Here is a 70,397-nt window from a genome sequence, read left to right as displayed (position 1 = left end):
AGACCCCTTCAGAAATTAATGTTTATTCTTAGGGGCTGCTTACATGGAGGAAGGAAGATCGAAGCACCAGGAAAATCCTACAAGGAGGATCATCCTCGCACCATATTTTTTCTGTATTCTGTTTACATGCAAAAAGTTGTACCTATCCCTAGCACTAGGGTCTTCCTAGATGAGAGGCAGGAAGATCCTAGTACTAGGGACAAACCAGACAAAAATGGCAGCTAGTCGTTTAGTGGGTTAACTTTAATATTTAATTTCTTCTCTACTGTTAACCACGTGGACCAAAATTTCTGCATGTGAACCCAACAAAAAGTTGTTCCACCTTCTAGGATCTTCCTGTTGGTAGGATCTTCCTCCCTCCATGTAAACAGCCCGTTAGAAGCCCTCAGGAAAAAGCCCTGAGACTGGCTTCTTTTACATCTTCATCATCTAAGATCTGTAAAAGAAACAGCTTTGTCAAACTATAACAGAGAAGATCGGCATTGTCAAGTAGCAATTGTAGAACAATCCTCTCAGTAATAATGATAATTATGATACAACTTTTTTATCAAAATAAAAACCAATCAGCTGTTCATTGAAAACAGGCTGGTGGTACTGACTGTTGTAAATTCATGGATACTTTTGAAGTTAACATTAAATTTTATTCTTGTGTGAAGGAAATGAGTCTGGCTGAAATCTGTGAAAATGCCAAGATGGCGCGGGAATATGCTCTTCTTGGTAATTATGACACATCGCTGGTGTATTACCAAGGAGTCATCCAGCAGATACAGAAGCACATCCAACAACTTAAAGATGATGCCATCATGAAACAAGAATGGCATCAGGTGGGTTGCCTGTTTATTGTGTTAGAAAAGTCACCTACATTAAAAATAGTGGAGGCCCGCTCCTGAGTTATGTCATCTGAAATTTCATCAGATGTAATACATATAAACAAACGAACAGGATAGCCGAAGCTTCTTTGTTGAAAAATATGGCTTGTAGAACTACTACTACTACTACTACTACTTGGAAGGTTTTGTTGGCTGTTTTGTAACCATAAACATTACTAATTTTTTGGCCTCATTCAAAGGTGCGTCAGTCGATTGTCAAGGAATATGACCAAGTCAAAGAGATAAATCAAACTCTTGCCAACTTCAAGAAAGACACTGTTCATTTTGGTGGTCCACGGCGTTCAAATGAGGATGAGCCAACTAGAGACCCTGATGTTTGGCCTCCACCCACACCAGTGGAAAGAGATCACAGGTAAATGAAAGGCAAGAGGGTTGTTCTCATTTTGCATCTTTTTCTATAAAGCATTTAATATTTAGGAGTAAAAACAATCCCTCCCTTAGGAAAGATGTGATAATCATTATGCCAATAGTATGGAACAAAGAAAAAAGTCTTGAATCTCAAGTCACGTCCTACACTGATCATGCCATGAGATGATGTTCTAAGTTCTTAAGTCCTGAAATAACCAGACATTTTTGTAACATAGGGAGTGGAATGTTGAAATTTTGTACTAACAAGCACAAATTTTACCTCCTCAACTCACACTTGAACTAATTACTAGCCAGTTACTTATCTTCTGACAACAACATATTCAGCAAATTCATTTTAACTGAACAACCAGTCACACTAAGGAAATAATTAACCTATCACAAAATGTTTCATGTTTTTTTACCATCCTTTCCAGGCCTTCCAAACCTGCTCCACGTCCAGTTGTCAGGAAAAATGATGATTACAATCCTTCAGTTAATCGCCCATCTGCAGGACCAAGCAGACGCCCTGACCGTGAACGAGCTGCAGATAAGGGAGGACGCAAACCAGCTAGTGCAGCAAGCAATAAACCTTCACGTGAACCCAGGCAGGCTGACAGAGGGGATAGAGGACGTGGCCAGCAAAAAGGAGACAAAGACAAGGGTGCTGCTAAGAAAGAGCACAAGGCAAGAAAGATCCTTTGTAATTTAGTAAATATAAAAATAATACAGCTGACACATTTGGGACCAGCTATAGGTGTCTGTCTTAGAGATCTGTCCATCAAATACTTATAGAGAGTCAGCTAAAAGGAGCAAAGAAGGGTAGGAACCAACTCCAGGTGTCAGTTACTGTATTAGCAACGTGTTCATTTGATTCACTATTTAAAAACAAGAAGGAAACTGAGTTGAGTTAACTTTCACAAATAGAATAGTGAGTGTATTAAATTGTATATAGCATTATTTCACTAAATGCTCATAACACTTTACAAATCATTCTACAAAGTCTATTTACAATTTATTAATGCTACAAAATCTATCAATACAAAATCTGTTTACAATGAATACTCTAGAAATAAATAATCTTAAAGGCATTGATGTTGGCAGACATCATTGCTGTCCCTGTTACCTGGGACAGGAAAAAAAAATTGGCCAACAGCTGACCAGCCCTAGTACAATCTGAGAAACAACAAAATGTTTATATTGCGGGTGCATTTTGGCTCCAGGTCCCTTCTCATTCCTAAAGTGGCGAATAGAGGTAGGTACCCATTAAGACAGAGTTGGGCAAAAACAATAGTTTTTACCTGCTAAAACCGTTAGTGTACGTTTTCCTGGAGAAGGTCATATACTATTAGTAGCCTTTCCTGAGGTTTTTTTGTTGTATCTCAAGTTTAATACATGTCATGTAATATTGATACCAGCAGGGTGAAAGTAAAGAGGAAGGTGAGGGCGATGGTGAAAAGAGATTTGATGGCAGTGGTTATGATAAAGATCTGGTTGAGGCCTTAGAAAGAGATATTTTGCAGAAGAATCCTAATGTTCATTGGTATGGACTTGTAATAATAAAAATTAATTAATACAGTATGACTAAATTCTGAGAACAAAATAAATGCCTTGCATGTGTCTCAATTGAAAACTGTGAGGTGATTACATCCACAAATGGCTTGACATCGTTAAATTGAATATCAGTAATCAATATGTGATATGAGCAGTCTTTTCTAGTAAATTAAAAACAAACAAGCCATATGATCTGCACTCTTTCCTCGGGGGTCATTTCATGGGGAAACTGTTGGTGGTGTGCCAAAATGTTCGCTGTTTTCTTAATTGTTTGTTTGTTTGTTTCATATTGCAGGAGTGACATTGCTGGTTTAGGAGAGGCAAAAAAGCTGTTAGAAGAAGCAGTGGTGTTACCCCTTCTTATGCCAGACTACTTCACGGGTATCCGCCGGCCATGGAAGGTACATTTTGTAGCAGGTTTTTTTTTGTCAACTATAAAGGATATATAAAGTTGCAATAAATTCAAAAAATGTAAAATTTTAAAAAAGAAAAAGCATGTGGTGGCTATGAGAGTTTAGATACAGAAAACGTTTTGGCATCTCCTTTTTCAACCCAAAACTACATCTAACTAACTGATGTACCTTATGGGTACTTACTGGTAATTTTGCAGGTCTTTAAATTTCGCATTTTTGTCTGTTGTTAAAAAATCCTGAAATTAGACCCAAAATAAAAATCCTTGCAAAATTTAAACACATGGAATTTAATTCCCATGAAGAAAATTCAAATTACAGGAAAAAGTGGTTAACATGTTATAACAACACATATTGTTAACTTATTCTTACTGTTAAGTTCTATTTCGTATTTTCTGTTGTGAAATAATGTAAATTTGTAAAGATTTCACTTATGGAGTAGAGAGTAAAGCTATCATCTGCTTGTTCCAGTTTATTTAGAAATTTTTAAAGTTCAGACTTTTTGAAAGGTAAAATGAAGTTGAGAGCTCATAGATCATCAGGGTGCAAAGAAAATCATTTTTACAGCCTGCCTTTCGGGCAAGCTGAAGCTAGAGTTTACTAGCCCAGACATCATTTCAAATAGCCCGAAACCTTTTTGACGAGCAGAATTGATTTCACAGTTCTTCTGTTATTCAAATTACTCAAAAAGCATCACTTGCCCGTCAGGCAAGTTAAAAACAGAATTCACTTGCCCGATAGCAAAATCCACTAGCCCCAGGCTATCGGACACTACTTTCTTTGCACGCTGATCATGGAATTTTATGCCCAATTTTTATATCTGCCTATTGAAATCGTGAAAATAAAACCCCTTGAAATTAAGTACCTGCAAAATTAAGCAACGTTAAGGTACATAACATCACCATACGCATGTAGATTGCCCTTGACATTGCCTGTGCAAAAATCTTTCTTATTTTCTACTCTCTCTAGGGAGTATGTATGGTGGGTCCTCCAGGAACTGGAAAGACAATGTTAGCTAAAGCTGTGGCTACAGAATGCGGTACAACATTCTTCAACGTCACATCATCAACGCTTACATCTAAATATCGTGGAGAGTCTGAAAAGCTTGTCAGACTGTTGTTTGAAATGGCAAGTATTGTATTTATATACTAATCATTACCGGTATGTTCTTTTTCTTGTATCCAAACTTCTCCTGGAATTCATTAAAACTTCTTGAAATTTGAAGTAGTATATTACAGGAAAACTCTTTGATTTCTTTTGGCCTCTACATAGGTGGAAAAATCCTGGTAAACCGTATATTTGTTGTTTATTGATACACTGTATACTGCTTGATAAATGTGGCATGGGATGCAGGAGAGTACAGTAAAAAACCTGTGACTAACAACCTGTATTTTCTCAAGTTAGTCTAAACAGGTTCTTACATAAAAAATGGTATTTGGCACAAATTTAGGCTATTTAGGCTCTTATTTTCTGGAGATAGACATACATTTGAAGCTAAGAGTATTTAGTGGTATTCAGCTCATTTCTTAGGTAAAACCTCATTGTACACGGTTACAATTGCAGTTGGAGTGATAAGGCACCTTTGTCTCCAAAATCAAATGGTTTTTGGAAAATAAGAACCTCTTTCAAATTTTAGGCTAAACAGGTACTTGTATAGATGGGGCCTAAGTGGCATATTTTAACCTAACAGGTTCTTAAAAACTAAGTTCTTAGTCGCAGGTGTTTACTGTAGCCACTGCATTCCATGCCGATAGGAGTAAATAGGTTGTCTTGCGGGGATATGGTTAAGAATGGGATATTTTGCTCACCTGCTAGCAGTTAAGGGCAGTAAAGCCATTGAGTTTTTTTGTTAGGATATTAATTCACATAATTAGCATTCATTAGATCTTGCTTTTCGTGTAATATGAAGATTTATGCAGGCTGTTTCTTCCTTGCTCTTGCAAAACAACTTCAGTCCTTCTGTTCCTTTTTCTGCCAGCTATCTGTAAAAGACTCATTTTTTACGATCATGACTGTGTAATTTTTTTACAGGCTCGATTTTATGCTCCGAGTACAATTTTCATAGACGAGATCGACTCTATCTGCAGCAAGAGAGGTTCTGACAGTGAACATGAAGCTAGCAGAAGGGTCAAATCTGAGCTACTTATACAGATGGATGGTGAGTGCAACCATAACTGGTTAGGTATTCCAAACCATCACCTCTTAAAAGGAGCTGTCTCAGCAAAATGGTTTTCACAAATGTTCGTTAATAGTTAAAAAGATAAAAATATGGTTTGGACGTTTTGCCGCCAAATAATTAAATGTATTAAATGCATTGGTCGATTTTCCTGTCAGCAACCAGTTTATGCTGCTCTATTAAGTTGCAGAAAAGTACTTTTCAGCAATCTTTCTTCAGCTGGGAATAGGCTGCGTGTTCGTTAAACAAACATTAACGTTAAACATTTTGAAAACAATGACGCTGCAGGTGGTGTTGGGAGTTTCCTGACCGCGCACAATCATTTTCAGTTTTGTTTACAGATTGTGGTCCTGAATAATCGAACTAGTAATAGCATTTCTGTAGGCCAGTTTACAGTTCAAAATAAAAGGAATGCTATTAAACGTTTTCCACGTGAAGTTTAAAAAAAAGCTAACATAAACATATTACGAAGACTTCAGAAGGGGCTTCTTAGGCACTGGTCAAAAAGTATAGGTGGGGGTGGGCCGGAGCAGAGAGGGGGTGGGGTCATGAGGTTTTGAGCCTTGTGCAAGGGGTTGGGTCGTGCAATTTTCAGCTACCCTTAGGGGATGGGTCACCCTATTTTTAACTAACTACTAACAAGACAGTAGACTGCACTTGTTATATGAAACACAGCCAGCTGCAATTATTGCTAAAATACTCACAAACCTGTTGTGGGAGAAAATACAAAGGTTGACAGGCCGCACATCTATACGGGCGTGGAACCCTCTGTTAACCTTTTTTTTCGGCTCTAACGAGCATGTCCTTTAACGATTTTCCTTTTTTGTAAGGAAATGATTAATGGTTCTTTAAAAATTTGTTGAAGTTATCGTTGGTTTTGTATAAGATTCCATTTTTTTCATTCAAGCTTCCTTTATAGTAGACACTGAGGGCTGGTATTGTGTCACGAATGGCAATATTTCTTTTTCCTCCTTGTTGTGTTGTTTTAGGAGTTTAGACTCCCTTTTGTGAATTTTATTTCTGATAGTAGGTTTTCTATCAAAGATAGGGGGCACACAACGAGAATATAGTTCAAAACCACTTAAACCTAGCATTGTTAAACGTATTTTAGTATTTAAACAGTAGATATAGGCATATTTTTATCCCCTAAAAATTTTTCATCTGTTCGGATCTCCTAGCTTAAAGTCTAATAGGTATCAAAACTTACCTTTTCGAAAATTTCAGCCAGAAAAAAGGCTCCCGAAAATTCTAGGTGACCTTTTTAGGGTAAGAATCCCTTAAAAATGGGCAATTATACCATTTTTTTAGATGTTCGAAAATCCTAGGAGGGGCAGACAAGCAAGAAATTTTACAACAAATGTTCCGAAAATTCTAGATCTCAAATTGCCCCTGAAAGATTGTGGGTAGCCTCTGTCCGTCAAGCGTTTTTTTTTTTTTAAATTTGAACTATTTTCCTCAAAGGTTGTTTCTGAGGAGTTTTTTCTTAGGATTCTTAAGGTTTCTCCTTTGACAAATTCTTTTTTAACATTTGGAGGGTTACGCGAGGTGAAATGTGTGCAGGTGCAAGAAGCTTTCCGTTTGTTTTAAATGTGTCTTTGCGTCAAGGATAGATTTTTCCTTGAATCTTGTGCCTTTGTATACAAACGTGTCTAAAAACGCAGTCTCAGTGTCAAATGTTACGGCCGTGAATTCAATAGTTGGGTGATGTAAGCTTGCTTGTTCAATGAAGGCTTCGATGTCTGGTCTACTCATGTCGCATAGGGAAAAGATATCGTGTATCTGGCATTTCCAAACTGTTGTTCCAAAGACAGTTTTGCTTAGAGTTGTTGTTTCAATATACGTCATGAAAATATTGACAAAGGAATCAAAACTGCTGTCTTTGTGCCCATTGCAGTTCCATGGTTAATTAGGTAGTGCTTTCCACTGAAGTGGAAGAAATTTTCTTTGAGGATTAATCTAAGCATTTCCGGCAAGTAATGTTTAGGAATTGGTTGTCTTTGTTGAAATTTTCATATGCTTTGTGACAGATAATTTCAACATACCCTCGTTTTGCTGCATATTTGTGTCAAGACTCATAACGTCCATTGAAACAAGAAATTTTCTTTTTTTCACATTCGTCTTTTCAGTGAAAGGTATGATTTCTGTGATTTTTATATTGGTTCTAGCAGTGTATCAACAAATTTTGTCAAGCACAGAACAAGGTTTTATGGATTGTTATGAGAAAACCGAACATCCATGTTTTAACTAGGGGGTGGGTCATGCAATTTCCAACCTTGCTTTGGGGGTTGGTCAGTCATTTTTGTGCCGAAGGGAGGGGGTGGGTCATGTGTTTTTTATCAACCACATTTCCAAATGCTCCGGCCCACCCCCCCCCCCCCCATACTTTTTGACCAGTCCCTTAGCCATTGCACTTTATTGACATTACTGTTTAAAGTAACCTTCAGTTCAAATGAGGGTTGCCCTTAGACGACAAGCTCTCACTGTTAGTTTACGTTGTTTAAGGTTGGGTTGTTGGACATGTGTATACTGTGCATTTCAAGAGGTGAAATAAACATCAGAAAACTACATAGCCTGATAACAAGCTCTCCAATTGTGGCGGGCGAAGGGAGCTGCGAAAGGACGCGCGCGCGTGCGTCGCTATCGCGTGTGGCTCTCGCGTGACTTCTTGCGACTCCCCTGAATGGAGTTTGCTCGCATGGTACCCAACATTGAACAATATTAACTGCATGTTTTCGGTGTGTTTGTGTTGTTTAGGTGTCGGTGGTACAGTGGAGGGTGGACCACAACTTGTTATGGTTCTAGCTGCCACAAACTTTCCTTGGGATCTGGATGAAGCCCTGCGCAGAAGACTGGAAAAGAGAGTTTACATACCTCTTCCGGAAAGTACGATAGAGCTCAGCTCCTTTGCCTGCATTAAATTTCTTCTTTTTTTTTTCCTACTCCTTTTTAAACCTTGTGCAAGTCCTTATTCTCCGTAAGATCGCCGTGATCAAACGCTCGCTTTAACAAGTGTTCGTCTCGTTTCCACTCCCCCACTCCTTAGGTAGATACTCTTCCTTAAAGGACAACTTCATCTGAAACCAAGATGGCCGCCTTTAATGTAAGCGATTGATCTCTTACGGCAAAATTGGAGACAATAAACAGTCCAGGTCCTTTTTGGCATAAACATGAAAGCGGGAACCAACTTCAAGTTCGGTAGAAGACAACTCGGTTGAGTGTGTATTTTTCCCCTCTCTTTTTCTGCCATCCTCGTTACTTTCTCCGTGTAGACGGAATCCTCCCTTTCTGTCTTGGCCTCCCCCTCTTTTTCTTTCCAGGAAGTTAGAAAGCTAAGATTTATTTATGCAAAAAAATACTAAACTCCTCATGAGATAATTCTCAGAATATTTTTTCAGAAAATTACCTCAAGGTTACAGATAACATTCTTTTCTTTGAAGACATGCTCCAATCTTTGCCATGCAACTATTCCCAGGAATACATGTTCATCTTTTCACTGGCATACCCTCCTCACGAACATTACATTTTATTGCATTGCATACACTTTTCACTCGCGAAATAACTACAAACAGTTTTTTCTGTTTCTTTTTTCGTAGCTGTAGGTCGTCTGGAGTTACTAAAGATCAACTTGCGTGGTGTGAACATGGCTGAGGATGTGGTTCTCGAGGAGATCGCGAAAAAGATGGAAGGCTACAGTGGTGCTGATATCACCAATGTTTGCAGGTTCGTGTTGAAGAAACAATTTGAGCAATAATCCGTGAATTTCCATGTCGCGCAAGAGTTTTGGTGTCTCTCTTATTGCGCCATTTTCCATGTTGATTTGCAAAATGCGCAAATTTAAGGGGACTTTGAGCTCAACGCCGCATTTTTGGTGATGTAGTCAAACCTGTATTAAGCAGTTACCCTTGGGCAGTGGCTTACTGACCGCTTAATACAGGTTGACCATTTAATCCAGGTTTGACAAACCTAAGAAGATGATGATGGTGAAAGAGCGAAATTTCTATCCCCACGAAAAATTATAAACAGCTTAATTACTGTATTCTTTATCCTTTCCGGTGTAGGGACGCCTCTATGATGGCAATGAGGCGTCGAATCAGGGGCTTGACGCCAGAACAGATCAAGAACTTGCCAAAAGAGGAACTTGATTTGCCTGTTAACATGGAAGACTTCGATCTCGCACTGAAGAAAGTTTCCAAGTCTGTTTCTGATGCGGACATTAAAAAATACGAAGACTGGATGAAAGAGTTTGGTGCCACATAATTGTTATAAATCTGGTGCGGTTTAGTTCTGTCGCTTTGTGTGGAATAGTCAAAGGTCGGATTTCCCCTAAGAATCCTTGACAGGTTATTTACGTGTTGATGTTTCAACAAGTTACGAATCGTGACTGTGAAATAATTCTTTGTTAAGCCGCATTAAAAATGGAAGAAATAACAATTTTTTTCTCGACTTGTTCTTAATCTTTGCCTTTTTTACCGGCGCCTGACTTAGCTCAGTTGTGATCGCAGGTCTGCAGGGCGGAAGGTCGCGGATTCACACCCCAGCCGGACCAACACTCAGGGTCTTTAAATAACCGAGGAGAAGGTGCTGCCTTTGTAATGGCAACTGCAAATGGTTAGACTTTCTATTCTTTTCGGATAAGGACGAAAAACCTTCTTGTTACGTCAAAGAACCCTCACCACTGTTCGCCACCACCGGTGGCGTGGCAAACCTTTCCTGGGCTGGGTGGTCGCTTAGCCACGCGTCTTGTGAAGCAGAGATAACTAAAGAGTCAATAAAGACGAAAACGGAAAGCGTAAATTGTTTCTGTAACGGTGTTGTCTAAAGTATTAAGCTTAGATTAATTGTCATGTCCACAGATTTGGAATACAGAGAAAAAGAGAAAGTAGGCGACAGGCCAACGAAGCTCAACGAGAAAAAAGAGCGAGAGATAAAAGACAAAGGAGAGATTTTTTTTTGTTGGAAGAACAACATGAAAATTTTGTAGCAGCGGTGGGAGAATAAGAAATGCTAGCGGCCACCAAGCTGAAAATGAGCGGCAGTGAAAAAAAAATGAACAAGAACACGCACGACATTTCCTCCATAAAACGTGTAACCAGGAAGTTTCTGGAAGTTTTAAGGCGATGTTACACGGGACGACTCGCAACAACGATTTTTAGCGCAACACAGCGTTGCAATGCTGGAACAAGGTTGTAACCATTCGAAACAATGTTGCGACGCTGTGTTGCGCCAAAAATCGTCGTTGCGAATCGTCTTGTGTAACATCGCCTTTACGTTGTAGTCGTGCAAAACAACGGCAAAGAAATGTACAGAATGTACAAAAGAAGTGTGCTGCACGTGCAAAGTTGCTTTTGGCTTATTAGACCTTTTGGTGGTTTACACGTTACGTCATCGCCGCCATGCTAGTGGACGGTAAACAAAATATCGCTCATCAGCTCGTTTTGTTTGTCCACCAGCATTTGTACTTTTCACCATTGTTCTTTGTGTCTCCCGAGACTGCATGAAAACCACCTATTGTTGTTTTTCACTGTCTCGTTTCCTTCGTCTCTTAGCATTGCACCATTATATATTTTGTTTGAGCAAACTATAACTGAATATTATCGAGAGCTTTAGCCCTGGTTAAACCTATATATTATAGCGATAACCTCATGATCGTCCTTCTGGTGTCGTAATGGCTCCTGTAAACAGTTTAAGTATGGACAGGAAAATGCAGTAGAGCCATAACCGGCATCTAAAAGCATCGAAAGTGCGTTTTATGGGACTTTGTAACGCTTTCCTGTCTGTTCTTCTCTTAGTTTTCGCTCCGCATCTTTTGTCTTGGTTGTCAGTGTGAATACAGTCTAAACCGGGAGGGCACAAGTACAAGCGACAAAAACGTGACACTCGCACGCCGTGAAACCCCTCTTTCCCCGCCAGGTTTGGATCATTGGAGCTAACAGGGGCTTAGCTAGCACGGTCATTACCAACAATTTGATCTCTTATGCTTGTTAGCTCTCCCCTAAAGGCATAATTTATAACAAGAGGTAGGGTGATCAAACCAAAAATTGGTAGGCCCGGGTCTACAGGTTTACAGGCTGGCTACGCCCGTGGCTAATATATATGGTAATGTAACAGGGAATTTTATTGGGGAATTAAAAGCTCTATGGTTGAGCGAGAGGTGTCCTGCTACTAACCGGGATCTTTAAATCAAGTGGATCCTTACTTTGTTCAGGAACTTGTCGTTTTATTGCTGATCTTCACTCATTCAGTTACAGTCAGAACGAAAGAAAGGCTTATTGTCATATACGAGCTTACAGCCAATAGTATTTAGTGGAATCACTTTTCTTTGTGTAAGATCAACAAACAGAGGAAATGCTAAGTATGCTGATCTTCGCACCTTTACAACCTAAAAACTCATTTTATACAGTTGAACCCCGATTAAGCGGCCACCCACGAGGCCCCGTCAAGATAAGAGGTTGGCCGCTCATAAATTAGCATAATCAACACGTTATCAATTAAGCAATCAATCAATAAATTGTTATAAATAGATTGAAATCGCAAGTCGAAAATAAGAATTTAAATCGGCTTTTGTATCAGAGGAGCTCAAACTGCAAGCAGAAACGGATGAAATACTGTTTAAAAAAAACGATTCAAATTCTGACTTCCGACATCCGAATAAGCCCCAAAATGCAATTTCTGCGCGTACGGCACGATGTATTTAGCTAGAAGATACCAGCTGGAGGTCTGAAGTGTGTGAGGAAACGGAAGTCTGAAAACAAACCTCGGAAGTCGGAAGTCGTAGAGGTTGCCCTATTAATTTGGTCACGGTACTTACCAACAGTTATTTAAACCATCTTTCTTTCATTGTCATCATATATGCTTATTCAGAGGAATTTTTAATGTAAATACATCTCCTCATACATCAGGCAAAGGACGTCTGACCTTTTAAAGGGTGCATGCAGAGAACCTTGGCTCTTGTAGCGCTGGAATCTGTATCTGTGATTTTCCACGTACAAGGGACAACTTGCTCGTAACTTGTCATCGTTATGGGAACTTTATATCAGGTATGTAGTGTTCTAAGAAAAAAGCTCTTCGACTTAATTAAATCAACCTGGGACATATCTGATGTTTTAAAAACAAGTGTATCAACAAAAAATTGATTACTTACTGTACCTTGAGAACAAATATCTACACCTTTTGCATCACTGCTGTTTCAAGAGGGGACTACAATGTCTAGGGAATATCAGCCGTTATACTCGGTTAGGTTCCTGAAAACGTTTCCATTTTGCATATTTGTAAGTGACGTGATCAGTTCTTAGCTTCTATCTTCCTGCTCACTAGAAATGTCTTTAAAAATCACATCCTTGGCTTCCCTGTACGTGCAGTATTTTCGAAAGGCTGCAAGAACTACCGCACATTGTTACGATTATAAATCAGGTCAGATCGCCTTTAAGTCAACCAGGCGTGAAACAAAATATCGTTAATGCCACCGCTCCGAAGCAAATTCTGTTAAATTTTTGTTCATCGTGACTTCCACCCCTTCGAATCATGTGGACGTGAAGCTTTAAATCCAGGGTTATTACCGCTTCCAACCCCACTGATAATGCTTCCGGCTCCAGTCGTTTACAAACGCTCAACGGCTGGAAGCGATGAGACTTGGCTTGCATTGGCATGTCAAAAAGGCTCCCAATGATACTACTTTAACTTCAGCTTTTTAAAACTAAAATTACTTAAGTCTCCCATTTATTAATAACCATTAATTTCGAACCTTCTTAAGAACGTTGATAATATAACCGAGTTAAATCGATTTCCTCAATACTAGTTTCAGAAACTAGTGAGCATCACGGCTAATGAATGTTTATGTTTACATCAAGATCATATTTGAATTCCACTATTAAAAGCGCTCGAGCGTCTCAAAACATTTATATACTTCGTTTTCGTCCAGACGTGCCGATCTCTCAGTGATCTCGGGTCTCTAAGTTCAGTGGTAATGGTATACTATGAGTATCGTGTTTATCCCTGTTTTCTGATAGTTACAATGTCGAACAATGTGTCACAGATTGCTGTCGTAGCCTCCCAGAATTGTATTGCAGTCGCAATATCTTAAAGTGACACCGTCCCCGAAGGGCATTGCGATTAAAATTGGAACAATGCATTGTTAGCCCGCATAGTCCACAGCCTAGTTCAGTTTTCGGGTCCCAACTTTTTTTATTTTGCTTTTTTTTTGTATTCGACGATCCGCCAAGGAATAAACTATAGTGCAAAAACTTTACTTGCAAATTTAACACTACAGTCAACGCTACTTCACGGTCACAAATCCACAAACATCGCCATTAATGAGAAATGTAAATTGGTTTGCTTATTGTCATGAATTACATCAGCCCTCGGTGACTGGAATAATCGACCACATATTAAGAGAAAGATATACATAATAGTAATGGATTGAAAGGATCCTATAATCTACAGCATTTTCCATTCGCTTGTATCTTGACTCTCATAAACGAAAGAATCTTGTAGGCAGTTGCTTACAATAGCGGAACTATTAATCAGAGTCCCAGTGAGAAAATTCAAACTGGAGCAGTCGCAAAAAATAGTTACAGTAAAATATCAAAAAAACTGCCAATCCACAAAATTTAACACCCGCATAGTCAGTTCCAAGCTCCGAGATAGTCGGGTCCGAAAGCGCGAACACATAAATAAAACGAGAGGAGACTGGGGAGAGGACTGGAGGCGGAGCTCTCTGCCTCTCTCTCTCCCTTCCTCCCACAACCCCCCCCCCCCCCCCGCACCGCCCCGCGCCGCCCCCTTTCCCACATCAAGCGCTCATATTTTCGATGGCTGGAAGCGATGAGACTTGGCTTGCATTGCCGATGTCAAAACTCCCAATTAATGATACTCCTTTACCTTGAGCTTTTTAAAACTAAAATTACTAAAGTCTCCCATTTATTAATAACCATTAATTTCGAACCTTCTTAAAACCGTTGATAATATAACCGAGCCAAATCGATTTCCTCAATAATAGTTTGGGTTTACAGAAGAACAGAAACTAGTAAGCATCACGGCTAATGAATAATGTTTATTTTTACATCGAGAGCAGATAAAAATATCCCTTTGAATATTTTTTATGTTTTTCAGGCTCCGAGATAGTCGGGTCCGAAAGCGCGAGAAAAATAAAGAGGGGTAAAACGCTTTGCGAGTGAGTTGCTCGAACACCCCTACAATAGCATCAGACCCGGGGCCGGAACCCCCCAACACTTACCGGCTATCCCGCTGTTTACTATCTTAATGCGCAATTTAAAGCACTTCCTTAAGGGCTAACTGCAAACTAGCCTTGTGGTTGCTGATGGCTCTAGAAAGTTAAGGCTTTCTTCACAATATATCGGATGACGTTTGCGCCTCCACGAAAATCATACCGAATAGTTCTTCCGTACACACACAAGAAGGGTTTTAGAGGAGCAATTTCTGTGACGGAGTGACGCTGCTCCGCGCCGATCTCTAAAGTGGAGCCTTATATATCGGATAGGTTCTGTGCCACACTTTGGTGCATACTTACACCAAGAGAGACACCTATTCGGCCCTTCACGGAAGTAAATAAGTAGGAGCAAGGACTGGATCCCGCTGAAACGGAAGTAAATATTCAGGAGTGAGGACTGGGATTTAGTGTACCATACCCGCTCGGCCAATTGCGCCGGCATGATGCTCAATGTCGCTGGACGACTTGCGCCCGCCGGTTCCGGATCGTTGCTGTTCACATTACTACTGTAAAATTCCGAAAATAAGCCCCGGGGCTTATATTTTTCAAAGGCCCTTTTTGAGGGGCTTATTTATGGAGGGGCTTATCTACGGAAGGAAATTTGCGTTTCAAAATCGATTGGGCTAGCCTTATAGTTGGAAGTAAATTTACCATTTTGCTTTGTTTTCTTTGTATTTGAAGGCAATTTTCCAAGTACAAGTCCCGGGGGACTTATATTTGGAGGGGCGATTTAACGGAGGGTTTTTTGTGTTACCGGATTGGGGGGCCTATATACATGGAGGGGCTTATTTTCGGAATTTTACGGTATCTTATTATAGGAAATTAACGCTTTATGAAATTAAGGTATTGGAAATCAACGCGACTTAAATTAACGCGAATTTCGTGGAAAACGACTCTCATAACAATATAAAACGAAGGAAATCAAGGCCACGCATACAAAGAACAAAGTTAAACGTATAATTTGAAAGGGAGACTTTGTTCACTGTTCAGTACTAAACGTACGAAGGGTGTCAAGCATAGAAATCTGGTCACTTCGAGGAATTCTTCACAGTTTCTTTGCTACTTGCGGCGGATTCCCACCCTGGTAAAATACCCTCCTTTCTTAGGTGTCAAGAATGTCAAAGGTGTATGCAAAATTATGGAAATTTAAGGTCGCGGAAATTAACGCTCCACTTAATTAACGGCGCTGAAATTGACTTTTTAAGAAATTAACGTGACTTAACCACGCGAATTTTAAACTTCGCCTTAGTTTCATGAAGCGTCGATTTGCTATAATAAGGAGGAAAGTTTTTCGTGGCGCAACAAAAAGCTATCCAGTATGTATAGTATGATTGAACACAGCCTTAGAGTGTGACTATTGTCTTGACTTGTCAGCTAGCACTACTTGAAAAGATGGGAAATACGGTATTTGCTGCCTGATTTACACGGGTTAATACGGCTTTTACCGTCTTTGCCCTGATTCCCTCCTAGTTTGTACCGATTTTGTTGCATCATATTTGCCTCGACCAAATCTGATGTTAAAACTGATTTTTCGTGCTTTTCTTTGATGGAAATCGAAGTGCTTCTTCTAGATTCCAATTCAAACCCTCTGTAACATCATCTTTAGTTTTTATTCAGGGGCGAAATTTTTATATAGATTTTGTCATCATATTCTGCAGGCTTCAAACCCTCAACTACTCTCACTGGAAATCAAAGTACTTTGTGGTCGAAAAATCAAGGTTGGCAAATGGCGCGATAGGAGTAAGTATACGGCTTTGTTTATGTTCTTGGTCTGTCTAGAGGATTTGTTTTTTTACGTGTCTAGCTCTTTCCAGGCCCCTCATTTGACCACGACGTTTCAAATAAAAAAGAGAGAAAAAGCTCTCTTACCTTACCCTTAGTAAGAGCCCAAGTTTAAATTATTAAAATTCTAACATGACTCCAAGGCTTTCTATTACTTGATCTTCACTGAACTTACATCCACCTTGCTTTCAGTTGACACACCCGATCCATATGTCAAGCTGCGGATCAGAACTACACCTAATGGTTTCAGAAGAACAAAGGCGAAGAAAAACGATGTTAACCCAACGTGGAATGAAGTGTTTCAGTATATACTTCATCCTACTGTAAAACATACTCTAGGTAAGTTGGTTTCCTTTCTGATCTAAGCATATATCATACACGAGTGCTGAATTTCTGTATATTCTACTTAGGCCCCGTGAACACTTAGGCGTTTTCGTTTGAAAACGCATACATTTCGATGCGTTTAGGACGTTCGTCCATACTACGCTGAGCGTTTTCATTGAAAACGCGTTGATTTGAAAATGCTGTTGAAAGTGGATAAAAAAAATTGTAAAATTGCTTGTTTACCCACGAAGCACCTAGGAGTTCATATGAACTCGTTCAAACGTGTCCGTGCGTTCCAGATCGAATTGGAATTTGGAAGTGTTGGTTTTTTGAGGAGAGGGGAAAACCGGATTACCCGGAGAAAAACCTCTCGGAGCAAGGGAGAGAACCATCAACAAACTCAACCCACATATGGCGTCGACGCCGGGAGTCGAACCCGGGCCACATTGGTGGGAGGGGAGCGCTCTCACCACTGCGCCGTCCCTTGCTCCCCAAATGGATCAAGGGAACTTGCTCCCCAAGTGGATCAAAACGGAAACGCATATATATCGTTTTATATTGGTGCGAAGGGTCAAAAACGCACCAACTTGAAAACTATATCTGAAAATATCGCAGGTCAGGTGTTTGTGGCATGTGCATAGAGTTCAACTTACGTAGGACGGCGCTAGTGAAAACGCTGGGCTCTTGAAATGTCTTAAAATATAACAGAGCTATGGTTTTTAAAAATGTTTAAGCTCGGTTTTGAATGTCAGTGAGACCCTCAAGTAGGTAAGTGGCGGCTTTTTCAAATCCTTAGATAAGAGGGGAGCTGTCCTTTCCCTAAAAACATATTTTTCTCGGCAATTTAATTCATTCTTAAACCAATCGCTATTATCAAGAAGTTTTGTCCTTGACATGAGATTACGTCTGTATAGTACGGAGAGACCAAATTATCCATTTTTTTAAGGAATCCATTAGCGTGAAGTGTAATAAATTAACGTCGATGACATTATAGCGTTTTTGTCTTGAATAAAATGCGTGGGAAGCAAAACAGGGAGGACGGGAAGTGTAAAATTGTTTTTCGTGGTAGAAAGAGCTACAATAGTTTACTTTCGTCCTTAGTGAATCAGTGAATCAGCTGGGACTGGAACAACTTGTTGGACAATAAAAAACGAGGCAGAAATTAGAACTTGTTAGCCTGCGAGCAAGGTCTCCAGGGCACTCTGGCCGCGAGGCGAGAAAAGCCTGAAAGAGAGCTTGCAACTACGTCTCTGGGATTTGAATATCTGCATTGAAAAATAGTCGATGCGAAGTGCTGATTGGCGGAGATGACTTTAGTAATGACGTCATTACCCTTGGCACGTGTTATTCAATGTTTGTTTACATTCGCACTCGTTTCCACTTCGCGCTGATTGGCGGAAATCTGACAGCTCACTCGACGGGGAGCCACAGGGGAATTGGAGGTGGAATTAAATTCCAGAGCAATTTCAGAGAGGCGGTTGCAAGCTCTCCTTCTTTTTCCCGCCCCGCCGCCAGAGCGCCCCGGAGAGCTTGTAAAATAACGTTACGTCTCAGTGATTTTAAGCCACAGTAGAGTTAGCACTTATTCCTTCGACAACATAAATCAACAATTAAATGCTCTTCTTAGTCCTCTTCATCAACTCAGAAAAAAACTGGAAAAACCTGTTTAAAGGGATAAGCCACCCTTAAGTCATCGGCGTTTATATATTCCATTTCACATTAATGAGATTCCACTTCAAGACAAAGGATAATTAATTCGGTACTACTATCTACTGACAATACTGTTAACAATGACAAATTTGGATTTGAGTTTCCTAAGCCACCAAGTTTTTTTCTCTGATCTTCACTCTTACTTCTCTTTCTGAATCTGATAGAGATTACTTTAATGGATCAAGACGTGGTCATCGACGATGTTGTGGACACCCAGACGTTCGACCTGAGTGAGCTCACTGAAAAAAGTACAATTAAAAAAACTTTCAAATTCCGAAAGGTAGGTGAAAAAAACACGTTCTGTTTATTAGTGTAGAAGCAGATGTTGATAGGGTTCTATTTGCTTATCCATTTTTCAGCTGATTCAACATTTTGATCTAACCACATCCAACATTTCTGGATCGAGCCCTTTTAAAAGAACCAACTGAAGCCCCATCGCGATCTAAAATTATCCTACTGAACCACCCACCAAGGGATGAAAAAGTTCCATGAAATTGGTTGCACATCATTCAACATTGCTGAATGGAGCTTGATCTACTGCAGGGGAATTTAAACAACCAAAAAGATTCGTGCACACTCAAACCCGTCAAAACTCGATCCAACAACATCGAGCCACTTAGGTTATTCAATGGTTACGACATGTTGGGCCGACTGCAAATAACCAATGGTTTCGACATGCATATGTTGGGCCAACGTCAAATATCCAATGGCTTCGACATGTTGGTCCAACGTCAAGTATAGCTAAGTATCCAATGGTTTCGACATGTTGGCCCAACGCCACCCAACCTTGTTGGATGGTGGCCATATGAACAGGACCAAAAAGGTTGCCACTAACCCATTACTAACCTGAGATCAGACAGAATTTTCGTTTCGGTTGGGAAAACATTCCGGCAAGCAAAGTTAAACGAAATCAAGTAAGAGAGAATGGATGAAAGCTGCTAAAAGTGGACTTGATCTCGGGTTTCTCAACCCAACAACATCCAAAACTGCTAACAAAGATCGAATGGCTCAATTGTGTCGCAACTATCAGATTTGGACCAACATGGTGGATTCGTGAAAACGTGGCGTTGATGTCTCAAGGCTTCCTACAGTGAGAAATATCGACAACTTCCTTGAAAGAGGTTCCCGTACCATAATACCACGCCGCTTCATTTAACTGTCAACTAAAACTCAAATATTTGGATTTGGCATGGAGGCCTAATCCATTTTTTTGTAAAGGAAAATTAAAAGTTAAAAGTTAAACATTAGAACCCAACAGAGTTAAAATGGATTGAGAACCGTTTTGCACACCTTCCTAGCTGGGAGGTATCAACTGAACTGGAAAAAAGCTGACCTGATAAGATTACCTCCTTCTACCTCTTCAGTTCTCAGAGATTTTAATTCAAATTTGTCAGGACAAAGAGGAATAAAATAGTAAAAATAGGGGAAATGGAAAGAGACTTGGGTGGTAAGTGTTTTGTTAATTCGTTTAATTCCAGCTCCATTATTTTCCCGGGAATAAAAGGACATCTCCTTTTATCCTGTTTTCAACAATTAATTTTGAATTCTTACTTTATTTCATTTTTTCGTTGGGTGCGGAAGAAAGATTATTGGTAAAGTTATCTTTGTTGAACTTGGTGCATGCATTGGCGGGAGCAGAAGGAAATTTTTTTCAGATCAAGACTCTGCTGTGGATTAAAGAGACGCAGTGAGGTGATCGGTAAAGTTACCAGGGTTGGTTTATGCAGGGATCCGGGCAGGAGTGAAGGGGCAAATGTTTTAAAATCCAAGACTTACTGAAAACGTTACGTTTTTGTATTGCAGGGCTCAGAGGTGGACATGGAGATGAAACTTGAACCACAGTAAGTTTATATTATGTCATGATTGATCTTTAAAATGTTTAGTCTAGGAAAAAGTAACATTAACTAAGAATTGGAACAGGAAAAAGATTGTCTTTAAAATTAACACTCGGACCATTTTGGCCTGCCGAGTTGGGAATAGACTTCTTGCAGTCCGCCTTTTCTTTTAGATCCGTCGACATCTTAGTGACAATGGGCACATAGGGGCCAAAAAAGCTTCTAGCCAAAAGCGACAGGGGGAAACTGTATGAGATTACCTCTGCCCTGCCAGTACGCATGTGCGTACCTGAAAAAGTGTCGAAGAGAAATAAAAAAAAAAGAAAATGGGAAAACAACGCAAAGAAACAGGAGGTAAACTGGGAATAGCTGAAAACGGTGTATGTACTCATGTGACTCTCCTTTAACTTCTTTCAAATACATTTTTCTAAAACAAAAAGCGGTGTTTTTCCCTATTTTTTCACACACGAAAACCACAACCGCTGCCTTAGAAACACGATCTGAAGACCAAGAGAGATAATTATCTCATCGAACAAAAAAACAACGTAAATACAGTATCTTTACTAGTCTTTTAAACAAGTCCTTCGTCCTATCTAACTTTGCCCGCTGTGAATTTGGTCGCTTGCTCAGCAGCTTCGTGGATTAAAATGTTCGCTCCGCTTGCTTTTACAAATTTCTGCTGTGAAACTTGTGAGCAGTATGAGCTGCATCGGTTAGACAATTTTTGCAAGGGAATCGTATCATTTTCTGAAGAAATACATTAACGTTTAGTTTAGGGAATCTCATTAAGATAAACTCATGTGCTATTTTTAGGTGGTTAAACCGGTTTGACAGCTTGAATGTCTTTGAATGCCGTCTTGGAGTTCTCTGATTGTTCATTAGCTGATTCATGTTTTCGAAGGAATAACCTTTAACTCGCCTGTAACTCAAAATCACTGAGCTGTAGCTTAATTATGCAAGTTTATTTCCTGCCGCTTTAAATGAAAATGGTGTTGGTGGAGGGAAAACAATAGAAACGTGGCTGTTGTAGTTGTGGGAAGGAAAACAGAAGAAATGGGGTGGTGGTGGTTGTGGGGGCGAAGGAAAAAACTAGAAATGTAGTGGATATGGTGGTAGTGGCGAAAGTATAACAATGGAAATGTGGCGGTGGTGGTGATAGGAAAACGACAAAACTGTGGTGGTGGTGGTGGTGGCGGTGGAGGGAAAACGATTTCAAACTGGTTAAATCACCTAAAAACAGCACATCACTTTATCTTAATGAGATTCCCCCTACCCCCCTTTGTATTCAGGAGGCTAGGAGAAAAGGCTATGACATCATCGGCGTCAATATATTCCTCCGCAAAATAATGAGATTCCCTCAGAAAAAAATGCCAAACCGGTGCCCCCTACACTACTCTCGTGAGGTCGGCTAGTGGCAAGACAGGCTCTTCTATCGCATGAAAAGAATTTTGGAGACGGGTAACGGTCGATTCGGAAAACTTTTCGTACCTCTGGAAGATTTCTAGCTACGGCTCTGGAAGCTTATCATAACTAACTCTGAACTTGAACATAAGAGCCTAGAAAACTTGTCCTTAAAGTCAAAAGGGCAAGGGTTGTGCAATTCTTAATGTATTTCTCACGTAAGCTTGCATTATTTTAGTTTTTATTTTGTTTGCTTGTTTTCCGTGAAGAAATCTTTTAAGGTCGTAAATTGTAACCCATACTTAAGGTCCCAGTCATGTTGAGGATCAATTTAATTATTTGTTAACTTATTTTTTTTCGTTCTTGGTCAGTTCTGCGCCTTCTGAAATGCGGCACAGTAAAGATCTATGCAAAGAAGAGAACAGTTTTCTTGACAAGAGGAAACAAGTTGTTTTTGAGGCCATGAAAAAACTTCTGGGGAAAAACGGACCCAAAGATGGGGAAGAGGTATGAATAAAGTTCGGGTGTGAGAGTAAAGCTAAGATTGCTGATTTTAGAATGACTGTAGTCTGGCATGTCTATTCTTTTTCCGGCTTGATTTCTCTCCTTCACGCGCCGTTTTTTTTCCTCTCTACTCTGCAATCTTAAAACCTCTTTAGCTTCTATGATTTGTTTTCTCAATGTAGGTCTCAAGCAAATTCGCCCTTTATCTTTTCATAAATTACGCGTACCTATGCGCACATATGCAATGACACTAAATTTGAAAGAAGCTTTCTCTAGAGTAACATCACATGACCAATCTTGGTAAAAGTAAAAGTGCAAGCTCAACAGGTCTATTCGTTAAATTCCTTCATTTGGAAGTTTCCATCACGGGACATGCAATAATCACGTGATCGGAGTTATTTGTTTCGCCATAAGAAGACCACAAGTTTTCCATTTAAGAAATTCATCCTGTTCTAATTAAGTAACCTGGCGAAAGATATTTTCACTCATATTCTCAGAGCACACGCTCGACCCAGGATTAATACCCCGTCAGAAAGACAAGATTAATAACCACAGGATAAATGATGCTGATTATTTGCAGGTGCCTACAATCGCTGTTCTAGGATCAGGTGGTGGTTTTCGTGCCATGGTGTCTCTCAGCGGTGTGTTTTGTGCCCTGAAAGACATGGGTGTCCTGGACTGTGTAACTTACGTTTCTGGGCTGTCTGGTTCTGCATGGTAAATATCTGTCTCTCTCTAGTTACTGGCCTAGTTTCTACAGACATGCTTTTTATTCTGGGTTGTACCGTATAGAGCCTGCCTCATTTCATTTCCACATCGTACACTAATTCCGCCAAGCAATGGAATACTCTTCCCGACGAATTAAGGAACAGTACTTTTCCTGATTTTAAGCGACGTGTACAAATACATTTGATTAGTTATACTAATTTTTGTTTTGTTTTTCTAGTTACCAGTTTTAGAGATCTTATTTTTTCTTCCGTCCAAGATATTAGCTATGTACTGTGGCTGCACTAAAATTGGCGTGAAAGTAAAGGTTATGCATGTATTTATGTATGTATGCAAAGATTAACAAAAAGATTCAATACATTTGCCGTGGTTAACAATTATAGGCAGCGTAGGGTGGATTTGGAAAACTATTCGTCCCCCTAGAAAATTTCTTGCAACGCCCCTGGATAATACCCTCCCTTGCCCAATCAGAAGTAGGGAATTCGAATGCTCTTGGAATTGGTTCGTTAAGGGTAAAGCGTCTTAAGGATTTTCCTTTATTCTTATGAATTTTATTAGGTTTTGCTAGTACGTTAATATCGCGCCGCCTGTCGGTCTCCGAGGTGCGACATAAGTAAACTTTGAGAATTTCCGTCCACAAAACTGAAAATGTTTTTTGCAGGTATCTCTCGACGCTTTACTCTCATCCTAACTGGCCCAATGCCCATCCCAGTGAAGTCAGGGATGTTTTGAAGAAAAACGTGAAAGACAATTGGGTTAAACTCTTACTTACGCCTTCCTGGATGCACAAACGTCTGCAGGTCATCCGGGATAAGAAGGCACGTGGTCAGCCTGTCAGTTTTACTGATTTCTTTGGTTACCTGATCGGAGACACTGTTTTGAAGGAGGTTAGTTTTGTTCCGTATGTATTTTGGTTGCTTGTGTTGGGTAGCATTTCAGGAAAGTTTAAGTTGCCAAAATATCCATGCCGAGATCAAACGAGCCTAATCTGGCTTCCATACATGCCAAAAGGCAGAGTTGGGCATTTGTAAATCCAATTTTGGTAAAAATATTGAAAATTCCTTTTTAGCTGCGGTAATCTTCACTCTCTCTCTCCGCCCTAGTGACTTCAGGGCTCCACTGTTTGCGGAAGGTCCGATCCCCAATAGGGTACTTCAATCCCGTATCCCGACCCATTATTTCTTGTAATTCCGTAATCCCGAGGGTTATTTTTACCATCCCACCTCCCAAGCATACTTTCAATCCCCAAACTCGCCCCGATTTTGCTTTATAATCCCGAATCCCGAGCTTCAAATAAGGGAAATCCCGGGTCCCGAAAAACCCAATTTGGGACCCTCTTTGCATCGATTCTGGCTCTTGTGGGTACAACTAGGGAAATTGCACGCTGATGGCAACGTGACGTTAACCATTTTTGATGCGCGTTTTCCTAAAATGACTCGTTAAGGTGGCTCGATATAGTTTTTCAAGGTCAATACCTCCCAAGTTTGAGCGTAAGCTACGTCGCCATAAGCAAAGATTTGGAAAAATTGACACCACAGTTGTATTAGATAAAGCTGAAAATTTGTTATGATCAGGGTTGCAATGACATCGGAGTTGTCATAGCAACGAAATGACGCCATTACCTTTTTTACTTGCAACAGTATTTCTCGGCACTGGGAACTGTTCTTCCAAAATCGTTTACTGGAGCTTTTTCCTACAATAGCCGCCTCGATGTTAGTGAAGTTTAAGCGAAATTTGTAAGAGCGTTATCGAGATATTTTGGGAAGAGGTTTTTATGGTTAGAAATACGGTAAAAAATGGACAATCTTGATGTTCGACTGTTATCTGTACTAAACGAAGTACTTTTGACATGCAATTTCACCTCATAGTAGTTTCAATCTTTTTGAAAACGTGTGTGAAAGATCATGGAGATACCTCCAGCCGATTGCTAGAAAGAAGGATTTGATTATTATGTATCAAGGCGCTCTTTTTAGCAGTAATGTAAACATTTCGGTCTACTTTAACAAATTAGCGAATAACTTTTAAACCGCTCGATAAATTTTTTAGAAAAATTAAGAATCTTGAGACTAACCGTCCTTTTATATGACCTCTTAGTTTCAAGATTACTGATATACTGTAAGGCAGTAAAATAAGGGCTTGAATTCGATAATATTTTGTCAAGAGTTTTGTGTTTACAAGTGATAGCCTCTCATTATTCAGGGGTATTGTCTCCAAAATTCATATTTTCGTGCATAACAATAGCTAGCTTTTTTGCATATGTCAAATTCATTGTTAGTTACTGCTGTTCACGTGAAAATGAAACCTTGAGACAATACCCCTGAATAATCAGAGACTCTCACTTGTAAAGAAAAAAATTTCCGACAAAATATTGGCGAATTGTAGGCCTTATTTTACTGATTTTGAGATAAATATTAGCGATAAAAAATCACGACGTTTCGACCTCTCCGAGGTCATTTTCAAGTGTATAAAAGTTCTCTAAATTAGCATAAAAGTTCTCTAAATTCGCCAATTCATTGAATCCAAAGTGTCCGAGGATTGACACACCCAAGTGGCTGATAAAAGAGAAGCCCCAATCAGAATCGTGTTGCCCTTCAAAGACCAGATATAAGCTATAAGAGCGCCTCGATACATAATAATCAAATCCTTCTTTCTAGCAATCGGCTGGAGGTATCTCCGTGATCTTTCACACACGTTTTTAAAAAGATTGAAACTACGATGAGGTGAAATTGCATGTCAAAAGCGCTTCGTTTACTACAGATAACAGTCGAACATCAAGATTGTCCATTTTTTACCGTATTTCTAACCATAAAAACTTCTTCCCAAAATATCTCGATAACGCTCTTACAGATTTCACTTAAACTTCACTAACATCGAGGCGGCTATTGTAGGAAAAAGCTCCAGTAAACGATTTTGGAAGAACAGTTCCCAGTGCCGAGAAATACTGTTGCAAGTAAAATAGGTAATGGCGTCATTTCGTTGCCACGACAACTACGATGTCATTGTAACCCTGATCATAACAAATTTTCATCTTTATGTAATACAACTGTGGTGTTAATTTTTCCAAATCTTTGTTTATGGCGACGTAGTTTACGCTCAAACGTGAGAGGTATTCACTCAAAAAAACTGTATCGAGCCACCTTAAGTCTTGCAATAACGACACTGACAATGATAACGGTAATGATAAAACAGTCATATTTGTCTTTTTTAAAGCGGAAAGATGTACCAAAGCTCAGTGAGCAACGCCAAAAAGTTGAAGATGCGCTGGTCCCTCTTCCACTTTACACTTGCGTGCACGTCAAAAAGGATGTGTCTGCACAAAGTTTCTGCGGTAAGATAATTATTGTGAGTCATATTTTCATGCGATGGACTAATTGGATGTTGTAGATCACTCTCCTCTCAGCAGAGATGAGATGTGGTTTTATAGATAATAGATTTCTGCTGCAGGTGGCGAGAGCACTGAATACCGGCCGCCTCACTTAAAGGAAAGAGATTGACTTCTTTCAATTCCTTCACAAACATTCAGATTGCTAAACGTAAGAGCACTTCAATAACATAAATGGACACTATAATCAAACATAACTGTTGTGGTTCACTTTTATTCTTGGTTTAATTCCTTTGGTTTTGTGTACAGCAGACTATAATAATAAGGCTAAATCAAACAAAAATGAAATTTAAACCAAGGACACTATTGAACCGAGAACATAACCACACTGAGAAACATCAGTAACCATTTGGTACCGTTCATCCTTAGAATGGGTGGAGTTTAGCCCGTATGAAATAGGAATGGCAAAATATGGCACATTTATCAAGACGGAGGATTTTGGAAGCAAGTTTTTCTGTGGAAAGAAACTGACACCATTTCCTGAGCCTCCACTTCACTATATGCAAGGTAAAACAATGGTTCATTGTAACTGAACTGTCAAGGGTATGTTGAATATGACAGTCCAGGTGAGGGTAGTCCTGAATAGGGTAACCTGCAATCAGGCATATATTTTTTTCGGAGTACGCAGGTCGCAGGCTATCACTAGGGCTGTTGTTGATGAAGGTCCCCGGTAGGTTTTCTGGGAACCGGGCATTGTCCTCATTGAAGGCCAGGATTCGGGGTTCAGAATTTTTTTGTTCTTCTCTCGTTGTAAAGGACAACGAGCCACATTGCGGCATTGATTAGGTGAAGTCAGGACCAAAATCCGGGAGCGGCCCCACCAATCCTGCTTGATCATTCCTCTGAGCATTCCCAGCTATCCTCATTGTTTTTCAAGTATAATTGGAAACGAGTTTGGAAGTTTTGACAACTTGTAGAGAAAGCATCATCAGAATCTCGGTGGGCATAAATGATGGTAAAAATGCTATGCAAATTCCATTGAAATGCATCAGGACCAGATTTTTACCTCTAAGAACATTCTGTACTTTATTTTAGAAATTGGAGCAGGCGAGGGGGGGGGGGGGGGGGGGTATGGGAGGTGGTGGAGAAGTCCGAACCTTCCCTCTCACGTACCTTGAATTTCTGGCTCCGCCCTTTTTCCTTCGAATTCTCCCCTTAGTCCTTTTTAATTTTAAAAAGCATTGTTGGGTAAATTCCTCCTCTTTCTCCCGCTTCCCACACTGCTAGAACTCCCACCTACTAGCTTTTCCTCTCCGGTCTCCCGTACTCCTCCCTCTCCCTATTCTCCCGGTCTCCCAACCCCTGTCCCCCCACCCCTTCCACAGAGAGGCCATATCAAGCACTAAAATCGATTTTCATAACGAATATCCAGATGCATAGTGGGTGGTCTTAAAAAATTCGGCTGTGGGATTTTTCTTCAACCCATTTCTCTATGTCTGGATGTCGGATGAAACACTGCAGTTGAGAATAGAAAACGTTCATTTACATATATCACAGGTATCTGGGGCAGTGCTTTCACCATACTTTTTCAGCGTATCCTTAACGAGGAACAGAACGCACCTGAGGAGTCTTTTGGAAACCTTGCCAACATAAAGGAAGGCCTAAGTATGTTCATGTTCTCTTCCTTTTGTAATAAACCAACTGACTGCTGACCTTTCAACATCGCAATATGTATGGCTTATGCCTTTCCCATACGCACAGCTGTAACATTAAGCTTTATATTCAGGCAGCCGTTGCCAGCGGTTCACCCACGCATTTTCCCCACACATAAGCCATGTGCATCATAGCTGTTGCCTGGGACTGTACCGTTTACACTGAAATGTGTTCAATAGCAGGAGCCATTGTTGGCAGCAATTCAAATCGCGCGTCTGTGACTCAACGTGTGACGTATGATCACAGCTCTGCTCTCATTGGATATTACTTAGAAGACGTGAAAAATATTCCGCGAGCTACTTCTATAAATAATTTTTCACCGGAAAGGGTTGATTCCAAGGGCTTATATGGGAGATGAAGGCTCCGGCTCCTGTCAATAGCTATCACCAAAAACCATACGTTACTCATAAAAAAACAAACAACCAAAACTTGCGGTGATCCTTTTTCTACTGCTCTACAGGAGATTTAAACAATTCAGATAATACTCAGCCCGACAATAGTCAGCCCGTGGGGGAGGAGGACAGTGATGACGAGGAAGAAGAGGAAAAGGACACTACAGATGGCAAAGAAAAAGAGGAAATGCTCATTGCAGACGACTCCAAAGACCCCAGCCTGAAGAAAAAGATAATAAAGGAAATCGTGATTAGATACCCATTTCTCAAGACACGTTCTGGCCGCGCCGGCCTGGTTCACAACTTCCTTCGTGGCCTGCAGCCGACATCAGTCCCCTCGAGTGGTACGTAGTAGGCTGATTTAAATAGCAACAGAACCGTAACGTCAGTTGACGATGGCGTGCGCAAATCAAACAACTGGCTCTGCAACTGGCTTGACCAATTGACCAAATGGCAGAGCGGCAAATTGAGCACGGGAAGTCGCGTTTAGTCCTTTCCGCACGCGTTTCCCGTTGTAAACTGACGTTCCCGTTCTGTTGCTAAATCAGCCTAATACTAATATTGAGTACGACCCGTGCGAGACATTCATAATGGTTTGAAATGATTGGTTGATTCAGCTTGATAGCGACCTTTCAGCCACTTCATGTTGCTCTATATCTGACAAGGTCGACTGGTTTACTTATATGAAGAAAAGTTGTCCCAGGAAAGAGGGTCACTCTCCCAGCCGAGTCAACTTCTGCGAGCTTTGACCCCTTTGCCCGAGCCAACAGTTCCCCCCCCGGGGGGGAGGGGTTCTCCCTTACATTTGCCTTATAGGTATATGCCGCCTTAAAGGGTATGGTTTTTGCGCCGTGTCGGTCTGAAACGGGGGTGTAGACTTTGCCTATTTTGCTCTGAATTCGGGTATGGTTTTCGACGGGAGTGCGTGAACGTGTTTGTCGTTTCAATTCCAGATGGATAAGAAAGAAAGAGTAAATGGATTTTCAGAAATATTTTTGTTGGCATTCTAAACTAAGCAATGATGACATAATTTCTGCCTACGCCAGGTCTGAAAATGAGTCTGGATTTTAGAAGCCAGGTCTGAAAACGGGTGTGGGAAATGACAAGTTTTTGGTCTGAAATTGGGTCAGGATTTGGAGAACCGGGCGGCTCCCGGCCACAAATTCCCAGGAATACCCCCCCCCCCACCCCCCGGCCAACAGCAATCGCACACTCGATTGTCTCGCATTGACCGAGTTGGCCCGACTGGAGGTCAAAGAGTTTATATGGAGAACAGTTCAAGAAATGTAAGAATAGTTGGCTCGCCCAGGGGCTGGGGTATATAGACGAGTGACCCCATTACCCGGGACAAGTCTCCTCCATATAAATGGCAGGGCATGATTCAAGTTTATGTATTACGCAGTTACTTCAGTTCTCTCCTCTTTTGAACGATGGATATATTGACAGAGGCAATGATACCGGTCCTTAGTTAAAGTCCTTGCCATGGGCCCTCCTCCTCAACTATTAGTGAACATGGGCAAAAGGACGGCGCAGGAAAGAAGATTGCAAAACTTGTGTGACAAGCGAGACATTAGATATGTTTGTAAACATTTTCCGCCAAACTTCACCTTCATTTAACAGATCTTTTTGTAAACAAGAACACAGTTACGTTAAGTTAAGATCACGACAAAACTCGCAACTAAGACAAGTAACAGCAATATCACGTTTTTCACACACAAACGCCGTTTTGCCGTCCTCTTCTCTCTGTCGTTCTGTTGCGTTTGTTCACTAACTATGACCAGCTCACCAGCAAGTACACTTCTTTCTAATTTCTAACTAGCACCTTTTTAGTTTTTTAAGCATAACCCAAGGCTATTTTTTGGAGTAATTATTCAGGATCCAAGACCCTTAAAAATAAGCCTAATCCTGGCCTTATCCTTTATTGAAAAAGTGGCCAATTTTTTAGAAGGCCAATCACACCACTTCCTTGACTGCGAGGTGTTTTTTTTTTTTTCGGCCACATAAACCGTATTCACTTAAAAAGCGTCGTGGAGGTATTTTTGGGTCTTCTATTTTATTTTGTTTACAAACAATAAGAACAAACTAATTAAGAACGTAATGAACTTAGTTTTTGGTTCTATGACCTTTTCTTAACTGTCATATTAGCCATAACAATATTAAATTCAATAAAAATCATTAATGAAATAACAATTGCGTCTACTTCTGCTCCGAACCTGGGCGATTATTTGGAGAAGATACTTAATCGAGAACGGTAATTTTTCAATCTAACCCCCTGTTGAATAAGGCTAGGCAATCATAACCCGGTTCCTGTCTTTCTTTCTCTTGATTATCCCCTAAGTTTATCTCTTTTTCATGCAGAACCCAGCGATGTCACTGACGCAGCTGAGCAGTTTACTCACAGTCTTACGACAAAACGCATCTACGTTTGTGATAGTGGACTCTCGTTCAACTCTCCGTATCCCATGGTACTCAGGCCTCAGCGAAATGTAGACCTCTTGCTGTCTTTTGACTTCAGTGCAAGAAAGAAGGAGGACGAAATGCCTTTTGAGGTAACGCCGTTATTTAATCATACTGTACAGAAAAACAGTCCCTAACGGTCCAGCATGTTCTATGCATTGTGGGTTTCTAAGACTAGAGTGCAAAACAGTCGATTTTTTTCTCAATCGGTTTAGCGAAGCTTAAGAGTAGCGTAAGAGTCTTACAAGCCCGTCTCACAAGCCTCGCTCCAGACCTTCTGCTTGACTCTACTCGTACGTACTTGAAGACGCAAAAACACGGACTGATTTTCAGTCTAAGACCGGTTTTTCTTAACAATATGTTGTTTCCATGTTAAAAATATCACGAACACTCCTTAGTCGGTAGATTTTGTTTTTGAAAGAAAATCCATTTCGGCGAGGTCCCTTTACAGTTCATGAACGCCAGAGTAAATATTCCCTAAGGATAAATTATTTTGTTTTCTAGCAGGATCTAATATAGATCTAATACCCGTTGCGTCGTTTAGGAACTTTTACTGGCAGAAAAGTGGGCGAGGAAAAACAAGATCAAGTTTCCTCCAATCAATGCTGACGAACAATACAGGAAGCACGGCATGAAAGAGTTTTACGTGTTTGAAGATCCCGAGGATCTGGCTTGTCCTGTCATTGTACACTTCGTGCTCTGTAATAAGACCTTCAAAGAGCAAAGCAGTCCAGGTTTGTTTAAAGTTCTGTCAACATAAAAGGGCACATGTTCAGTTAGGATAGGTTAAGGAATACGGTTGTTGTGGGTACATTGTCAGCAACATAGTCCAACTCCACTACGCTAAATACCATGCTGTCTCACGCGAAGGGACGTGTTTAGAGGAAAATGGGGAGCTCAGCTAACCATGACGGCAACAGCATCGAAAACGTCACTTAAAAGTGAATTCGCACTGCTTCAAACTTCTTTACACTTATTCCATTTCATTCAATTTGTCAAAAACTGGCGAGTTTTTCTGGAGTTGATACTAAAGACTATGGTAAGGGCCTGTTTACATGGAGTTGGGGGACCCAAGGTAGGTGAGGTAACCCGCTTAGGTAGGGTAACCCGCCTGTGCATATAATCTCTCATTTTAATGTGATGACGTTTACATGTTAGGCGGGGTGACCCGCCACATGTTACCTCACTTACCTGGGGTCCCACACCTCCATGTAAACAGGCCCTAAGCTCAGAAAAAGAAAAAAGAAAATTGTTGTCTCGTGTTCACGTCCGCCGTAAAGGGGACATTACACCACACGATTCGTAATGACAATTTCAAGCGCAACACATCATTGCAATGTTGTAACAATGTTGCAACCATTCAAAACAATGTCGCAACAGTGTTGTAATGCTATGTTGCACTAAAAATTGTCGTTGCGAATCGTCCCCGTGTAACATCACCTCAACTTGGAGGTTCTTCACGCTCTAGTCGTGCAACAAAAGCAAATGAGATATACAAAAAAGCGTGTTGCACGTGCCAAGTTGTTGTTTTGCTAATCGTAAGTGGCTGCAACATTGTGCCAACATTGGAACCCTATGTTGCGTTGAAAATCGTCGTTGCGAATCGTCCCGTGTAATATCACGTTTAAGCCGGATGCAAACGGACGCAACATTGTTGGCCAACAACTCCCAACATTGTTTGATGTTGCACGTTGCATCCGTTTGCACACCCTGTTCATGTTGTTGCGCGTTGAAGTGAGTTGTTGCGCAAAGTTTGAAACCGGTCAAACTTTTAGCTACATGCAAACGGACGTAACAACTCCGGTTGGGAGTTGTTGGCCAACAATGTTGCGTCCGTTTGCACCGGGCTTTAGGCTACGTTCACACGGTACCGGTCGATTTTCGACCGGTTGAAAAATTGGACCGGACACTTCGTTTCACATGGAACCGTTCAATATATTCTCGCTGTTCACACGGAACTGTCGAACCAGGTTGAATTTTAACTTTTGTCAGAGGTTTTACCATTTGCCCATGCGCCGAGAGCTGCTCAAGCAATCCAAAATGGCGTCTCCCAGCTGAGTTACCACGCATCTATGCAGCCGCGTCTTTACCGTTCAAAAAGCAAGCCGGCCACAGTGTTCATACCTTCCGTTTAAATTTTCGACCGTACAAGTCAAAAATTTGACCTGGATTTTAGCGTTCAAATTTTTGAACGGAGTGGCGTTCAAATATTCGTACGGTTTTAGGAGTTCCGTGTGAACGGAACACCTAAGTGTAGGAATTTTCGACCAGTTGAAAATTCCACCGGTACTGTCTGAACGTAGCCTTAATTTGTTACTTTTTTTTCCCCATTTTACAGTTCAGATACAGTTATCCTTGAATATAATAATACGACGAAGATTGTCGTTTTAAACATCAATTTTTAGTGAAATGAAGCTGACAATTTCTTTCAGGAGTTCCTCGCGAGACTGCTGAAGCGAAAAAATTCGCAGACTTCCCTGTTTTTGAAGATCCAAAGGGTGCGTACAGTACGTTCAACTTTCATTACCCTGAGAAGCCGTTTGATCGCCTGACAAAACTGAATGAATTCAATACACTTCTTGGGGAACAAACCATCAAGGATGCCATGACGGAGTGTGTGAGGAGGCGAAGGAAAAGAAAAAGATGTAGATGTGGAAAAAGATGTGGATGTACAGGATGTGCACAATGCCGAATTGTTTAGACAAATTTTAATTTTAATTTATTTTTTTTTATTTTAATTTTAATTTAAAAATTAGTTGGAATTTTACTTGTAGGACAACCTTTCATTATCAAGTCCCTGAACACGTGATTTGTGAGACTCTCTATGGGTATTTCCGACAAAATGAAAGTCGCGACGAATTTTAAAGATTAAAGCGACGATCACATTGCTATTCCTATAAGTTTTACAACGTTACTCGTGCGATGATGGCGAAACATTTCCAAAACGTGTGCTTCACAGTGTTTAATACAACTTGTTGCTTCTTCATTTTCGCGTTTCCTTCGTCGTGGTTTTTGGCGTTACCAAGCGAAACGATTCTTGAATTGCGACGATTTCGTTGAAAGCCCGACGATTTGATTGAAAACGCGCGGAGAAAACGAAGTCCGCAGGCACCCATACAGATAGTCTGAGAGCCTCATTTGCAAGGTTGTACATGTAGTGAATCAATTTTATCCCTTTTAAACTTAAAAGTTTTCTAAGTTTGTTTAAGACCCCTTCTAAGGTTTAGCCAGCCGTCTACAGTCAGGAAAAAGTCAGTAGTGGAGGTTTTTGAGAACGTTCTCAGTTGTATACTACTTTATTTTAAAATAATTCTTTCACTTGAGAGTTTGAATAAAATTACACAATTTGTAAACTCGTTTCGTCACATGATTCCAACAAAATGCAATGACTTATTAAAATAGAAACCGACAGTCATTTCTACTTTCAGGGGCTGTTCTCTTAGTAAAAGTAAGTAACATTCTGAAAGCTTATAATGAAAACCACACGGTTTAACAGACTACTGTTAAATTTAAAATATTTAATCTCCCAACTGAATTACCAAACACACATAGCTCGTGTACAGCCGTCCCCTCTCTTAAAAAATCGGTCTCTCTCTCCTGTCTTTTTCTTTTGAGGAAAGGGGTAACTGTACACAGTCACAGACATCTTTAAACTTATGTTGCTGCAAACCACACTCTAAAACGCACTCTCTGCTCTCTTAACCCCTTTAAGTCCCAACAATGACCAACATCAATTTTCTCCCAACAATGTCCATACAATGTCAAGAGATAAAGTTATGAGAATTAATAAAATTATCACCAAAGACAAAATGCCTTGATCTTTTATTAAATTCTCTCAACTAATTCTTAAAGGAAATGTAGGCGATCAGTTTCGAAAATTTGTATGTGTATATTGGGGCTTAAAGGGTTAACGTATCGACCTTCATACTGAATCATATTAATTTTCTAAAGGAAGAAAATATTTTGGTGCTTTTCTAGCCTGCAGAAAGAAGATTTTAGTGCACAAAAATGGTACCAAAGTCCAATGGCTGTTTGCAGTTCAGTTTAAACTTTCATTGCGCTACCATGTTAAATAAAAAATATATATATGTGCTTCAGTAATGCTGCCACTGTCCCCTAGCATGTGTAACTTACAAAAAAAAAGACGTGGGAAATTCAGCAGCAAAAAATAGCCGATTTTCACATACAATACAGTAAAAACCCGTGTATAAGAACCTACAATTTAATTTTCATTTTAAACCCCCTTTTTATAAGAACTTATTTTAATAGGTTCTTATTTTACAAAAATGAAGGCAGAGATGAAAATACAGAAAAAAAATTTAGTCTAGCTTTCAGTCAGTTAAAATAAAGATAAATTGACTGTATGGTTATCATCTAAACTGTATTCTAGACAATTATTTAATACAGTAATATATTCCATATCACATATGCCATGTAGTAGTTATCTGTTCCGATCACTGGTGCCCCTGTCAAATTAAGAACCTATTTAAGAACCTAAGCAGCCTAAAATCCCACTAATTACCATTTCTATAAGAATCTATTTAGGCTAAGTTGGAAAAATCTAGGTTCTTGTAAACAGATTTTTACTGTATTTTATGCACCAAAATTTTCTTTCCAATAGACATTTAGAATAGACCTATTCGGCAAACTCAGTGTTGTACCCAATTCAAATCTCCCGGGGATAAGATTCTTTGTGTATTGTATTTGCATTATAATGTGGCATTCACATTTAAATGATATGGAAATTCCTGAAACAAAACGTTTTATTCCTAGAGGGTTTGAATTGGGTACAACATTGAGTTAGCCAAATAGGTCTATTTAATTCTCTTAAGTTGACTTCTTTATCATTTTTAAAGTAAAAGGCTTGGCCTTTGAAGGCTATGTTCTACAAGTATATCAGAATCAGAGCAGGCTTATGTATGATTATCACTAAGATTTATTATACTTATGGAATTGAATAAAACTGAAAGATGTCATGTCTTCAGTTTTGTTGAATATGCATTTATTATTAAAAAGAGCAGTCAGTGTGGCTGATTAACATCAATATATGATAAATGTACTGCCCAGAAAGTATCCTTCCCATTAGCAGCCAATGTTTTCGATAACATCAAGAAAAATTTCCACCGGTTCAAAGTTTGAACTCACAAAAGGTCCTCTTTACACAGAGGGATGGGACACCTCGGCCCCCACCAGTGGGGTAAAAATTGATAACCACTCTTTTCATTAGGAAAGTTAACAAGAGGGAATACCTTCCCATGGATATTGATACACTATCAGCTTGCCAGGACTTTCAGTTGTAACAACCACTAGGTCTTTTAAGAGGGGGGGGGGGGGGGGGGGTGGACTTGATAATGAACAAAGTTTTCTTTGTGTTTGTGTTTTCATCCAGAGCATTTCAGACTAGAGTTCTGTCCTTCTTTTCAATCAAGAAGTGCTGGGAGAAAGAACAGCTTGGACAATCACAGCTAGCAGGAGAACAGCTATTTGAACAGTTTCCAGTTATCTGATTGGCTTGATCTACTTGCCATCCATGAGCTGATTGATAGCAAGTATGTTAGCTAATCAGATCATGCTTTGTGATACTAAACTAGTAGTATTTTATTAAACTTTTTAAAATACATAGTTTATAATAATTAAAGCTAGGCTTCAAACAGTCATTTCTGTAGTTTGCTGAAAACCTAGGGTTAAAAATAAATTATTATTTGAAAGTAATAAATCACTTCTCAGCTACTTTTCATTTCCAGTCTCAGTGGCAGCTTCCTCCTCCTTCAGTTTTTCATATCTTTGCACATTTCTGTCATGAAGTGACACCAATGTATGCTCCTTGCGACGCTTACTGTATTCTTGAATAATTGCGACAGAACCACATAGAAACAGGAATCCCATCGTGGCATTGACGACTATACGTCGACGACTGTTTGCAAGTTCCATTGTTGTCACTCTGTATAAAGAAAAAGATAAAAGAGACTTGACTTCAGTAATAAGCTGTTAAAATAAGTAATAGAGGGAGCCCATTACTCAAAGGCCCATTAATTTAGGACATTACATGTTGATAATTTCGATACTAATTAATCGACAAATATCTGAAATTGATAAAAGTTGATCAAAAAATTGTGTGTGATGATTGATTTCTATCAAAATCGGTGTTGGAGTTCACATTTTTCAGCAAACTATTGGTAGATAAAAAGGTAGTTTTTAGGTAGTTTCAATATCCGTTAGAAAAATATTAACATCGGTTCAAAACGTTTGCACCAATATTAAACTGAATGAAGGACTTTCTTGACAGTCTAGTTGAGCATTTACAATATTCATAGAGGAGTTCATGCTCATCTAATTTTAACACTGTCGAATCACAGAAAATGTAAGGAGAAATCAAGGTTTTCTAAAAACTGATCACGGACTTCTTTGCACTCCAGATTTAGTGTATCATTTCTTTGAATTTGTAAGTTACTGTTTTCAAAGAGAACAGCATGGCTAATATATGAATTCAGGAAGAATTAGCTAGCTTTGAATTCCAAAACAAATCTTTGAATTTCCCACCATCTTGCCATGATTATCCATGATGCAACTATGAGCCAGAACTCCTCTATCTGAATGGTTTTTTATCTGTTTGAAACGAGTAGCATCCATTTGTGTTTGAAGAATTCCGAAATCCAAATCCTTCTCCTCACACAGCATTTGCATAAAGTTTGCATAAATCCACAACAGATATTCTTTGAAAAGTTTCAGAAGTCTATCAAAATTGATTACCTGTCCTATCGACTTTTATCAAAAAATTTAACAATCAATAGACAATAATTATTGACAAAAATAATTAATACTGAGCACTGTTGACTTGTCAATTAGCTTTCCAATGATCGATTTCTATTGACATGTAACGTCCTGATTAATTTTGTTTTTGTTCATCTAATTCCTTGCCACAAGGTTTCTTTCCCATGTTTTTAACTATCCAGGGCTTCTGATGTTAGGCAATGGTGTGATTTTGCACAATTATTGGATATGATTTGTTGTTATTGATCTTTTAATTAAAAATCATATGCAATATCCCATAATCTGGAACACATTTCTTTATTAAGAAAATAATGCATCATCTGATAAAGTAAAAAATTAGTTTTACAGAATAATTTTCATTTCCAACAGAATCTTAACCAAAGAAATGCATCAAGAACAGTGTTCAGAATATGGGTATTCATATTCCAGCAAGGCTGTGCTCTAAGAAAAATTCTAGGGATCCAAGTGCTCTGAACCTGAAATCCAGGGTGCCCAGCATGCGATTTATATGCAAAAACTGACTGAGATTTCCTAGTTAAACAGCCCTGTCCAGTAAACTTAAATCAGACTTACGGAACTTCAGATGGTATCGGTGGTTTCATAGTTCTTGTTAAGATGAGGCTGATTCTGTCCACAGTTGTTACATTATGCATAGTAGGCACTTGACCACCTAAAACGAAATACAGCAAACTATATCAAGTCCAGTGTAGAACATTGCCTGTACTTCTGCCTCTATGGTAGATGAAAACAGTTTTCTACTAAAGAAATTAAAATGAATGAGACTATATGTATCCTAATTTGTGACTTTGGAAATTGCAACCGGTTCTAAAATACAGCTGGCCTGGGTTGCTCGAAGCATGGTTAGTGCTAACCAGCGTTAAATACCATGGAAACCTATACATTTTGATACCTCTTAACCAACGGTTAGCGCTAACCAGGCTTCGAGCAACCGGCCCCAGGTTGGGAATAATTTTGTAAGATCAAATTTATCTGTTGTTGATACATTCATTTTTTTGTGTACATGTGTACTTAAGTCATTAGTTAATAGAGGAAACTGCACAAAATTTGGTTCATAAATAAAATATTACTACTACTTTAAGTTATACAGTCCTGTCAGACATCAAAGGGCCAAAGTTGGAAGACAAAGGGCAGGGTATGGGAAGCATGGAAGAGGAGTTCAACATACCATCGGCCTTTACAACACGTGGAGTGGGTGGGAAGACATGAGACACACAAGAGGAAGGAAAAGAGAAAAATAATTGCTATACATAGATTATTAATGTTCTGTCTCTTTCATTAATGGTTATCTGGCAAATGTACGACAGCTTACATGAAGAACTTTTCACTTTGCTGCCGTGAATGTAAACAGATCATCACGCTAATTTTACGAGTAATTTAATGGAAGCCTGAAACGATAAGAAACATCGCTCAAAACTAATAGGCTTTACTAACTTAAAAGAAAGTTAATGAAAATAGTTTTACCTGATGTAGCTTCTTGACTACTCAGCGATCGACTCCCAACACGTAACCTTGGACGAAGCAGAGACGCTCTGTTGCTCAAAGCTGAAATACTTCTCAGAGGAGCAAGGAACATCCTTGACTCTGATCCTCGAAAAAGAGACATGGCTGAAACAGCACCTCTGGTAAACATAGTTGCAAATATATCGAAACTTTCTTTCTAAAAAAGCATAGAAAACTGACTATCTATCTCTTCTTGAACGAGTGTAAAACTGAGAATATATACTGCCTCGGTCTCGTGTTGAAGTGATATGACGTCACATATGTCGCAGGTCCTGTCTCCTGTCACGTACGCATTCGCACTCATAATCTTGGGAACATGTACCACCGTTTTTTCACTTTTTTTCTGGATTTGTTTTTTAATTCTTCAAAGATCACGATATTGTGGATATTATTTATTATTATTATTATTCTACTGGGATTTTTTTGAGTGTTTGTTGATTCTCTTGGATAGTTCACATCATTGCGAAACAATCGATTTCCGTGTCTTTCCGTGACGTGTTCACAACCATGGTAAATCATATTTTTCCTGGTAACTATTCATTGTATCCCCTCAGTTTCTTGAACGTGACATGACAAAGCGATTTTTATTAACAGTCCTTTTAAGCGAATTTTTCCAGCGTGCTTATTCTCTAAACGTGCAAGGCAGGAAGTTGGATTTTCATCGCATTTTCTTACACTATTTCCCGTCCAAAATTTTCAGCATAATTTTTTTCAATTTCTCTTGGGACTTACAAACGCCTCATGCCCAAGAGAAATTGAAAAAAAAATGCTTATACAAAATTTTGGAGGGATAACAAAGAGTATTATGGTATTTTGGGAAAACAGGACCGATTTTGGGGAGGGCCGACGGGACCGCGGACACCCCTTTTTGTTTGAATTTTTATTATTTTAATACAATTCTCAGAAAAATAAAGAGTATCTATGTAGCTGGCTGGAAAGTGTCCCGGCCACCCCTTTCTGAATTTTCTGGATCCGCCCCTGAAAGGCTATCCAGTTTCACGAGATGGCGATTGTGGCCTGAATGTCTAGACAAAATAAAGAAGTTTTCCAGTCTCTGTCAGTCTTAAGAGTGTAGCATGGTCAGCGTGGAATATATATTCGTAACCAAAGTGCTCCATGAGATGGATCCTTTTTAAGGCTATGTATACACACTTATATACCGGTACCTGTAATGAAAAACCCTACCGGATAGTATACTGTTCACACAGGCTCCTGGAATGGTAATTTTGGCGCGATTTTTGAAACCAGGAAAAATGGCGGCAGGAAAAATGGGAGAGAGAGTCTGTTAGCAGTTCTCTCTTCCGCCCATTTTTGTCACGTCTGGATTCAGCCATCCGTTTTGTCGTCCCCAGGGTTGAATTTTGGGGCCTCTGCCTTTTGTTTTATTTTAAGCAATAGACCACACTTTCTATAGGTTTACCGTCGTGATAACCCACGCGGGATGTTGGGAGAACACGAGAAAAGCTTGTAAATCACTCGCCCTCGGCTCATGATTTACAAGCTTTTCTCGTGTTCTCCAAACATCCCAAGTGGGTTATCACGCCGGTAAACCCATAGAGAGTGTGGTCTATTGCTTTTATAAAATAACTTTAAGTTTTCTATGAGTTTACAGGCACAATAAACCATAGGTTTTTTAACCAATCAGAAGGCGCGTCCTATCTTACTTATTCTATAAACATTAATGACCTGCCCCAGTGTTTAGAAAACTGTTCTGTTAATATATATGCCGTATTTTACGAATCTTTGCACCTCAGAGATAACCAGGGTAATGCAGAATGTTTTAAATCAAGTGGTACAATGGATGGCTAAATTTTGTATTTTTTTTAACTCCCAGAATACTTTAAAGTTTTCCTTTTTTTCAGAAAGAGAAAGCTTTTATGGACCATGAAGGCAGCGGCAACAAGAACAACAAACAAACAACAACAATAACAACAATAGTTCTAGCCCTGCGTTCAGTTTTGTTTTATTTTACACTTTAAGTGACGTCTGGCTACAGCATCTCTTTGATTAGAGATCCGGCAAGAGGAACCAGTCAGTTATATTTACATGTTGCGTGGACCTCTGCATTCAAACAGTTTTTCCAAAGAACAATAGACTAAGAGTAGTCCCCATTTTTCCTCAGGGATAGTAGAGCGAGCGAAACGCGAGTGCGCGTGAAAATCACCCCACGCGAGAAAGGCTCTCCCCGCTGAGTCTCGCCTTTCTCGCGTGGGGTGATTTCACGAGCGGTCTACTATCCCTGGGGAAAAATGGGGACTACTAGCTCGCAGTCTAAAACAACAATAGTATACCCCACTTCCACATTTCCCATAATGCACCTTATTTGCCCCCAAATCCCAAAATTTTGAATTTGTAATTATATTATAACCTTGCGCTTTGGCAGCAAACACATACAAAATATGTACAATCCTCCGAGTGATTCTGACACAACTCCATATGTGGCAATACCCAGAGTACATTAACTTTTTATTGTATAAAATTTGTATAAATTCCAGTCTCTCTGTATTTCAATCGATTCTTGTGCGTATTTATAACATCTACAATTCTGCTGTGTGGTTTGTTCTATTCTTCTTCTCACTGTATCACCAGGTAACAGCTATCCTTAACCCCTTCGAATTCACTCTCAGGGTGAATGATAGAGTCTTGTATAGTGGTTCTAACTTTTGAGTCTGTTCACAGGATCTTTCGGTGTTACCATTCAAATAAAACCTCTCTTAAGGGCTGAAGCAACGACGACGGCGACGTGAACGAGAACGGACAACTTTGCACGTGCATCACGCTTTTTTGTAAATTTCTTTGCAGCCACTGCTCGACTACGACGTGAAAATGCCTTAATTAATTCTAATTTCATGTTTTGTGGAAAAGGTGACCACAAGACAACGACTTTCTTTTTCTTTTCCTGAACTTTGATTAAGTTTTTAAGAATTCAACTCCAGAAAAATTGCCAACATTTGACGAATTGAACAAGATGGAATAAGCGCGATAAAGTTTGAAGCAGTACGACTTTAGCCGTCGCCGTCCTGGTTCCTTAAACTCAATATTCACAAGGACGGTCCTATTTGTTTTCCAATTTCATTATTGTACAAAATGAAATTTGAAATTTTCGTCTAATTATTCCACTTCCATTCCACTTTTTAACAAATAAACCAACCGAAATCAGTGGACTTCTGTTCTGCCCAGGCCAGACCTACTGATCCTCCAACATTGCTTTAGAAATTTTTCTATTCTTAGCATTTCTTGATCGCCTGAACACATCTTTAGACAACCCGGGTGAAAGAGATGTTGCAGAGGGTAGACAAATTGTTTTATCAGGGAAAGGCGGCGTAAGTTGCGAGTGTAAACCAGTTTAGCGCTGACCGTCACTTCAACAATCAGTTCATCAGGTTCTACAAACCGACGCATCGGTGCCACTAGCTCAGTTTTGATTGGCTGTAAACACGCATCTAACTACTGCTGACAATAGGGCCATTTATACGAGGAAAAATAGGACGCGTCTTACATAAGACGCGTCTTAAAAAAGACGCGAACTGTACCATTTATACGAGCACGTCTTATCTAATAAGACGCGTCTTAGCTAAGCCGCGTCTTATTTTAGACGAAATGTGCCATTTATACGGAAAGTTCGCGTCCTATTTAAGACGCGTCTTATTTTTCCTCGAATAAATGGCCCTAATGTTTTTGCAGCGTCATACCTACGGACATCAGCTTTTGTATTTGTAGAAGTGACGTCATCTGTCAGCTAATATATTAACCTTCGGACGTACAAGGGGGGGGAGTGTGGTTGCTGAGGCTTTTTTGATTTTTTTCTTAGATGATAAAGCATCAGCATCTGACGTTTTCAGTAGCTGTTCTTTTATCCCTCGCACGCATTTTGAGACAAGTTTAGTGATGGTCAGTTACTATGGTTACGAGATATGACGTCATCAGTAGCAGGTGGGCAGGCAATTTTTTATTAAAAACAGGAGCCGATTAGTAATCGGCTCCAAGTAAAAAGGCATGGTTTTTCATTTTATTTCAACAATAAAAGTAACACTTGTGGATGAAATAATGCAAAGTGCTTATTTTTTGTGTTATTTTACATGTCACGCACAAAAAAATTACCATTTCTCCTGGTTTTAACCTGATTGCTAATTCTTGGTAAAATCCAAGATGGCGACCATTGTTGGTGACGTCACAGGCCTCCAGCAGCGCCACCACCCACAAAATATACCTCATCTTGTAGAGAAGATCAAAGGCTTTCCAATGAAGGCAAAATCGGTTCGGAATAATGCAACATATCAAAAATTCGGGGGAGGGGTTCCATCAACCCCTGCCCCCCACCCCCCTTGTACCACGGTGGGGGTATGAATTTGCGTGTACGTTCGAGGGTTAATGTATAAAGCTTCTTAGAAATGTTTGACAACATTTATTCGAAAGTCTAGTCGTAAGTGCAAAACATGGACCACATTATAGAGAGGGCTGCGCTGCAACTTTTAGGTTTCAAGCTTACAAAAACAAATTTTCTAGTTCCATAGCCTGAATGATCATGGGAATCAGTTTTCCAAGATAATTACAAATACAGATGCCATGCCAACATTAAAATGAAAATTCGCATATTTTAGATAACTCGTGTTGCTAAACAGTGAACACATTAGAGTCAATGTTAGACCCAATGTTTGATCAAAGCCGATATATAGATCATAGCAAGCCGGTGGTCGCGGGATCTTAAAAGTTCCTTACTAATGAATCGGTATCCTTTGAGCCTGAACGACTGTCAGTTGTCGTCTTTTTAAGATAAACTAACCACCACTACGAAAATAACTAACAATTTCCAGATTTTCGCGGACTGTAGTAAATACTGAAACATTTCATGTCTCAGAGTCGCAGAGGTTTTTAAAGAACTCAGCAGGATACTATGAAATTGTGTTCAATTCGGGGAATAAAATGTTTCCTTCAATAACAACTCAGATTGACTTGTGACAATCTTGAAATCCATATAAATTCTTCGTATATGAAATAATGGTGTTAAGATTCATGCCCAGTTCCTGTACAAATGAGTGAACAAGATCAAATTCCCGGAAACGTTAGATACACAACATCACTTTGGCTTAAAGTGTTTATTAATCATAAAAGAACGTAAACGGGAAAACAGCGTTATCGCGTCACGAGCAAGTAAGGCAAAAACAATCTAAATCCTAAAAACTAATGACTCAGCTGTTTTAAGGCCACGTTAGAGATATGACAACACTTCCATTATCTTTTTCATTTGATTAAGGTTTCTTGATAGGCGGAGAATCGTTTTATAATGGCTTTTTTACGATTCAAATTCTATGAATAGAAATGATTTTTCGAAACCTTTAGCAACAATATGAAGTTCTAACTGACATTTATAGGCATAGCCGGCGGCTGTCATGAACGCCAATAAGGAAACATCACGTTTAAGAGTTCAGCGATTGAGGATTTAAGTGAAAATTCTTTATCTTCTTAACACTGGATAAAATATAATATTGTTTGTTTGGATTAATTGGACTGCTCTGACATCATTTGACAAAGTTTTCTTATCATAACTCGTTCCGCCGAAATCCCGGGCACGAGGTTGTAAACATGGTAGACAAAAGCGCACGACTTTCACGTTTACATCGAGAGATGCATCTGACAACAAAATTTTGTTGACTGAGTTCATCGCCCAAAAAGAATGAATGACGTTAGTAATACTATTGTGCTAGTAATATGTAAACTTCAAATTGTGTTCGGGAAAACGTTTTTGTTCAGTAGAATATTGTAAATTAGGCGCAACAGCCTGTCATAGCTCAAAAGTGCGACAGCTGTAACAATTAAAATCAAGCTCTTTGCATATTAATTCACTTATGACGCCTAACATTGGCTGAACATTATTAATTAGGTAAAATTAGAACCTTTGAATTGATCGACACATTTATTGATCTTGTTCTATATTCGTTTATATGTAGCCAAAAAAAAGTGTAATGTAAAATGCTTTGATCCTATTCAGATCTACCGGCAGACAATCTTAAGTCGGGCTTTCATAAGTCTTTTTTAAAATGAATTTTGTTTTAATTTTCGCGAGGAATTTTAATCGATGGTTACGGTTGTGTCGTTGAAAGCATGTTTAATCTATCAAGCTCTGAAATGCGCTCATTCACGAAGCAGGTGCGGTTCGCATAAGGAGTAAATTGCCTTAATTTTATGCACCACACGTTTAAATGAAAAACACTTACGTATTTCAATGTAAACACCAGCAATCTGGTTGTTAGCCGGCCAGGTTTATAACTCTGGAAACAAGAAAGCGTTTCTATATTCTGAAAGTTTCACGGGGAAATGCGTATCAAATTCAGTTCACGAGGAGGCGGGTTTGATTAGTGAAAGTTTTTACTAACTGCAGGTTCGTCAAAGTAGAGGGGATTTTCTAACAGAAATTTTATTCACAAAATGAACGAAACCTCGAGTCCGTATGGTAAGGACTTTTTCCCGGACCTTCCTTCGTGGGAAGTGCACATTTTCTTCGTCTGGTTCGCCGTAGCAAGTATAATTATCGTGAGCTTAAACACCGGAATCTGCATTCTGGTTTGGACACAAAGAAGACTACGGAATACAGGAAACTTATATTTTGTTAACTTGGCTATTGCTGATGTCTTGGTCGGCATTGTAGCTATACCGTGGAAACTGCTTCATTACGTTGTCTCACCTACGCCGCTATGGATTCTTTTACTTGCAACTGTTGTAGACTATGTCCTTTCTTTGTCGTTTCTCAGTATTTGCGCGTTGACGTACGATAGATATCGAGCTATTATCTACCCGCTAACTTACCCTTCCAAGATGGCGTTAAGAAACAGCTGGAAACGATTGCTTTTAATTTGGACTGTTCCTTGTTTGAATTTCTTTCGCGTGATTTGGATGACCTCGCCGCATATCTCCTTTACCAAGTTTGACAGAGCATTCAGTTTTTTTCTTTTTTCCTGCATGGTACTTGCAACTGGCGGAGTGATCTTCGCTTATGTCAGAATATTTCTAGCGGCTAGAATTCAAGAACATCACCAGAGAGAATTAAGAAAGTGTTCGATCAAGAGACTGAATCGACGGATAAAGCATAAATTCACCAAAGCGATTAGATCTTGTCTAGGGGTTACAATTTGCTTCCTTTGTTGTTGGTTACCGAGAGGTTCGTATTTGGTAGCAAGGAAATCTTTCCTATCGTCTCGGTACGAATACGACTTAATAACTTTTGGTCTCATGTGTTTCTCTCCAGTTTTAAATCCAATCATTTATTCAATCTGTAACCGAGACGTCCGAAGAACTTTGAAAGTTATACTTTGGAAGAGAGGTCGGGAAAGCGCTCGATCGAAAAAGGAAAATATTCAGAACTCTTTTGTGAGCTCACAAAGAACAGCAACTGCAAGCAGCAGAGAAACATATGCACTGTCTCAATATAATAACTTGTGACTAATTTAATCTAAGACCACAGTCATACCACTTAGTGGCTTGCTGATTTGACAATTGAAATTTATTGCCATGTAATGTACTAAAAGGAGTATACACAACTTTGACAAACGAAGCAAGAAAGGCTCTATATTTTTGTGATATTTCTTCTTTTTATCGTCTTCTTTTCATTTCAGTGAAGCCTTGAATGCGCTGCAACGTTTTTATTTCCATTTCAGAAAAAGTGCGTGAAACAAAAGGTAGAATATACGGTTATAAGAGCCTGCTACCCAACAGAATGTATAAAAATGTTCCATCTTGAATTGCATGGACTGAAAATCATATAAAAATTAAATAGACGGAATAAAGCTATCGTAAGTTTCTGATGTTCTTGTGTTGGGTCAAGAGTTCACGTGCCCTGCCATTCACAAGACTCTTGCTCAGTGTGGACGAGCGAAAAAAGCGAGCGAGCAGTGTAATAGGGAAAGAGCGAAAAACGGAGGGAAGAGAGAAGTGGAGAGCCTGTAAACATCTTTTCAAATGCCTCAATCCGCCCACTTGCTGAAAAACCGTTTCTTGTCAAAATGTCAAATGTCGAAACGTCAAAAGGTGCGCCGGTGTAGAAGGGTTTCACATGCTCGATTTGTTTGTTGCCCTATGCGCGCGCGAAGCCTAGTGATTGACGTAAGTGTTGAAGCAAACTGTCCAAACATACGTTATACCAAGAGCGCTTACCATTTCTATGGAAACCCGGGTGACTCCGGGGAGAATTCAAACGGAACATTTCATTCCGCTGGAAATTTTCCGGAAAAAAAGTAATACCTTTCGAGGTATTACCTTTTCCCATTTTTACATTTCTCTTTTCGGAAACGCTTTCAAGTCCAGTACCATTTGTCAGAAATTTTTTACCGAAATTTCCTTACAAATGGAAAGCGCTCCAAGAGTTGGTATACCGAATGAGGCATTGAAAACAATGTTTACATCCTAGGATCCACCACTCCGTCTCTCTCCAGTCCCCACGCGGTTTTCGGGCAACTTTTTTTGATTCGCCTATGGCAAATGTATGTAAATAATGAAGTGGGAAATTATACGTTACAATTCCCTCCAGAGGGAACAAGAAATTTAGGGTGAGAAACAATTAGCTACAATTCGAGGTCACAACTCAAATTCTGCCATATTTCCCCATGAAGGACCAGCCTTCATTTTAACAGGCAACACTACTGACAGTTTCATAGCGTTTTCCATTTCCGTTTTAACAATCTCGGCCACTTTCCTCAGTTCATTTACTGAAACCTCAAATATGAGCTCATCGTGAAGCTGTAAAACAAAATATCCACCAGCGGGAGGGGGGAGACTACACAGTGGGCGCCTTCCCCGGATTTCTCCTTTTGAATGCAAATCCAGAGAGGAATGCATGTGAGTAACGACAGAGGTTGGAAATTCGAGAGCTAGCTTTTTGTCGATGTTCACCATGGCTGTTTTCACTAAGTCTGCTGCTGATCCTTGGACTGTGGTATTCACCGCTTGTCTCGCTGCCTGGCTGTACGCATGCGGGTTTGGTGAATTTATAGCCGGAAGGAATCTTTTCCTTCCGGTCACTGTCCTGACAAAACCTTGTACTTTACACTGCTCAACTGTTTCTTTCAGGTATCTCTTCACCCCTACATAACGGGAAGTGAACTTATCGATAAATAATGCCGCTTCTTCCTCAGCAAGACCAAGCTGCTCGCCGAGGGCTTTGGCGCCAATTCCATAAATTATGCCATAACAAACTTGTTTGGCGTGCTGACGTTGGTCTTGCTTAATCGACTCCGCAGGTACTCGATAAAGTTCGCCCGCGATCATTCTGAACACGTCGCCTCCCCCGTTGAGAATTCTTCGCAGGCGTTCATCTTTTGCAAGATGGGCGATTAACCTCAATTCTAGCTGCGAATAATCGGCGGCAAAGAGAACGCCATTTTTAAATGGCACAAAAGCGTTTCTCATGCTCACTGCATAATTTGCTGCCACCCCTGTCGAACTCGACCCAGGTCTCGCATTTATCGTGCTCCGTCGATTTCCTCGGCGGCCTCGTTTTGAGGAAGCATTCTCGCCCCACGCTCCAGGCGGGGGACTCCCAGCAATTGTTGTTGGTAAAGTGATGTGAAAATCTTTCGGGACGTTCTGCAAGTTCGGCTCTGCAAACGAGACTCGCCCGGTGGCAGTGTGCGTCTGACTCAAGGAATGAATCCTTGGCATATTGAGCCTTGTATTCCAGCACTTCTCCTTCTGCAACGGAAACACGACCTTAGTCAGAGCAGAGTTGACGCGGCGCCATTCAATTATCAACCCAGGAAGCGGATGAAGTGGCTTCAATCGTTCCAGAATGTCTTTATTAGTGCTCAGGTGCTTAGTAGAGCGTGACGCGCCTCTCCGAGTCACGCCCAGGGTCTTCCTCTTGGTAGCCTGAACATCGTCATCATGTGGTAGCTTGAGTTCGATAAAAAGCACCTGTTGGCCGTGGTAAGGAAGGTTAAATCACTAGTAAATGCCGTCGTTAAACGGGCTTTGTCAAGAGGATGTTGCTGTTTAAGGTCAATTCTGAGCTGAAATCATTACTTAGTGCTCTTACTCATACATAAAATGATCCGGTATATTGCTGGCATAGCATAAAAACTTGTAAAGCTGGCTAAACTTATCCAAGTTTCAATCCATGTCCATCCTGGCCATCCATTGCAGAAGACGACAGCAAACAGTTTTAATGCCGATTCCCATTATTTTTGAAATTCAGTTGATGTGAAAACTAAGTTTTAGCTTTTTACAAAGATAGCAAATAGTGTAACATAGCCGCCCCTTTAAGAAACTGGTCAAAAAGTATTGGGGGGGGGGGTGGGCCGGAGCAGAGAGGGGGTGGGTCATGAGGTTTTGAGCCTTGTGCAAGGGGTGGGTCGCGTAATTTTCAGCTACCCTTAGGGGGTGGGTCACCCTATTTTATTACATAGATAGGCACTAACTAACGAGACAGTTGACTACACTTGTTATATAAAACACAGCCAGCTGGAATTATTGCTAAAATACTCACAAACCTGTTGTGCGAGAAAATACAAAGGGTGACAGGCCGCACACCTATACGGGCGTGAAACCCTCGGTTAACCCTTTTTTTTGGCTCTAACGAGCATGTCCTTTAATGATTTTCCTTTTTTGTGTGGAAATGGTTGGTGGTTCTTTAAAAATTTATTGAGGTTATAGTTGGTTCTTTTTCCTCCTTGTTGTTTTGTTTTAGGAGTTTAGACTCCCTTTTGTGAATTTTATTTCTGATAGTAGGTTTTCTATAAAAGATTGTGGGTAGCCTCCGTCCATTAAGCGTTTTTTCTTTAAATTTGAATTATTTTCCTTAAAGGTTGTTTCTGAGGAGTTTTTTCGTAGGATTCTCAAGGCTTCTTCTTTGACAAATCCTTTTTTAACATTTGGAGGGTGACACGAGGTGAAATGTGCGTGCAAGAAGGTTTCAGATTGTTTAAAATGTGTCTGTGCATCAAGGATAGATTTTTCCTTGGATCTTGTGCCTTTGTATACAACCATGTCTGAAAACGCAGTCTCAGCGTCAAATGTTTCGGCCGTGAATTCAATAGTTGGGTAATGTAAGTTTGCTTGTTCAATGAATTAAGGCTTCGATGTCTGGTTTACTCATGTCCCGTAGGGAAAAGATATCGTGTATGTAGCATTTCCAAACTGTTGTTGTAAAGACAGTTCTGCTCAGAGTTGTTTGTTCAATATATGTCATGAAAATATTGGCAAAGGAATCAAAACTGCTGTCTTTGTGCCCATTGTAGTCCCATGGTTTTGTAGGTAGTACATGCCATTGAAGTGGAAGAAATTTTCTTTGAGGATTAATCTAAGCATTTCCGGCAAGTAAATGTGTAGGAATGGGTTGTCTTTGTAGAAATTTTCATATGCTTTGTGACAGACAATTTCAGTATATACCCTCGTTTTGCTGTATATTTGTGTCAAGACTGATAACGTCCATCGAAACAAGAAATGTTCAGTTTTTCACATTTGTCTTTTCAGTGAAAGGTATGATTTCTGTGATTTTGATACATGTATTGGTTGTAGCAGTGTATCAACAAATTTTGTCAAGCACAGAACAAGGTTTTATTGGATTATTAAGAGGAAACCAAACATCCATGTTTTAACTAGGGGGTGGGTCATGCAACTTCCAACCTTTTTTTAGGGGTGGGTCAGTCATTTTTGTGCCGAACGGAGGGGGTGGGTCATGTGTTTTTTATCAACCACATTTCCAAATGCTCCGGCCCACCCCCCCTCCCCCCTATACTTTTTGACCAGTCCCTAAGGACGTGTTAGAAATAACAAATGAAAATCCTCTAAAACTGCTCCTCTGTATATCTAGCTGTAAACGAAACACATTCAACAATAACCAACTTTTTCACGAGATACATTGTTGCAGATGACGTTAAAAAGAAAGCTTACAGGACGTGTAAGCCTTCTTAAATGTTTTTATAGGAAAGGAATCAACCCTCACGCCTTTAAATGTTTGTTCTGGAAAAATATGCTATTTACGAATTTGCAGCAGATTGCTGTAAAAAGCTTCTTCGGCACTCCTGTCGATGTAATCATAACCGCAGACATCAACAACATTTAATTGACGTATAAATAGACCCTTCTATGAACAAATAAGTGAAATTGCAAAGAGTGCTCTATCCAATGGTGTCAATCGATTTTTAGTGACAAGTCCATGCCAAAAATAAGAAAGACCGAGGGTCCGTTCAACCTACAGTCACCCAACACAGTTACAAAATTGCAGGAGATTTCGAAGGGTAGAAAAAAGAGAGAATGAGGTAATTTTATCACCTTCGGCCTCGTACCTGTGCTACGTCTTCACGGCTGGTCAAGGAGAAGCTATGATTGGCCAGTCGGTATGCTTCCTCTTCGAGCGTGCGCAGTTTAGCTTGCAGGATGTTCTTGAGGCGTTCGCTCTCTGCGTCTGAAAAACCGACACCGTTTAACTCCATACGAGCCAAGCAGAGTACAGATGGCATCTCTACCTACAGTGATAATTGACGCAACGATAACAGGTTAAACAACATTTACATCGACGAAAACGACCCATTCGCAAATTTAACAGAGGCTTGAAAACGATTGTCACAATGACAACAACAACAACGTTTAGTTTGAACTACAAGTTGAGCAACTTGAAAAAATACATGGTATAGAACTAAAAATACACACAGTTAAGGGACACCCAAAATAACTACAGACAGCGTACAAATATTGACATGTCCGATAACCAGGGGCTAGTGGATTTTGCTATCGGGCTAGTGAATTCTCTTCTTGACTTGCCCGACGGGCAAGCGAAGTTTTTTTATGGAAGTCGAATTACAGAAGAACTGTTATCAATCCTTCTCGTCAAAAATTTTAGAGGGCTAGTTAAAATGACTCTTAGGCTGGTACGTCTTGACACCCTGAAAAAGCTGATTTAGTTGTGACAATCGCACCTATCGGGGATTCAGGAGAAAAACATTGTAATCCTGGCCCATTTGTTTAAAAATGGATACAACTATCCACCAGACAAATCACCACACACTGTTAAACTATTAGGGAAACCAATTGCGTTATCAGCTGGATGGCGATTTTTCCAGTGGGTATAGCACTTTCCACCTTTTGATCACTTGAGGCTAGGTCCTTGCTGTAAACAGACCTAAAATACTGCAGCGCTCATAACGTCCAGGGCCCAGTTGTTCGAATTTTAATCCGATTTCCTGTTTCTTTTGTTTAATAGCATTTTCCCTGTCAATTTTAACTAGACACAGCAGAGCGTCCAAACATCAAATTGTAGACAGAAAAAATCAGCCTGAATTCGCTAATTCAATTTGTAAACGTTCAGATCTGGATTCAAATTTCGTGCTTACCTTGGGCTATCTTAATCCTGCTTTAAAAAAAAAAAGCTCAGTACTTGTTAGCAAATGAACTGTATAACATGGAACACAAACCTTTTTAAATGCCGACAGAAGCTGCTCTGCTTCCAACAATGACCGTAACTTGTTCATCAGCGACAGAACCAAGACAGACTCGACACAGGCCCTCACTCGACCACTCTGTTGACACTGATATGCTAGTGCCAGACCTCCAGTACCCAGTCCACCACCACTGCCTGAAATGAAAGGAGGGGGTTAATGTGGTTTACAATGGTTTGCAGCGTTTTTTCAACACGTCTTCTTTTAAAGGTCAATACTACAATGCTAATTCCAGTCGACGCTAAAATAAGACAAATAGGCCATTTCCGAGTTCCCCCGAGCCTCTGTTTCCAAACAAGGGTAGGTGCTCAGCCTTTGATATGGAAATCATTTTTCGTTCTCATGTAAATAAAACTCATTTTCACAAGAAAGGTTGTGCACCTAGCCTCATTTTGAAAGTGAGGGTTTTTGGAACTCGGAAGTGGCCTATTATGGTCCATTACGTATACTTACCTTCCAGAAGAGGGGCCTCCTCAGGTAGGTGCTGCGCAACAAGCTGGTGAAGGTTCCTTTCTTTAGCCCCTGGATCCAAAAGCCAATTTGCCACCTTTGGATCCTCCGCAGGTCCATCAAGAGAGATGCCAGTGGAACGTGCAAAGGTCTGAAGAGGTAAAACAACATAAGGACAGAAAAACTGCCATCAAATACAATAAATAAGTAATTCTTTTATTTACCCTCAGCAGTGTTTATATAAACAAATCATCAATTTGACATAACAAGGTTAAATTTAAATTTTAATTAAGCTTAATCGAGGACAAAAAGAAACCAAATCATGATTTATCAAAAAAAATTCTCAGAGCATTTATAAGGAAACGATGAAAGCTATATCCCAATCTCCTTATAAATATGCGAATGACTTCTGCTGGTAAATTGATCACAGCATGTAGAATCAGTCACGTGAATTGTCTGTAGCAGGCAAACTAACCACAAACGACGCTTTAGCTGGGAAATTCGAATCCAGAATTATGAACACTAGAGGTTAACACCAGCTCATCAGCATTTCGCAAACATCAATCAGGGTTGTCACTAAGGGCCGGGGGCCGGGGATTTCCCCCGGCTACTCAGAGCATGGCCCCCGGCTACTTTCGTCGTTAAATTAAACCAAAAGAGCACACCTTTCAAACACATAAAGACTATCCTTCGAACTATATGTAGCAGGTTGAAGTAATTTTGAAATACTCGCGTGCAAAAACTAAGAAATGTCGGAAAAAGACATCTGACTTAGATTTGGTACTAGTACTCACGCGCGAAAACTCTCCGTTCGCGAAATGTCAGTAGGGAGTTTTAGCAACGACGACGGCGACGGGAACGAGAACGTCAAAAAAGCAATAGGTTTATTGAGCAAAAAAACTAGTTTGCACGTGCATCACGCTTTTTTGTACATTTCTTTGCCGTTACTGCACGACTACGACGTGAAAATGCTTAGTTTCACGTTTTATGGAGGACGTAAACAAGCGACGACAAACTTTTCTTTCTCTTTCTAAACTTGAGTGCGGTCCCAAAGTAATCATCTCCAGGGAAATTGGCGTACATTAGCTATTTTCAGCGCATTGAAATAAACGCGACAAAGTTGGAAAAAATGCCAATTCATTTTAAAAGTGACGTTTTCGCGGCCGTCACCTTTGTCGATGCTAAAAAGTCTTTAGTTTCAACTGTTGTGTCGGCTTTGTGTTGAACATGTCGAAGAAGTGGCAAAGGAATCTGCACTCTTTGTTCACGATGAAAGACCTGAGCTGATCTCTGTTGACATCACAGAAGAGGTTGAGGTTTCATCCGAGCGTTAAATCTCCCTGATACTGATGTTGATGATAATGAAGATTATGATGAAGGCTTTGAAGATGAAGACTGTGACCGATTGCTATGTTTAATAAATTGAGGTTTAAGTGACCAGCTATACATTTAGCTTTAGGTATCGAGTATATAAAATAACGCACGGTCAACGGAAAATGTTCGATCATTGTCCGCAGATCATGATCACATCCTCTCAGTTCTACTTCCAAGAAGTTATATTTAAAAGGGAAGTTAAGCATTAGCATCACTTTTACATTCTTCTCCTCGAGTCTCGTTTTGACATCTCAGCGTCGTTTATAAAGACAGTATTAGCCCTGTCTTTTAAACGCTTTTCCGTCGGTCAATTTCTTCGTATCTTAAGGGATATTTCGTTCCTAAATTCGAGACCACTAACGTTACCAGTTGTGAAGTTTAGTTTTGCCATATTTTATCCCGCGATTTTTCGTACGTTACGCTTGTTTTAGCCTTATAATACTTTTATTTTTCAACAAACCATAGTAACCTTGTGTTTATGATGCTTTTTCGTACATTCATCGTCCGCTTGTCGTCTTTCCGCTTCTCGGTGGGTTAATTCATTTGTAATATTAGTTTTACTTTTGTTTTCCGTAAGTTGTTTCGTTCTTACGTATAACTGAATGAGGATTAACAATTGATTTTACAGTGCATGTTAACTCATTTGCACCATGTAAGAATCGATTGTCCTTTCCACATTTTTAACATTTGTAAAGTATCGCTGTGATTTAACACTTCACTGGCCAGCATGCGCCTTGTCTGCGTGAAAATAAGACTGCGCGGATAACGTGACCGGTGCCTACCTGTCATTTTTTCCAGACCCGGTGCTTACAAAAAACCCTCTAACGAGCCTTTACGCAAAGTAAAAACTTATTATTTAAGTGTCTTAATGTGTTGTAGTTTTTTTTAATAAAGACGTGATCATCATAAACCGGCTAATGATGGCTGTACTATTGATGTAGATTGCTTGTTTTTTTTTTTTTGGTGGGGGGGGGGGGGGGATGCCTTTTGAAAAACGGTAGAAGTTGCACTTCAAAAACTTCTTGGGGGGGTGAGAGGGAGGGGGTCTCCATGACTGCTTGTGACTTCCCCGGCTACTAACAACAAATACCCGGCAACTTGAAATCTTAGTGACAACCCTGTCAATACAGCTTGAATGCTGTACAAACAACGTTGTAACATTGTACTAACATTAGTTCTCCACTGTTTGTTGCTACTTCCTTATGGCGTTATTGCGAACTTATAAACTTTCAAAGCCATTACCTGACTTGAGAACGAACCAAGTTACATGTGCTACTGTAAAAACCAGCGCGCAAGAACCTACCTTTTTTGAAGTTTGGCAAAAAGGGTTTTTATATTTTGGAGTAGTTACTGGCAATTTACGCTAAGTAGGTTCTTATTACTAATCATGTTCTTAATAGACCAATTCCGATATACATGTATTATAATTCATACTTGACTGCGAGGCTTGGGGAAATAAAACAAAAGAAATCATCTCGAGGCTCAGCAATGAATAATGCATTTCTTTTGTTTTATTCCCCCAAGCCTCGAGCCAAGTATGAATTTAAATGTATCGAAAATGGTCTATTACAATGAAGGAAATATAGTCGTTGGCTACCAGTAAAACTTGGGTTTGGTCAAACTTGTTTGGTCCTTAAATATACAGATTTTCTTCACAACTGTATTATTATAAGCCTAAGTAAACTGATTACAGAATGTATACAATGTAGCGTTATCCCCATAATGCAAGTTGTAGAATAAAAAAAAAAATAAAGTTCATAAATTAAGGATTTTCATTTAATATAAATTTACAATCTCAAAGTCTAACTCCTTGGTTAAAATGGTCGTCATAATGTAATTATGATCCATATATATATAAGAACCAGCTTGATCTTGCTTGGCTAAACAGGTTTTATATTTTTGAGTATAAAAATGGTACATTTCTCCCAGCAGGTTCTTAAAACAGTAGGTTCTTACAGGCGGGTTTTCACTGTATAACAAATACTGATCGCAGTGGTAGTATTAATTGAAAATAGAATTCAATTTTTAAAGCCCATTGCTCTCCATTTCCCTTCCATTCGACAAGATTAACTTACTCAGTTTTTCTTACCTTAAAATGCTCCTTGACGTCAAAACAAACCATGAACCGGCCTTGCTCAATCAAGAACAAAACAACATCCTTTAATGCGTTTACACGACGATCAAGAGTCAGGTTATTATCAACTGCTGACTCAGTCTGACTGTCGTCCGCTTGGTTGGGTGAAGACTGAGCATGCTCTTTAAAAGACACGTAATAAGCGTCTTTTTCGCCCCAGCTCACCGCAATTCCGACAACTACCTGATCCTCCCCTTCAACTGTGAGTCCTCGCGAGGTTCCTTCCGACGTTGGCACATTAGTAGTAAATCGGCCTCCAATCCTAGGAACATTATCAAGAACGCGCTCACAAGCCACTGCCAACGAGTACCGCGTTTGACTGCGCCATTCTTTCAGAAACATGGAGAAAACTTGCTCGTGTCCCGTGACATCGATAATGACCAGCCCTTCATCCGGGGTATTAGAAAAACGGGAGTATCTTGGTGAGAGCCGTTTTCTTGTGGACAAAGGAGTCGCTGAAGTTCTTGTTTTAAAATCGTCTTGGGAAAGTTTCTTTTCTACTGGTGGCGTAGAAGGAACTAAATCAGAATCAAGCGCTTCGCTACCTTTATTTTCCAGATCTTCTTGTAATTCTGTACGTGGTACCTTCTTTGCTGGTGATTTTTCTTGCACGTGACCGGTAACAATCGGGGTTTTCAATTCCTTAATTTTAGTAAAACCATCGTCACCCGAAATCAAAGCTGTCTCTGTTTTTCCTTCTATGTTTCTCGCCTCAGCCTCTTTCTCCATTAACTCGACCGCAGCCAGCGTGGATAGATCCGAGTCTAAGCAACCATCGCTAGATGAAAGACGAAGCGAAAACGAGTGCGTTATGTTGGGAGAGACTAGATCATTATTAGAAGATGGGGATCTAGATGAGTGAGGTGCAGGAGAGGTCAACGATGATACGAGCTCAAAACTTCGCTCCACGTGAAACTCTCCAGTCGCGGGAAGTCGCGGTTGGGTGTCATATTCACCAATAAGTTCTTGACTTTGATCCGCAGCAACATTACCGGACGGAGGCTTAACAACAATGGTGTCTTTGTCGCGCATGACTTTTGAAGCGGAATCTTTTCGTTTAACAGGAGGCGCATGCGCCGCTGAATTTTGTCCTGAATCTGACATCATGACGTCACACTCCATGAGGCAGGTGTCACTCAAACTACACGCAGCCAGTGCTTGGGAATCTAACAAAACGTGATTATCGTCCCGCTCACCGGCAACCGGTTTTGCCTGTACTGCAGGTTCTTCTCCTTCAAATGGCTCTGAATACAACTCCACCGAAACAGACTGCACCTCGTTACAGAGTTTAGAATCAGAAGAAGCTTCAGCAACAACGGGAGCGTTTTCTGACTCATTTGGGCGGGCTCTTGACACCTCCGGTATATCCACAGACGTTGTTTCTTTTTTCGTCAATTTTTCTTGTGGTCCGGGTAATACAGAAATTGGCGAGCGTCGTTTATTTCTCGAACGAGGAACGTCATCGGAAGGCAGTAAAGGACTCGAGACAGTGTGAGGCTTTTTCTTAGCGTGACAAGTAACTGTCGGCTGTAATTGGGCCACCGATGTTGAAGCGCAATCCTCATATCTCAATTTTGAAGCCACACTCTCCGTTATCTTGCCTTTCACTCGACACGTTACGTCATGATCAGTGGCTTCATTGTTTACTGATACCTTTGACTGGACATTTGCCAAAGACGACCCGGCGCTGGAGATGATGGGCACTTTGTCTGCAAGAGAACTTGGCACGACCACTTGATTTACTTGCTTTCCTGACTTAACTATTTCCTGGCCATGACTTCCATCCGGGGCAATTCCAGTTTGTGCGGACTGCAATCTATTCCTTTGTGTGTCAGTTGAAGGATCACTCGCGCAGGATTTAGGGTTCGATTTTTCAACATTCATTTTACAACCTTTATCTGTTCTGGCAGGAACTCTCGCACCTGCACCACCTTGGAAGGTGACTGTTGACCGAGCAATGCCATTATTCGGCCTCATATCAGCCATTCTAGACATATTCGCCTCATTCTCCTCAGTCTCTGACGGTTTCCACTCAATTCCAAGTTGTGCCACGTCAGCCTGCAGAAGTTGTTTAGCTTCGTTGACAATAAGCTTGGCGGCATTTCCCAATGTAAGCCCTCTCCGCCCTGCGACCCAGATGACGCGTGCCTCGCTGCGTTCACGCACCTCGGTTTCAGTCTCCTCACCGCGCTTGAGTCCACTGACGAATGGAGCAGCGTTGTGTAGTATGTTTTCGATCGCAGAAGGAGGTGCCGCAGCCACGGAAGCGATGGTGTGATAGCCAGCAGTGTACAGCATACGCGCACGCGTAGCGTTCAAGAAAGATATTCTCACCAAGTCGCAAAGCTCACGCACAACGCCAAAAGATAATCGGCTCTGGAATTGCGAGAGAAGCAATTCCATGTTAGTCCAACCAAGTTTCTCGCAGAACACGGTCACCATTCCCGCAAATGTTGCCGCGGAACCTTGTAGAGACTGTAACATGCCGCGGTTTGCACCGTACCGCCTGGCAACTACATTGAGTGGCACTTCGTGAACGAGGTCTTGAAGAGCTAAAGCAGCAAAGAATCTGCGATGCACGGCGAGTGACTGACGCTGTTGTTCCGTACGTGTCAATATACGGCCTCGCACGGCTCTGGCCAGAAATCCCTCCTCTATTCCTACCAGGTCGCCCACACGACGCATGCTTGCAGGTAGGCGCTCCCAGATACGGAGGTACTGGTACCAATCAATGCTGGGCCACTGATCTTGAATATATATTGGAGTAACCTAGGTGGTCAACAGTTACACAATGGTTATGCAATGTTGTGAGATTATAAAGCACAGATTCACTCACTAGGGCCCCTCGAAGCACAAAAACAATAGAAACTATACAAACTTTACTGACACTCCCTAAAGAGGGCTTTTCAGTGACACAAGTAATTAATTTACAAATAATGAATACGTTAAAATGATGGCAAATCTGAAAATTACAATGATGCAATGATATATAAATTGAATAAAAATTAAGCTAAAAATATATGAAACAATGAATGCGGTAATTTGTGACATGACATTGAGTAAGCTAGAAACAGAGCCTAAATACCATCGATTTCATTGGAATCTAAGCTTTAATTAAAACTCCTCTCATCTGTAAATCCACCTGGGAACCTGTTAAACGGTACTATTTATTACGATTTTGGCATATACAAGTTTTTTTTATCCTGCATATTCCTGGTTTCGTAAAAAAAATACGCTAGTTATCACATCGTCTCCATGCCCTCAACTTCCTTTCCATGATTCAGCTTGGGGTGTATGAAAATGAGAGTTCGCGTCAAGAATTTTACGGTAAGTCTGGTTTCCCTCTCACCTGGTAAATAATGTGCAATTCGCTCTCAAGTACGAAACACTTGCGGGCCTTCTGCACCTCAGAAAACACCACAAGAGCCTCATCCGGGGATAGAGCTGACGATAACGTAGCCATACCTAACTGAGTTGGTACGTATCTCTCATCAGCCTTTTCAGCCTGCAATTGAACCAAACAGAATCCATCTAATCAATTATTTTTTAGAATCAGTCCAGGTTTAACTCACTGACAATCCAGCTATCAGTAGTAGCCGAACCATGAAACCAACGGGAAAAATGAAGAAGGCTGAGGTTGTTAGAGGGTTCTGTTTCTCACTACCTTTTTCATTTTATTCGAGAAAGCGCCGTAAAAAGACTAAAATGAGTAGGGGCTCGCTGTTCGATGGCTTTCTTCTCTAGCCAGCTACCAGTAGTAGCCAGGCCATGAAACCAACGGAAAAAATGAAGAAGGCTGAGGCTGTTAGAGGGTTCTGTTTCTCACTACCTTTTTCATTTTATTCGAGAAAGCGCCGTAAAAAGACTAAAATGAGCAGGGGCTCGCTGTTCGATGGCTTTCTTCTCTTGATTTTGAAAATTCTAATTTAAGCAACTCTAACTTAGGTTAAATTTCCTGAGCGGGTAGAGAAAACAACAAAATCTAAAAAAACACTCGTATAAGACTACCCTGAGGAAACAGCCGATGCCATAACTGGTTTTCCCACAAAATGACGTCTGAGAAACGAGCGCAGAAATTCCCTTTAATGACGCGTCACTACCCAGATCTAGGTATTGCTTCTGATTGGCTGAAGCAAATTTCCCATGCAGCACGACCAATCAGAAGCACTATCCAGATCTGGGTATTGCTTCTGATTGGCTGAAGCAAATTTCCCATGCAGCACGACCAATCAGAAGCACTATCCAGATCTGGGTAGTGACGCGTCATCAGTGTGGAATTTCCACGCTCGTTTCTCAGACGTCATTTCATGGGGAAACCAGTGGTGGCGTCAAGAAATGTCGGCTGTTAATATAAAAAGTCGTAATTGAGTTAAAAGTTCTGGTTTTGAGGAGATGAGAGAAAACAGATTCAAAAGATGACTTTGATACGAAAGTACATGCAATGAGAGAATCAATTGAAGTAATAGAGAGACGTATTCTAGTTAAATAGCGCACAGTGGCCAAAATAATATACCACTCTTTATTTAGATTGTCAATAGCAGCTCCTTTCATCTGCCTAAATTTATGAAAAAGTGTAACATAACTGAATGTTACCTCCTCGATGCCGTTCTGATTTTCTTTATTTCCATCACGGTCTGCATCGCCACACTTTTGTAAACGAACAAATTCATTTTGTACCAAAAACTGCACAGTCGTCTTAATAATAGCATCTGAATCATTTGCACTCTCTTGTGAGGGGACTGAGGCGAAGAACGTACAGGCCGCGTAACGTTCCACATCTTGAGGCCTGGAAACCACTCCGCTAGCAATGACCTCAAGAAGGGCACGTTTTATTCCACAATTGTCTTCTTTGCCTAAAAGGGATAGGCAGTTAGTATCCAGTACTGAATGTCTACCTTCATAGCCAGTACACAGACGTTGCTTTATTCTTCTTTTCGATAATCGGCGAGCGCGAGAAAGAAAAATAATTTTCGTCTTCCCCTACCTCTACCCCCTTGCGCTAGCGGTCATTTAATTCCCCCGCGGTTTTTATTTTTGTCACGCGCGCTCGGCGGACTCATAAGAGAAAATAGATGGTATGTGAGCAGGCTACTACTTTCACACAGCGTGAAATAATACAACTTCCCTCAGGGTAAACATCACTTAAAAATGGGTCTGATGGCAGGCTTGGCCGAAGAAAGGTCTGAGGTCTCGTCCAAGCGAATCAGGGCTCTTTTATATAGGCCAATCGGGCTTCCGTTTACAAGAAACCTTAACCAGTAAATCCGTCAATTTGCGGTTCCAAAAATACCTTGATTCGTGTCGACGGAGGCCGGGCTGAGAAATCTTTAAGAATCCCTCGAGTTCAAGGTATTCCTTTATTGCCCCATTTTTGGGATGTAATTGACACCCTAATTTTATGCTTGGGCGACTTGAGATTAGAAAATTGGGGAAAAAATGATAAGCATTTCGTGCGTTACGTTGTTTTAAATTATTCAATTACCAAATCGTGAACCTTAACATGTCGGTGGAAGCTCTTCACGTAATAATCATAAAGATGTTTGAAGAGTTCGCGTGGTATCTTTTGGCAGTTATCCTCGCCATATTCGTTGTAAATCGCCTCTCTGTAACCAGAAATCTTCCACCTGGTCCTTTTCCTTTACCAATTATTGGAAATGCACACAAATTAGCGGCCGATACACGTCATCTTGACCTAATGGCAATGGAGAAAATATATGGTCACGTCTTTAGGTTGTACCTCGGCAGCCAGCTTGTAATCGCCGTTAGCGGCCAAGATGCTATCAAAGAAGTTCTTGTTAGAAAGTCAGCCGAATTCGCCGGTCGTCCAAGATTTTATACTGCAGAGGTTTACTCACAAGGTAAAGCGATTGGTTTTGCTGACTATTCAAATCAATGGCGACTTCATAACAAGATTACCGTCTCGGCGCTTAAAATGTATGTGAACCAGGTGCTGAAACAAGGGAAAGTAATCAATGAGGAACTTGACCATCTCTTAGAAAGGGTGGGCTCCAGAAATGGACAGCCACAAGACATCACAAAAGATATTACCCTAGCTGTGATGAATGTAATTTGTGCATTGGTGTTTGGTTCAAAATATGGAATAAATGACCCTGAGGTTACTAGGTTTCTTGAAATGACCAAGGGTGTAGCGAAAACGCTTTCATCAGGAAGTGTGGTGGACGTGTTTCCGTGGCTCTCGTTCATACCATTCAACTCAATCAAGACTTTAAAGCAGAGCTGCAAGGAAAGAGAAGAGTTGATAGGAAAGATTTACCGGGAACATGTGGAGGCTAACAGAGTGCAGAACCCTCAAGATTTGACAGACGCCATGTTGAAGACTAAAATGGAGGCTATAAAAGACAATGCGTCAATCAAAGAACTCCTCACGGATAAGCAGCTTATCTTAACAATAAGTGAGATGTTTATTGCTGGACTGGGAACCACTTCAGGTTCTTTGTGCTGGGCGCTGCTATACCTCATTCACAATCCAAAAATCCAAGATCTGTTACATCAAGAGTTGGATCATGTTATTGGACCAAATCGTTTGCCAGACCTCAAGGACGAGAAAAGCCTTCCCCTGTTGCAAGCCACTATTGCAGAGACCTTGCGCCTTTCAACTCCTGGGCCGTTGGCGATTCCTCATAAAGCGACCGTGGATACAACACTACAGGGATTCCATATCCCAGAAGAAACCGTTGTGTTAGTAAATTTATGGTCCCTACATCACGATCCGGACCTCTGGGTTGCTCCAAACGAATTTAAGCCCCAAAGGTTCCTGGACGAAGATGGAAATTTTGTCCCTCCAAAAGCTGATGTCTTTCTGCCATTTTCGGCTGGTCGTCGTGTTTGTTCAGGTGAATCTCTAGCAAGGATTCAACTTTTCCTTACGTTGGCTCGCCTTCTGCACAGATTCAAATTCAAGAATCCCCCTGGATGCGAACTGCCGACCCTGGAACCCGAAGTGGGCCTTGTTCTGATGCCAAAGCCTTTTAATGCGTGTGCGGTCAAAAAACATGTGTTTTGCTCTGTTTAGCCCAAGAAAACAGCCGATATCTCGCGAAGCCACCACTGGTTTCCAAGCGAGATGACGTCTGAAAACAACTGCAGAAGTTTCATACTGATGACGTGTTTACTACCGAAATCTAATTCTTCATAAGCAGCAAGCGTTGCCCAAATTTGAAAGACGTTTGCGATATCCGTTAAAATGACGTCAAAAGTACAGGCCGTCGCCCGAAAAAGGGGGACGGTGACCGAAAAGCCCTGAGGACGAGGTTACGTTTGCTCACTTACTGGAGAAAATGGCGGAAACCTTCACATGTTTTTAACAAATAACCGAACTTTGATTTAATAAAAAGCAGACAACACCCTCATCGATATGCATGATTCGCAGATCATACCCTACCTCATGAAATAGTTGTTAAAGTTACCTGCACCAATTGCCTGTTATCAAGGCACGAATTGATTGACAATATCGTCGTTGAATATTACATGAATTTGTACATTATAGCTTGTAAAGTTAAAATAAAGAAAACGAAGGGATATCCCATTGCTATAAACAATAAAATGAGATTATACTACTGACAGAGAGTTCTGTAATATATGCAGGAACAAGTCCATTTAAAGGCTTTACAGTTGAACGGTAAGATTTTAAACTGAATTCTGTGTCTAATTGATAGCGCACGTAGGCTAAATAAGGAGGTAGTGATATGATCAAAGCGTTCAATATGGCAGATAACCCTGGCAGCTGCATTCTGCATCCAGCTCTTTGACAGGTAAACAGCATGCGCATACATACATACTAGACCTATTCCAACAAAACCGCGTCCACGAAAACGCGACATACAAACATGGAAACTTTATTCATACCTAGCAAACAGCTGTGAACAGCTTTTAGCTGAGAATTCAAAAGCGAAGCTGCCTTCTGTCGTTCAGCGGGTTTGCATATAAGGACACTCTCTCCCAGCGCATCGACTCCTTTGCGACCTGCGCGGCCAGCCATCTGTTTATACACCAGTGCATCCACAAGTTTACCATGAAATATTGGAGTACGGATTATGACGCGCCGCGCAGGGAGATTTACGCCTGAAAATAATAAAAAAGGTTAAGCAGCCATATTTTACGTCGATAACTCGCGAAAGTAATTCGACTGATAAACTGGAGGTCGATGGTGAGCTCATTTTACCCCTCCCCCCCCCACCCCTCCATCAATGCTCCGTTTTAAGGGTATTTAAAGTTATTTATAGCTAAAAGAAAGGAGAGAAGATGAAAGAAAGATGTGATGTCACCGTGGATCGAACTTGGGATCTCGATCTAATTAACTGTGCTTCTAAGAGCAAGCTACAGTCAACGCTTTATTACAAGGCTACAAAGACTGAAGCTGTTACAAGATTATTGTGGTCAAGGAGAACTAGGGAATATATCTGTATAAGAATAATGTTTTAAAGAAAGTTTTCCTGTAGATTGTAAGCTTTTATGAAATAAGAATTTCTATGAATTGCATTTGATGTTTTAATAGCGGGAGAAAGGACCATTTTTTCCGTGGGATCTTACCTGACGACAATGTAGAGGTCGCCACGAGTACTCGAATGGACCCTTGTCTAAAGGCTCCTTCAATAATGTCTCTCTCGTCAAAGGTGAGTCCTGCGTGATGAAATGCGACCCCGTGAGGGACTGTGCGTGAGAGGACTGAGTCCAAGCCTACTTGTGTGCGTTTTAACTGTTCTATTACTTCCTTCAGTGCCATATAATCAAACGTTAGTAGCTCTGAAGCTTTGACAAATCCACCACCTGTAGCAGAAGAAATATTACTTTCCTTAACAGCCAAGCTTCCAATGTCAAAAAAATGCTTAGCAATGGACTCTGCCAGCTTCTCACACCAGTTTTTTGTCGGGCAGAAGACTAAGACAGAGTGTCCTTCCGATATCGTCTCCTTGCATAAAGGAATCACGTGATCCTCATCTCCGCTGACAGTGCCACCTCTGATTTCTCGAATCTTGTTCATACTGGCGTCATAAAGAGTCGAGCCTGCTTTGATCATTTCGGTCAGCGGTACAGGCCTTTGGTCGGTGAAATATAGGTCAGCGGACAACCACTTTGCGAGCATGTCAAGGTTGGGTAAGGTTGCGCTCATACCAACTATCTGTATCGCTGGCGATGAGTCGTTTACTGCAAAGTCAAAGGAGGGTGTCAATGAACGATAGCTTGTCGAACTATTTTCAATTAGCTTAACCTTAGTTTATAAAAAGAATGTATATGTCAGTATTCAGGTACTTAGAGGAGTACATGCAGGAATTGTTTATCTCGTGACAAGGTCGGCGCGTCAAATACCATGAGGCAATAAAAACAGATTTTTATTATATAAACAACAATGAAATACCAGGTGAGCTTTCGCGCGAAAACATGATATCTTCACACGTGAAAATAACATGTTATTTTCACATGTGAAAATATCACCGTTGCTATGGTCACATAATAAATCGCGCCTTTCGCAGGAAAAAACTGTTTCAGTGAAATGGTTTGGTATTTCATTGGTGTTTATATAATAAATAGAACATTACATGGCCGCTTGGAGATACGAAATTTCTCTTCTCGTATTGAAAATATTTCACTCGTTCGCGCAAATATTTTTCAACACACGAAGAGAAATTTCGTATCTCCGCGCGGCCATGTAATATCCTCTATATAATAAAAACAAATTTAAAAAAATCTAAATTCTAAATACTTAATTATCCTCTACTCTTATGGGGCTTTTCAGGGATTATGAAACAAATAATTAAAATTGAGCATAACATGGTTAAGAATACCGGCTGGTAGGAGGCAAACCAGTTGGCTATTTACAAGCGTGGCTGAAGATTTGAACTCGAGACTACCGAGAACAAATCCAGCTAGCGGTCAGGGGCCGGTTGCTCGAAGCCTGGTTAGCGCTAACCGTTGGTTAAGAGGTATCAAAATGTATAGGTTTCCAAGGTACTTAACGCTGGTTAGCACTAACCATGCTTCGAGCAACCCGGGCCAGAGCGAGACTTGAACTCGGGGCCTCCGGAATAAAAGTCCGACGCTCTAACCACTCGATCACTATGTCTCCTAAAAATGTCTTAATAAGCTCTTAAGACAGAAAGTTCATTTGGTTGGAGAATTAGCAATTCCAAAGGAAATATTAATTTACCGATGTGTGAAATGCTATTATAACAACTAAAATCAAAACAAAAATTGAACTGTTTAGTCAATGTTTATCTCGTTGCCAACCAAAGGCAAAGTGTCATCGATCAGGGACGCTGAAAAATTCAATGAAATGATTAAAAATCTTCCTGCTTTAGAATACATAAGGCAGAGGAAATCGAGTTTGATCGAATGACGCTTGATTTACCATCCAAGTGACAGAGAAGGTGGTTAGCGTATTCTCGTACAATATGTCAAAGAAAAATGAGGAAAGAGAAAAGCACGTGAGACTCTGCTTTATGCTGAATCTAAAACCTCTTTTTAGTGTTCAGTGTCAATAATTTACCTTCACTTCTATTCGCTTCTGTTTCGCCATTACACCCAGCGATGTATCGTATTTTGGTCAAAAACAGCTCTAGCAGATAGCCACGGTGTGAATCACCAATCATATGCATTTCATCCACAACAACAATTCCGAGAGAAGACAGCGCTTTGTTCTCCTCTAGCAGCCTGTTCAGCAGACTGTTGGCTTTTTCTATGGTGCAAACCGCTATGTCTACAAATACAAACCCCCCTGGTGGGGCGTGGCTGCCCATGTACCCCTCAACACGTACCCCTGCTTCCTGGAATAGACGCTGAAAAAACAAAAGTGGAAAAGAATTGAAACTTTCAAGTCTTGAGGGTTTGAGTGGATTACACAATATAAACAGGCTTTAATTCAGATGTGATCTCAGTATTACATGTTGGAAAGCGCTATTCACCGGATAAATCACTATCCAGCAAAAATGTATTAGGGAAACCAATTAATCGAGTGAATAGCACTATCCGCCTTTCGAAAAACTGGAGCCAGCAGCTGGTGTTTCAAAATTGAATGAAAAGGGAGGAGGTGATTGCTCAACGGAATGGTTCTTCAAGACAGAAGCGCTTTTAACTTTCACCCAGACATGACTAAGTTGTGCATAAAAGCCGTTACACTCTCATAAACGCACGTGGTATGGCAAAACTCGCATAAGGGCGAATCTTCGTTTTAATTTTTTTGCCTCATTTGCCTCATTGTAAACGTCGGGGTTGGTGTGCACTCTAAAAAGGACGAAAGATGCGAAAATTCAAAGTTTTCGTAGTTTGAATTTCGTCTACGGTCGTCATCGTAGGCCAAACGCACGTTACAAAATGAAATGCTGAAGAAAATCTGAAAAGAAAACGCTGCGAAGTTGGCTATTCGAGCTAACTTCTTACTTTCGCTAAATGGCTTCCTTACATTTGCATTGGAAGTATGTTTTCCTGAACAGCTCAACTGACGGTCTAAAATGTTTAATCGTTACTACAAAGTTATGACAGAGAACAAGTACAGTATGGTTGTTAAAGAAGATCTTTGGGCATAGTTTCCTTCGTTAGTGAATAGATTAATTATGAGTAGCAATTACGAATTGGTAGTGCGGCCACCAAGAGGAATGATGGGGCGAGGGCAGCTAAAAAAGTTGCGTCAAAAATAGACAAAAATACGATAAGAAACGCATTTAGAAATTCGCCCTTCCGACGCAATGACCATCTACATTAGGAGAGCACTGCACGCAAAAGAAGTGACTGACTCTTCAACTTGTCAGTTAGGTGGCGACTTAACTGACTTATCAGGTCAATATAAAGCAGAGTTAAATACCGAACTCTACGACACAGAGCTCACTTTGACTCCGATGAATACTTCTGCGCAGGTTGTCGAAAGTTTAGAATATTTAGGATTACATTCATGCCGAAACACACCCATGCAACCTGTATTCAAACCATTTCATTTACGTACTATACAGCTTCGGTAATTACCTGTAGGTAAAACATTTTTTCACGTGCGACGCTGATGAAGGGCAGAATAAAGAGCGCTTTCCTCTTTGTTTCCAGCACTCGTTTTAACATAAGTAGCTCTGCTACCATGGTTTTCCCTGCACTTGTCGGGGCCGAATACACCAAATTGCCTGCAAGAAACATATCGACATTTTAATCGCTGACCTAAACTACGAGAAGCCCCCCCCCGGGGGGGGGGGGGTACTCCCTATAATGGCCTATACGGGGAGGCTCCGCCCGAAAGGAGTACCTTTTTCAGTCTTCAGGTATATGAAAGGGTAGGGATTTTACTCATTAAAGTGTATGAAAAGGTGGTGAAATCTGTCATTTTGGTCTGTAAAAAGGCACAACGGGGCTAAAAGATGCATTTTATGGCTGTGAAAACGTTGAGAAAACGCTCTGGTTTTGTGAATTATTGATTATATTATTTTTAAAGACAGTAAATTTACGGCAGCGAAAACGAATGCATAGTTCTAAGCTAGGTATGTGAGAGGGGTAAGATTTGTCAATGGAAGGTATACGAAAGGGACGCCTTGTATCTCAGAGAGTAAGGAGTCGGACATCGGGGCGGAGCCTCCCCGTATAAAGATGTGTGGAGTACCCCCGCACCTCCCCTCCCCCCGGCGTGAAACTCCTAGTGTTGTCAAAGAGAGTAAAGCGAATAAAACGCGCGACCATCTCGCGGGGGGCCTGTGTGGAAAGTACTTAAAATATGAAGTACATGTATACCTGGAATTAACGTGGGATCAAAAGCAACGTTTACGAGGGAAAAGGACGCGCAAGTCCCCCCTCTCTGGCAGGTAACGCTCTTTTTGCGTGCCATTTACATTATATTAATTATATATTTTATTTTATTTATGTGTTTATGTTGTGAGGGCGGTTGAAGACATAGTGTCACGGACAAAAGCTTTGAAGCTGACCTAAAAAGATGAAAACATTGTAAAACTGAACTGATAAAAGTACACGTATCCGCTTTGCAGGTAGCCTGCGAACAGCAGACGCATTTCCGGTCGTCGCTTCTCTCCCTCCGAAAAATAGTAAAATATATTATATATAAAAATATTTTTCGGAGGGAGAGAAGCGACGACCGGAAATGCGTTTGCTGTTCGCAGGCTACTTTGCAGGCTACTCCGATGAAAAGACATGACACCTGGGGCCTGGGGCGGATCCCAATATAGGCCTACGAAGAGGTTCCGCCCGAAAGAGGTACCTTTTTCAGGTTTTAGACATGTGGCAGGGTAGGAATTTTACAAGTAGAACAGTATTGGGGACATCTGTCATTGCAGTCTATGAAAGGACCTAAAACGGCTAACGGATGCGTCTTTTGGGTACGTGAAAAAAGCCAAAAAAACTTCCTAATTTGGTGATTTACAGTCAACTCTCTTTATTAAAGATGGACACCTTCAGGACCAGCACTAAGTGTCCATCTAAGAGGGATGCCCGTCTTACAGAGAGTCAAATAAAGGGAGGGACCATTTCTCGGTCTCTGTTTTACAGAGAAGTGCCCTTCTAATAGAGGTCCATTGACAGAGAGTTGACTGTATTCATACCTTTAGAGCAGATAATAATGATAATAATAATACTTTAATATTTATACGGTGCAAAATAGCATTTAAATATATGATCTAATGCACACTAACAACAAAAAAAGGAAAAAAGGCAAATAAACAAATAAAATAAATAAAAAACTAATTAAAAATTAACATCAAAATATTATATAAAATTTTGTGTAAAATTTCTTTAAAAAAAACCTAAAAATTTAGCATAATTCTCTCCATATATACAATAATTATTAAAAAGGCAATTGCAAGATTCAATTTAAAAAAATGTATTGAAACTAAGTGACTGATCTTAAAAACGTTAATTGATAAGTCATTCATGAGTCGTAAATCTACAAATCATAGGCTTCTTTAAAAAGTAAAGTTTTTAATTTGGCTTTAAAAGGCTTCAAGCTTGTTTCCATAC

The 70,397-nt window shown here is 40.3% G+C and overlaps 6 protein-coding genes across 7 annotated transcripts in view; 4 read left to right on the top strand and 2 right to left on the bottom strand.

The window, feature by feature from the left end:
• The window catches only part of LOC140922527 (katanin p60 ATPase-containing subunit A-like 1), a 10,414-nt gene extending 621 nt beyond the window's left edge, over positions 1–9,793 (top strand). Inside the window, exons 2-11 of one of the 2 annotated variants that reach the window (XM_073372509.1) lie at positions 657–824; positions 1,070–1,242; positions 1,673–1,922; positions 2,654–2,778; positions 3,085–3,190; positions 4,169–4,327; positions 5,231–5,357; positions 8,130–8,258; positions 8,969–9,095; positions 9,434–9,793. In XM_073372509.1, coding sequence (XP_073228610.1) covers positions 660–824; positions 1,070–1,242; positions 1,673–1,922; positions 2,654–2,778; positions 3,085–3,190; positions 4,169–4,327; positions 5,231–5,357; positions 8,130–8,258; positions 8,969–9,095; positions 9,434–9,632 — 1,560 coding nt within the window. In that variant the 5' untranslated portion in view covers positions 657–659 and the 3' untranslated portion in view covers positions 9,633–9,793. The remainder of the gene's footprint in view (positions 1–656; positions 825–1,069; positions 1,243–1,672; positions 1,923–2,653; positions 2,779–3,084; positions 3,191–4,168; positions 4,328–5,230; positions 5,358–8,129; positions 8,259–8,968; positions 9,096–9,433) is intronic. The other variant, XM_073372514.1, reaches the window with a different exon arrangement.
• A 2,475-nt stretch (positions 9,794–12,268) lies between these two features.
• Positions 12,269–34,208, top strand: LOC140922491 (cytosolic phospholipase A2-like). Its single transcript, XM_073372471.1, has 15 exons — positions 12,269–12,412; positions 16,260–16,341; positions 16,576–16,722; positions 18,582–18,697; positions 20,221–20,258; positions 22,025–22,160; positions 22,738–22,874; positions 23,545–23,770; positions 26,094–26,211; positions 26,635–26,772; positions 27,763–27,870; positions 28,379–28,654; positions 30,669–30,859; positions 31,312–31,501; positions 33,200–34,208. Exons 1-15 carry the CDS (start codon positions 12,395–12,397, stop codon positions 33,466–33,468), a joined length of 2,190 nt encoding a protein of 729 aa, XP_073228572.1. The 5' UTR covers positions 12,269–12,394; the 3' UTR covers positions 33,469–34,208.
• Positions 34,209–36,091: 1,883 nt separating this feature from the next.
• LOC140922500 (uncharacterized) lies at positions 36,092–39,284 on the bottom strand. Its single transcript, XM_073372481.1, has 3 exons — positions 39,021–39,284; positions 38,112–38,208; positions 36,092–36,708 (listed from the first exon to the last, which is right to left on the bottom strand). The coding sequence occupies exons 1-3, from the start codon at positions 39,187–39,189 to the stop codon at positions 36,495–36,497; spliced, it is 480 nt and encodes a 159-aa protein (XP_073228582.1). The 5' UTR covers positions 39,190–39,284; the 3' UTR covers positions 36,092–36,494.
• Positions 39,285–45,251: 5,967 nt separating this feature from the next.
• On the top strand, positions 45,252–46,686 carry LOC140940148 (octopamine receptor beta-1R-like). The gene has a single exon (XM_073389051.1). It carries the CDS (start codon positions 45,486–45,488, stop codon positions 46,494–46,496), a length of 1,011 nt encoding a protein of 336 aa, XP_073245152.1. The 5' UTR covers positions 45,252–45,485; the 3' UTR covers positions 46,497–46,686.
• Positions 46,687–47,627: 941 nt separating this feature from the next.
• The window catches only part of LOC140922481 (DNA polymerase theta-like), a 28,381-nt gene continuing 5,611 nt past the window's right edge, over positions 47,628–70,397 (bottom strand). Inside the window, exons 4-14 of the mRNA XM_073372464.1 lie at positions 68,415–68,563; positions 66,952–67,234; positions 64,992–65,606; positions 64,308–64,523; positions 61,035–61,294; positions 59,791–59,946; positions 56,397–59,210; positions 52,937–53,084; positions 52,460–52,620; positions 51,335–51,514; positions 47,628–48,962 (exon numbers count right to left, since the gene is read on the bottom strand). Of these exons, the coding sequence (XP_073228565.1) occupies positions 47,628–48,962; positions 51,335–51,514; positions 52,460–52,620; positions 52,937–53,084; positions 56,397–59,210; positions 59,791–59,946; positions 61,035–61,294; positions 64,308–64,523; positions 64,992–65,606; positions 66,952–67,234; positions 68,415–68,563 (6,317 nt within the window). The remainder of the gene's footprint in view (positions 48,963–51,334; positions 51,515–52,459; positions 52,621–52,936; positions 53,085–56,396; positions 59,211–59,790; positions 59,947–61,034; positions 61,295–64,307; positions 64,524–64,991; positions 65,607–66,951; positions 67,235–68,414; positions 68,564–70,397) is intronic.
• LOC140922474 (steroid 17-alpha-hydroxylase/17,20 lyase-like) lies at positions 61,930–63,929 on the top strand. Its single transcript, XM_073372458.1, has one exon. The coding sequence runs from the start codon at positions 61,942–61,944 to the stop codon at positions 63,472–63,474; it is 1,533 nt and encodes a 510-aa protein (XP_073228559.1). The 5' UTR covers positions 61,930–61,941; the 3' UTR covers positions 63,475–63,929.

The sequence above is a fragment of the Porites lutea genome, chromosome 1 (assembly GCF_958299795.1).
Source record: "Porites lutea chromosome 1, jaPorLute2.1, whole genome shotgun sequence".
NCBI lineage: Eukaryota > Metazoa > Cnidaria > Anthozoa > Scleractinia > Poritidae > Porites > Porites lutea.
The sequence above is the reverse complement of the archived record's forward strand: the minus strand, read 5'-3'. Positions and strand labels throughout refer to the sequence as shown.

Coding starts and splice junctions, on each gene's coding strand:
- LOC140922474 (XM_073372458.1), top strand. CDS start 61,942: ATGTCGGTGGAAGCTCTTCACGTAATAATCATAAAGATGTTTGAAGAG.
- LOC140940148 (XM_073389051.1), top strand. CDS start 45,486: ATGAACGAAACCTCGAGTCCGTATGGTAAGGACTTTTTCCCGGACCTT.
- LOC140922491 (XM_073372471.1), top strand. Junction 22,875..23,544: donor GGGCTGTCTGGTTCTGCATG/GTAAATATCTGT, acceptor TGTTTTTTGCAG/GTATCTCTCGACGCTTTACT. Junction 31,502..33,199: donor CAAAGAGCAAAGCAGTCCAG/GTTTGTTTAAAG, acceptor AATTTCTTTCAG/GAGTTCCTCGCGAGACTGCT.
- LOC140922500 (XM_073372481.1), bottom strand. CDS start 39,189: ATGTTTACCAGAGGTGCTGTTTCAGCCATGTCTCTTTTTCGAGGATCA. Junction 38,209..39,020: donor TAGTCAAGAAGCTACATCAG/GTAAAACTATTT, acceptor ATTTCGTTTTAG/GTGGTCAAGTGCCTACTATG. Junction 36,709..38,111: donor CCGATACCATCTGAAGTTCC/GTAAGTCTGATT, acceptor TTCTTTATACAG/AGTGACAACAATGGAACTTG.